Here is a 64,023-nt window from a genome sequence, read left to right as displayed (position 1 = left end):
GAACAAATCCCAGCTACCCATTTGCAAGCTTAGAACTAGCATCGCAAAGCCTAAACCCATGCCACAAAGTAAAGTCCCCTAAGAATACCAGGCATGGAACCAGTACTGGTATAATTTCCTGGGAAGTATCCCATCTACTTAGCCAAGAGTAGAGTGTGAACGAGGTACTTGGTATGTGTACCTGAAGAATACCGAGGAGTTCCATACTTGTAGGTGTGGAGTGTACCTGAGATGTGGTGCTATAATATACCATGTGATGCTATAATCTAACAGGTGGTGCAGTCTGATGTGTTGGGTGTTATGGTAAGAAGGAATGACCGAGGTAAGGAGGTCATTGGTTGTTATGAAGAATGAAGATGATAATAGTAGTTATTTGATGAAGGACGTATACTGATGTGAAGTGTGATGAACATAATACAGGTTGTACCTCTCTAGTCCGGCAACCTCGGGACCTGACCGGTGCCGGACCATGGAAATTTCCGGCCCATGGAAATTCACCCTTTTCCTGGATAGATAGTGACTTGGCTTGGAAGCACTAGCACCACTTTCTCTGCTTCATGGTCTCTTTGAAGACATATTGAAGGGTTAAATGTCGTACAGTAGCTTCCCAAATTTCGCGAGTTTTTAATTCGACGTTTTCTATTTGAACACACAAAAAAACAACACATTTAAAAATTTTGACGGCAGAAACTCGAATTTCGATGGGTTTGAATGGCCCACCAACGTTCAGACGACGTGCACAATCGTGTAAACAGCGTCATTTCTCTTTTGTACAAAAGATTCATTATTGTTTATTACTGAAAGTCTTTTTGATTGAATTAATGTTTGTGTGTGCAAAATGAGCAATACAATTCATTAATAATACGTAAAATATTAAAACACGAGGAAATGAGACAGCATTGTTTTCGTTGATTACAAAACCAGTGACTGACTGGTTCTACATATAAAACTGAAGAAAATAAAACCTTGGTTGTAGCTGTAGTAAAATTAATATGGTTGTTTTAAGGAATGTTATTTAATGTTAATAAGTGGAACAATAGAAGTAGCTAACGATAATGGTAAAGAAAAAAAGAGAGATCGCGTATGTAAGTGCGCACACGTGAAAACATATCGTCATTACTTTACATAAGAATATGAAAGCAACACTTATTTACTGTTCATATATATTTTAATTAATGTTTCTGAATTTGTTTTTATTGAATTAATGTTTGTGTGTGCAAAATTAACAATACAATTTATTAATAATATGGGACTATTAAAACACACGAGGAGACGAGACGCTGTCGCATTGTTTTTGTTAGTTACAAAACCAGTGACTGATTGGTTCTACATATAAAACTGAAGAAATAAGACCCTGGATTAGCTGTAGTAAAATTAATGTAAAAAATTAATATGGTTGTTTGAAGTAATGTTATTTAATGTTAATAAATGAACAATATAGTAGCTAACCATTAATGGTAAAAAAAAAGTGAGACTGCACGTATGTAAGCAGCACATGAAAACATATCGTCATTACTCTACATAGAATATGAAGGCAACATTTATTTCTGCTCATATATATTGAAGGGTTAAATGTTGTACTCTGTATAGACAAGCAGAGAGAGAGAGAGAGAGAGAGAGAGAGAGAGAGAGAGAGAGAGAGAGAGAGAGAGAGAGAGAGAGAGAGAGAGAGAGAGAGAGAGAGAGAGAGAGAGAGAGAGAGAGAGAGAGAGAGAGAGAGAGAGAGAGAGAGAGAGAGAGAGAGAGAGAGAGAGAGAGAGAGAGAGAGAGAGAGAGAGAGAGAGAGAGAGAGAGAGAGAGAGAGAGAGAGAGAGAGAGAGAGAGAGAGAGAGAGAGAGAGAGAGAGAGAGAGAGAGAGAGAGAGAGAGAGAGAGAGAGAGAGAGAGAGAGAGAGAGAGAGAGAGAGAGAGAGAGAGAGAGAGAGAGAGAGAGAGAGAGAGAGAGAGAGAGAGAGAGAGAGAGAGAGAGAGAGAGAGAGAGAGAGAGAGAGAGAGAGAGAGAGAGAGAGAGAGAGAGAGAGAGAGAGAGAGAGAGAGAGAGAGAGAGAGAGAGAGAGAGAGAGAGAGAGAGAGAGAGAGAGAGAGAGAGAGAGAGAGAGAGAGAGAGAGAGAGAGAGAGAGAGAGAGAGAGAGAGAGAGAGAGAGAGAGAGAGAGAGAGAGAGAGAGAGAGAGAGAGAGAGAGAGAGAGGAGAGAGAGAGAGAGAGAGAGAGAGAGAGAGAGAGAGAGAGAGAGAGAGAGAGAGAGAGAGAGAGAGAGAGAGAGAGAGAGAGAGAGAGAGAGAGAGAGAGAGAGAGAGAGAGAGAGAGAGAGAGAGAGAGAGAGAGAGAGAGAGAGAGAGAGAGAGAGAGAGAGAGAGAGAGAGAGAGAGAGAGAGAGAGAGAGAGAGAGAGGGGGGGGGGGGGGGGGGGGGGGGGGGGGGGGGGGGGGGGGGGGGGGGGGGGGGGGGGGGGGGGGGGGGGGGGGGGGGGGGGGGGGGGGGGGGGGGAGAGAGAGAGAGAGAGAGAGAGAGAGAGAGAGAGAGAGAGAGAGAGAGAGAGAGAGAGAGAGAGAGAGAGAGAGAGAGAGAGAGAGAGAGAGAGAGAGAGAGAGAGAGAGAGAGAGAGAGAGAGAGAGAGAGAGAGAGAGAGAGAGAGAGAGAGAGAGAGAGAGAGAGAGAGAGAGAGAGAGAGAGAGAGAGAGAGAGAGAGAGAGAGAGAGAGAGAGAGAGAGAGAGAGAGAGAGAGAGAGAGAGAGAGAGAGAGAGAGAGAGAGAGAGAGAGAGAGAGAGAGAGAGAGAGAGAGAGAGAGAGAGAGAGAGAGAGAGAGAGAGAGAGAGAGAGAGAGAGAGAGAGAGAGAGAGAGAGAGAGAGAGAGAGAGAGAGAGAGAGAGAGAGAGAGAGAGAGAGAGAGAGAGAGAGAGAGAGAGAGAGAGAGAGAGAGAGAGAGAGAGAGAGAGAGAGAGAGAGAGAGAGAGAGAGAGAGAGAGAGAGAGAGAGAGAGAGAGAGAGAGAGAGAGAGAGAGAGAGAGAGAGAGAGAGAGAGAGATTAGCCTACCTGGGGACAGGTCACTGACCCACATTGGGGCCTGAGGGGCAAAAATTTAATACTCCTGTAATAATAATAATAATTCAGATAAGTAAAAAAAAAAAAGCTGCCTATCTACCTATTGGACAAACTAAAATCGTTCCGGACCACGGAATGTCGGACTAGAGAGGTACAACCTGTAGTGGTTATTTTGATGAAGGCCAAATCTTTTTGTATTGTGACTGGATGCAATATGTTTTTATAAGGAATGAATTAGTTAAGTCATGACTGATGTTTCGCCCTTCTTCCCACTCTCGATTTGGTCAATGAAAAACCCAACCCAATGCCAGGCTTGCTCTGCCAGCTACCTAAACAAGCTACATACTGTCTAGGGGGTCTGGTGGCAACGACCTTAAAATTAAGAGTAGATTTAAATTATCCCCTTAAGATTAGTGACCCCAGAATGGGCAGTATAAATAAGTACTGTACAGTATTCTTGTACTGTATTACAAACCGATATTTTTCTGGATCCAAGTCATCTTTATTTTTTTCTTTTCTTTGGTGTTTTCGTTCTTCACGTTTCTTACGATGATCTGCAATCATCTGTTGCCATCCTAGGCCAACTCGGTCTGATTTCAACTCTACAGCAACGGGCTCTAACATTCCTTGATCTGCAAAAAGAAGATTTTTAGCAACGGGGGACACCAAGTAATTTCTTATTAGTTGAGACAAAACAGAGCATGGTATGCTGAACAATGTGAAGTAATGTACAGTATTATAAACTCTTCTATCACAACTGATTGTCTGAATAGTATTGACTTATTTCTGTGTCTCAAATTTTGCTGTCTTTCCAAAGAGTTTTAAATTAGTAAAGAAATGATTCTTTAGATAATTATGAAACCTACATATTCCTGCCACCACTTAAAGTCTACAAATAATCTTACATACTTATTCACATCTAACATACTCATTTCATTACCAAATATTCTCTTGTCATTTCCCCCTATTTTTGCTATAAGCCCTGCCCTGACTTGGCCATCATTTAGATCACTAGCTATGGTGGCTATTAGACCATTCTTATTATCATTTTATGGCCATGCTTGTGTGAGATACCAATAATTACTAGATGGCATGGTAATTTGGTTTATTTGACTACTCTGAGTTCCTCTTCAAAGTTCTGCTGTATGGATGTACCTCAATACACTGGACTAATTGAGGCAGACCACAGTCCGGGAAAAGAGAAAGTCCGAAAAATGTGAATCTATCTGGGTTCGGACAGAACCTTGCTCATCTGGACTATTTCTGGAAAATAAGACACAAGTCTGGTTGTTGATAACTGTTTTCAATGATATGACTGCTTCATACTGTAAAGCATTCACCCAGAGTATAAATATTAAAAGTGCTTCTCTACATAATGAACGTCTACCAGGTAGTACTGTGTTACCAACCCGTGCAATAGTGTTGAACTTTTGTTTGTTTTAGCCCTCACCATATTGATGCCCCATGCCCATAAACCTGCTATGATAGCTGAAAGAAATATGACCCTCTGAGGACAGCTGTGTCCTCAGCCATTCTAATCCCTCTAACTATCGCCCCACTGCCCTAACTTCATCCCTCTCTAAGATTTTCGAAACTATCTTAAACTCTCATTCTCTCCGTCACCTTGAACGCCATTCTCTTTTGTCGGATCACCAGTATGGCTTTCGCCTGGCGCGATCTACTGGTGATCTGCTCTCATACTGCACCCATCTTTTGTCATCCTCTCTTTGGGATTATGGGGAAACTTTCGTCGTGGCCCTCGACATCTCCAAAGCATTTGACAGGGTATGGCACAAGTCTTTGCTTTCTAAACTTTCCTCTTATGGTTTTTCTCCCTCACTTTGTTTTCTAATCTCCAGCTTCCTTGAGAACCGATCCATGGCAGTTGTTGTCGAGGGATCGATCTCTCGCTCTTTCTCTAGCAATAGTGGTGTCCCACAGGGTTCTGTTCTTTCACCAACTCTCTTCCTTCTTTTTATCAATGATTTACTTCACACTACAACTTATTCTATCCAATCTTACGCTGATGATTCTACTCTTCACTCTTCTTCACATTTTCCCTTCCTCCTAACTCTCAAGCTAGATCTGTTTCTAGAGCTGATTTCATTTCATCTATCAATGTGGATCTGTGCAGCATCTCCGAATGAGGAGGTAGAAACTTGGTTAAATTCAATTGTAATAAAACTCAGTATTTACCAATCACACTTTCCAAATTAGATGATCTCTCACCAATCACATTTCAGGACACAATCAATCTGCCAAATTCAAATATAGATATGCTAGGCCTCACCATTTCCTCTAATATGTCATGGAAGCCACACATCCTTAACATAGCTAAAGCAGCCTCCCGAAAGTTGGGAATGCTGTACAGATGCAGTAGCTACTTCACTCCTGTTCTCATATCTGGGGTGGCTCTTCTTCTGTCCAACTGTTAGATAGGGTGGAATCAAAGGCATTTCATCTTATTAACTCTCCTCCTTTAGTCGATAATCTTTCTTCCTTTCTCTTCGCCGTAATGTTGCTTCACTCTCTCTCTTTTACAGGTACTTTAATGGGCAATGTTCGGTAGATTTGGCGTCCTGTGTACTGCCGGCAAGTCCGTGGGCTCGTTACACACGTCTCGCCCGCAGTGCCCACCATTTCTCTGTGAATGTCGTTCACACTAGAATAACCCCACACAGCCAAACTGTGGAATGCTCTGCCTTCTTCTGTGTTTCCATGCACATTACTTTATACAGGTACACCACCGATTTTCCGGCACCCCCTGGTTCCAAAGCCTTGCCGGATTACCCATTTTGCCAGACCAACCGAGGTCAGGTACAGGTACTGTAATAGTAATTCAACATTACAGTGGTCCCTCGGTTAACGAACACAATTCGTTCCAGAAGGTCGCTCGTTAACCGAATCCATTGTTTCAATGGTATATTGGGTAATTGGTTCCAGCTCACCGAAAAGTACATACAAAATAAAAAAAAAATGCAGTAAAGTGCACTTACTTTGAGGTGTGTATGTAGAAGGCTCCTGGTTGATGATGATGATGATGGGAATTAGAAGTGGGGGTGGAGGAGAAGGGAGAAGAGAAAGAAGTGGGGATGGAGGAAAAATCACCTTTCAGGGGACCCATGCTTGATGCCGTCATTTCACCAATAAAATTTTAAGTTCACTAGGAGTAATTCAAGATTATTTTCTTTAAATTAACACTGCACTATGCTATATATTATCAATATGTTAAATAAATTTCAAAATGACCAATAATTGTACAGTACAGTACTGTAAAAAGGTAAAAATACTCTGTATTCATGAGATCCACAAGAAAGATGTTTCCTCCACTGAACAGAGACACAAACAGACGCCTTGGTGGGTGAGTGAAGTGACTGATGGGTGCACCAAAAACTAGTTCCCTGTACTGTAATTATGTTAAATAAGTGTTAAAATGACTAATAATTTTAATATATAACTTGGAAAAATATCGCATAGCACAACCTTCTTGATATTTACTCCAATGGAAACGAATGTAGCCCTAGAACCGATTACTGTATCGGCGGACTAACCTACCAGCCGATGAGCAAGCCAAAACACGTTGCCATGTTTTCGTAAGAATTTTGTTTATCAAATTTTTGATCGTTAACCGAATTGAAGATTCTTATGGAAAGTAATTCGTTAACCGAAATTTCGTTAACCGAGGCGTTCGTTAACTGAGGGACCACTGTACACCTCTGACACACTAATTATACACCTCCTGTGTCTCTAAAGCACCATGGACTGCTAGAAACTTAAATTAAACAAGTATTAAATGCAAATTAAATGTGAAAAAGCCATAATTTTGAGCAACAGTAGTACACACTTAATACTGAAATGTACGACACAAAAGGACTAACATTTTATCTCTTGTGCAAACTATGTGATGTTTATACTCAAATTAATCAGTATCTTACAAGGATTCCAGCAATGCAAGTTATATTCTGCTAAGTCTAGTCAGCTACATTTTACAGGATAAAAACTTTAAGCCTAAAGCTACCTTCACCCGGGCTGGGAGGGAGGGAGGGAAGTTATGTGCCGTCTCGTAATTTATCTGCTCTAAAGGAGGTGCCGGACCATCAGTTCCCGGAAAATCAGTGGTGTACCTGTACCTTCGTTATTTAACTTGATTGCAATATGAACCTTATTCCATTATAAAGTATACATATTTAGCAAAAAATAGTTATAGAAGAAAAGTGAAAAAAAAAATATTTTACTAGGTAATAGTGGTGTATATTCTGCACTCTGATGAGAGCGCCCGGGTCGAGTACAGATTATTAAATTTTTCCCTCCAAGGGCAAAAGAAAATTTTACATATTGAGTCATAGCAAGCTTACTCTTGAAGATAAAAAGGTTGGGTTTATTGTATTAGCTTAGGAAATACTGTACATTACAGTAAGCCCTCTATAAGTCAGCACATATGGGGCTCTGGCCTTGCCGAGTTATCCCAAATTCCGACTTATCGAGGCACTCCCCCTCCTACAAAAATACAACAATAAAAAATTATCGACCTATATACAGGTGCTCCCCTACTTACGACTGCTTGGACTTACGTTCATCGGTACTTACGACGTGCTCTGACCTTACAACCATTGGGACATGCGGCAGTCGTGACCAAAAATATTGTCAAATGACGCGCGCATTTACTATACCGAAACGTTTCTGTCCCGGGCGAGAGCGTGGCGGGCGGGCGGGCTTGGGTCGCCGCGTGGGTACACTCACTCAGTGGAGCGCTTAGTTGGTGTTTGGCTATCGTATCCTATATACTGATTGTGCTGTGAACTTTCATTATTATCGTATATAATTGACTTTATAATGACTGGAAAGCGTAAAAGTGAGAGTGCTGGTGGTGCTCCAAAGAAAAGGAGACAGGCAATTACTTTTGAGATGAAAATGAAGATAATAACTGCATGAGAATGGTAAGACTGTAGCAACAATCTCACGTGACCTAGGTTTCTCACACTCGACCATATCCACTATTCTGAAGGACAAGGAACGTATTCGTGATGTAGTGAAAGGAACAACACCAATAAAGACAAGGTCCTATTCACAATATGGAAAAAATATTGGTGATATGGATAGAAGACCAGATACAGAAGCGTGTACCCTTAAGCCTTCTAACCATACAGGCTAAAGCAAGAAGCCTGTTCCAAAGCCTTAAGGAGCAGGCAGGAGATGAATGTGATCAAACCTTTACAGGAGGTCATGGGTGGTTTGATAGATTTAAAAAACGCTACAGCCTACACAATGTTAAGGTGAGTGGAGAGGCAGCTAGTGCCGATGTTGATGCTGCCGAAACTTTTAAGGAGGAGTTAGATGAAGTGATTGTGGAAAGGAATTATTTGCCTGAGCAAATATTCAATGTGGATGAGACTGAATTATTGTGGAAGCGCATGTCTGAGCGGACATACAACCACAGAGGCGAAAACAATGCCAGGATTCAAGACATTCAGGGACAGAATTACACTTCTGTTGGGGGGGAATGTTGCTGGTTTCAAGCTAAAGCCCTTCATGATCTATCATTCAGAGAACCCCAGGGCTTTTAAACATGTCAGTAAGCACACACTGCCAGTGTTTTACCACAGTAATAAAAAAGCTTGGATGACCTTAGCACTGTTTGAGGATTGGTTCATGACTTGTTTCATTCCAAAAGCCAAGGAGTATTATCTGCAACAACGGATTCCATTCAAGATTTTGCTGATTTTGGATAATGCTCCGGGACACCCACCACACCTGGACGACATGCACCCTGATGTTAAGGTAGTCTACATTCCACCTAACACTACCTCTATTATCCAACCCATGGATCAAGGTGCTATTGCTGCCTTTAAAGCGTATTATTTATGCACGACCTTCGCTCAGGCTGTTGCTGCTACTGAAGGTGAGAAAACGCTCAGAGAGTTTTGGAAGGAGTACAACGTTTTGTCATGTATAAAGAACATTAGTACAGCATGGGATCAGGTTACAAAACATTGCATGAATGGAATATGAAAGAAAATCCTGAAAAGATATGTGAACAGTTTCAAAGGATTTAATGAAAATGAAGTTATTTCTGATATTAGTAACAAGATAGTGGAGTTAGGTAAACAGCTGGAGTTAGAAATTGATAATGAAGATGTTGGACAGTCGGTTGAAAGTGTAGCAGAAGAGCTCAGTAACGAGGATCTTATTGAACTAGATGCACAGAAAATTGCAGAGGAAGAAGAGAGACAAAATGTAGAAGAAGAACCTGTACCCCCAAAAAGTTTTCAGTGAAACAAATGGCAGAGGCATTTGCCACAATTAATAAAGGAATGCAAATGTTTGATGGCATGGATCAAAATTATGAGCGTTATGCCAAAGTTGACAGAATAATCCAAGATGCACTTGCTTGCTACAGAGAAATTTATATTGAAAAGAAAAAACTAACTGTGGTCTAAATTGGACATCTATTTTAAGAAGTCCCCCAGTGCTGTCTCCTCACGCCCCACCAGTGCTGCCTCTTCACTCCTCGAGATGATCCAATACCTTCAACCAGCAAGTTTCCACAGCACATAAACCTGTCTTTAGAAAGCGACACTGATGACCCACCCAGCCCTGTCTCCTCCTCTCCTTCATCCAATTAATATAGTCTCCATGTATCCTGTAAATAGAAAATTATGGGGGCCCCGTGTGCATTCAGCCGACTACATTAAAGGTAAGTGCTCAGTCACACTGTATCCATTCCTCATTATTTATTACTTTTATTGTACTGTATCCATTCCTCATTATTTATTACTTTTACTGTACTGTATTTCATTGGAGATTTTTTTTTTTTTGTCGGACTTACAACCAGTCGGACTTACGACCAGTCGGACTTATGACCAATCGGACTTATGACCTGCATTTGAGTCCCTAACCCCGTCGTAAGTCGAGGAGCACCTGTATGTGTACACCCACCTCTCGTTTTATGCGGGGTTACGTTCTTGAAAGTCACCGCTTAATTAAAAAAACGCTTAAATTAAGCATAAGTTTCCCAGAAGAATACATGTAAATGGTACAGGTTAGAGGAACCATCATATACTGTACAGAGTAACTCACAATAAATATTCTTTTACTTTACTCATTCGTAAAAAAAAAAATTAATAAAGGGAAAACAATAACAAATACATCTTAAATAACACTTACATTGACAACTGACGACTTCTGCCTGACAAAGGTTGGGTAGTGGAGGGTTGAGGAGGGAGGCTACTGAGGCAGAGGCGATGGTACGGGCGAGTCGGTGGTTGAGGTAGGCTGTGGTCTGGAGATGCCAGATGTCGATGACTGAGATGCGTTGCTGTCAGATTTCTTGAAATATGAGAGCAATGTCTTTTAGGTGACTTTCATTTTCTTTGTAGCACTGCATAGCCGAATGCACATTTCTACTCACTTTTGAGCTACGATCACTATTTATATCGTCTTCATCTATACTAGCCAAATCATGCTCAATGAAAGTGAATTCCTCTGTCAACCGCTTTGTTGTTAGAGTTCGAACGACCTCAGGCTCCTCTTTCTTCTCTGCTTCCCCATCTTCCCTCTCTTTTTCTAAATCAAGCTAATTTTGAGGAGAAAGTTCTTCTTTAAGAGAGTCTAATAACTCCTGCACGTCATGTAACTCCACCTCTTCAAGACCTACTTTCTTTGCCAAACTCATAATGTTTTCTCATGTTTTACAAAGATCACTTTCAACACTAAAACCTCTAAAGTTATGCACAAGATGTGGACACAGTTTTTGCCAAACTCCATTCATACACGAACTACTAACTTTGTCCCATGCCTCACCAACAAACATTATAGTCTCTCTAATGTTAAAAGATTTCCAGAATTCTTTAACAGTCATTTTACCATCATCAGTAGCCTTCACTACAGCATCAAATGCTTTATTGAGATAATAAGCCTTAAACGTACTAATCACTCCTTGATCCATAGGCTCAATGAGGGTTGTCGTATTCGGTGGAAGAAAGACAACTTGAATGTTTTCACAATGATCTTAAATTGAAGGTGGATGTCCGGGGGCGTTATCCACTAGCATTAATATTCTAAAAGAAAGATTCTCACGTTCACAATATTGACGTAACTCATCTTTCAGCTTAGACACAACATAGTCACAGAAAAGAATACCGGTAATCCACCCCTTGTTATTTGATAGAGAACTGGTAAGAGATATTTAGAATAACCCTTGAGAGCACGTGGGTTTGCAGAGTGGTACACCATCACTGGTTTTAATTTGCAGTCACCTTCAGCATTACCTCCAAACAATAAGGTATAACGATCCTTAGTGGCCTTGAAGCCTGGTGCTGATTTTTCTCGTGAGAGATATACATTCGTGCTGGCATTCTCTTCCAAAATAGAGCAGTTTCATCCAGATTAAAAAATCTGCTTTGCAGAATAGCCACTTTCCTCAATAATACCCTTCAGAGTTCCGATGAATTCCTCGGCAGCCACGGCATCGGCAGATGCAGCCTCCCCTCTCATCTTGATGTTGTGATACCCGTATCTTCGCCTGAAGTTAGCAAACCAACCAGAACTAGCACTGAATGGTTTCACTGGGCCTTCTTCATCCTTCTCTAGCTTTTCATGGATTGCCTGTGCTTTTGCCTGGGCTAGGAACATGCTGACTGGTATGTTGCGCTGACTTTGATCTTCAATCCACGTACTCACCATCCTTTCCATGTGCTCCATTATAGAACTCTGAGCATAGGAGGTTTTTGTTGCACTTGCAGATGTCCCTGATTGAGCACTGTTCTTTATCTTCTCAGCATTGTCTCGAATGGTGTGAACAGTGCTCTCACTTAAACCAAGCACATGGCCAACATCTGACAAACGCTCTCCTCTTTGAAGGCGGGTAATCACATTTCATTTCACGCCCATTGTGATTGTTTTTCGTGCCTTTTTAGCTTTAGGCACCCCAGTGGGGGCAGATGGACGTTTTCCAGACATGCTCAATGGGGAAAACAGCGTTTAACACTAAAAAATAATGTGATAAACACATAATGCAAATAAAAGCACAGAGAAAAAGTAGTGCTGGTGTGAACTGAAAAAAACAATAAGCGGGAAGCTTGCTGGACGTCGTCACAGTTGTTGTACAGAATACTTCATTATCATCATTATCTTCATCATTAACAAAATATTCAGCTTCCTATAAATTACCCTTAACCAAACTTAACCTAAACATTAACAGTATATACATAGTAATACAACATAAAACAATCGTGAAGCAAGGTGGAGGTGGGAGAGGCAATACAAGATTACAAATACTTAAGTGAGGAGCTGAGATGGCTGACGAGTAAGGCTGAGTATTGTAGAAGACGGTAGGTAGTCACTGTGCCGTAGGTTTAGAGGATAGGTGATCCTGTGGTCACTTCCCAGAGTGTAGTGCTCTCTCCTCGAACTCGAGCTGACAAAGAAGACTTGGAGGAAGTGATGCAACAACCAGAATATGGAGAAGGGAAACCCCGGAGTGGTAACTAAGACGAGTCATACTCGTGTCTCGTCCCTAGATGGCGTTGCTCGTGGTGCTGGGTAGGTAGATCAGGACAATAGATGGCGTGGTTCGTAGTGCTGGGTAGGTAGATCATGACAATTGGTGGAGGGGTTCGTAACACACCCCCCCTCCAAAGACCTCCATAGCGCGGGCGCGAAGGAGGTGATCACCTGATGCGTCTGGAGAGTAGCTGCTGCATTTCCACTGGAGCTCGGGATAAGGAGTCTGCAATCAGGTTGTCCACCCCCTTTATGTGCCGGACTTATAGATTATAGGGCTGGGTGAGGAGAGCCCAGCGGAGGATTCGCTGGTTGGAGGTCTTGTTGGTTTGGATGAACGTGAGTGGGTTATGGTCGGTGAAGACTAGGGTTGTTTGTGGGCAAGACTGGAGGTAACATTCAAACTTCTTTATTGCCAACACCAGAGCCAGGGCCTCCTTCTCTATGGTCGAGTAGTTGGTCTGATGTTTTTTCAACTTGGCGGAGTAGTATGCCACAGGGTGAAGGACATCAGTGGTTGGGTCGGGTTGTAGGAGCACAGCCCCCACTCCGACACCGCTAGCATCGATTTGCAGATGGAAGGGCAAGGTGTAGTCAGGGGGGTGGACTACAGGCTTGGAGGCAAGGAAGGCTTTGAGGCGGTGGAAAGACTGGTCGCACCTGTGGTTCCAGATGTAAGGGACCGCAGAACTGGTAAGGTCTGTGAGGGGTCCGGCCACGCTGGAGAAGTTACTGCAGAACCGACGGTAGTAGCCGCACATCCCCAGGAAGCGCATGAGTTCCTTCCTCGTCATTGGAGTGGGGAAGGACAAGATGACTCTAATGTTTGCGTCCTTGGGTCTCACCATACCATGCCCAACGATATGTCCCAGGTAAGTCACTGAGCCCCGGCCAAAAGCAGATTTAGCCAGGTTTATGGTGAATCCAGTCTCTTGCAGTCGTGCCAACAGTATCTCCAAACGCACCAGATGTTCGTCCCAGCCGTCCGACACCACCACCAGGTCATCCAGGTAGGCGAACGTCCCACCTAGGTCCTGAATTAGATAGTTGATGGCCCTCTGGAATGTGGCCGGAGCATTAGAAAAGCCAAACGCCATAACCAAATATTGAAAAAGACCAAATGGAGTTATAAATGCCGAGATTATTTTTGCCCTATCCGTGAGTCCCACTTGATATCCTTTCAACAGGTCCACGGTAGATTTAAATTTGGCACAGCCTATGCTGTCTATTATATCTTCAATCAAAGGTAAAGGGTAGGAGTCTGAGACAGTGACCTGGTTCACTTTACGATAATCGGTACAGAAACGAAAAGTGCTATCGGGTTTTGGAATGAGAAGGCAAGGTGAAGCCCAGGGGGAGGTACTAGGCTCAGCTAAGTTATGTTTTAACAAAAAATCTACCTCCTTTTTCATAATCTCTCTTTTTTGTGGATTTAGTCGATATGCTGATTGCCTAATGGGTTGTACTTCATCTGAGATTAGCTTAATATCATGTTTAAGTATATTGCAAAACCCTGGGAGGTCTGACGTGACTTTAGGAAATGTTGATAACTGAGTGAGATCTTTTGCTTGAGATGGATTCAGAACAGAAAAATACTCATCCAAGTTGTTGAGTATGTGACTGTTAGCAGGGTTCTCTTTAGGTAGAGGAAAGTCTAAATTCTCCAATAGATCCATGTCATCTGTCTCCGGCTCCGGCCCTGACAAAACCGTATGCAATACAGGTTGGCTTATAGCCTCTGGGATGTCTTCCTCTGACTGCCTGGAATGGTAAAGTTTCATGAGATTAATGTGAACAAGTTGTGAACCTTTTCTGCGATCAGGAGTATGGACTATATAGTTGAGGGGAGATAGTTTATTAGCATTGACTTGAAAGTTTTGATGGAACCGTTCCAAGCAACCTTGGGACGGTGGGTGGTAAGCCGAAGATGTACAATGGTCCACACTGAGGTCTTTCATCACCTGTTTGAACACAGATGGATCAGATTGTTGGGCTTTAATGAGCTCATCCCTACTAATGGTCTTATTGTACAGATCTTCTGTGGGTAGTAAGATAATGGAGGTGGTTTCAGATAAAGAGGGCCCATTTCGCACACTCTGTGACCGGGTGACAGCACAAGATGGGAAAAGATGAGGAATAGTTTCTTTAAGGTCAGTGGTGGAGTTGACAGGTAAGGGAGAGTCGACTGTCTTTATGTTAGGAACCACTAGATCTCCTACCAAGTCATTACCCAATAATAAATGAATGCCGCTCACAGGCAATGGATCTTTCCTAATGGCCATTTGCACTTCCCCAGTAATCAAGGGACATTGGAGGTGCACTTTAGCTAAAGGATAGGAAGAATGGGATGAGAGATCTGAAATTAGAACACTCTCATTAGTAAATGCGGTAGATATATCAGGAATGACGTTAAACAGGAGGATAGATTGTGCTGCGCCCGTATCACGTAGTATACGAATAGGGAAAGAACGAGACCCCTCTATGATTGAAATTTTTCCCTCATAGGTGAATGAAGAGAAGAGATCCTGATGGGGCCTTTCCACATTGGTGGTTGCTATTGGTTTGGATTTGGGATCCAGGGAACTACTTTTAGCAATTCGACACTTTGGGTGTTTACAAGTCTGGATCGTATGGCCTGGGTTTTTACAGTAAGAACAATAAAACTTGGTTGCATCAGGGGGGGTAGGTGTGGGACCTTTCGACCTACCACTCACGTTCCCAAGGTTATCATCAGAGGAGGACCTAACATGTCGGAAAGTACCACGTTCCCTACAGCACAGTGACTCCACCAGCAAGGCGTACTCATCAGCCAGCTCAGCGGCACGTCCCAAATTAACCTCTCCACGATCCTCCACATGCTTCAAGATGTGAAATGGTATCTTGCTCTTCCACTCCTCCAGGACTACCAAGTTTAACAAATCCTGAGGTGGCCATTAAGAAAACCTAGATAAATTAATTAATGGTCAAAAGATAAGATAAGTGGATTACCCTAGAAAATATCACGGCAGTGGATAACCAGAAAGTCCCGGAAACTACCCAAGTTATACCTAGGGAACTTACACTTATGAATATTGTTCTTCTGAGAAGATCCTTAGATAAGGATAAGAGACTTGAAACAGGAAGGGCGTATTACGGCATTTTATATAAAGATCCGGATTAACAACCCTTGAGTAAACAGGAAGAGCGTATTACGGCATTAATATAAAGATCCGGATTAACAACTCTGAGATACTTGAAAGAGGAAGGGCGTATTACGGCATTTATATAAAGATCCGGATTAACAACCCTGAGATACTTGAAACAGGAAGGGCGTATTACAGCATTAATATAAAGATCCGGATTAACAACCCTGAGATACTTGAAAGAGGAAAGGCGTATTACGGCATTTTATATAAAGATCCGGATTAACAACCCTGAGATACTTGAAAGAGGAAGGGCGTATTACGGCATTAATATAAAGATCCGGATTAACAACCCTTGAGTTTGGAATGATTGACCCCGAATGAGATAATGAGAAGAACAATAATGGAGGCTTTATAATTATGGGGTCCTGGTAGAGCGGGGCGTCCCAAGATATCACTTCACCCTAAACTAGTGACTATGGAACAGCCTACTCTGGAGTGAGGGTACGGCATTAAACAGATCCGGATTCTTCCCTACACTAGATAAGACTTACTACACGACTGCCACGTGTAATAACAGGTAAGCGTTATGACACTTGGAACCTAATATCCTACGTCTGTCACTCTTACTGTACGGTAATACCAATATATGCACACACATATGAAGGAAACTTTAAACCACCGTAAAGCAATAGTGAACAGAAGTGACTGGGAGGAATAATTAACAAGGAGTTACAAGGGAGGAAGGAATATGGTACTTAAGGTCGTATCCTGTCAAGGTCGCCATTTGTTAGGAGTTGGGGATTTAGAATATAGTTAAAAGTCTACCCAGATCCCAACAGGCAACAACAAAAAAAAACAAAGACAATCGGACTATAAAAGGGTAGACAAAGGATGCGAGTTTTTGTTGTGTATAATAAAGTACCATAAATTCCTTAACAAAATATTCAGCTTCCTATAAATTACCCTTAACCAAACTTAACCTAAACATTAACAGTATATACATATTAATAAAACATAAAACAATCGTGAAGCAAGGTGGAGGTGGGAGAGGCAATACAAGATTACAAATACTTAAGTGAGGAGCTGAGATGGCTGACGAGTAAGGCTGAGTATTGTAGAAGACGGTAGGTAGTCACTGTGCCGTAGGTTTAGAGGATAGGTGATCCTGTGGTCACTTCCCAGAGTGTAGTGCTCTCTCCTCGAACTCGAGCTGACAAAGAAGACTTGGAGGAAGTGACGCAACAACCAGGATATGGAGAAGGGAAACCCCGGAGTGGTAACTAAGACGAGTCATACTCGTGTCTCGTCCCTAGATGGCGTTGCCCGTGGTGCTGGGTAGGTAGATCAGGACAATAGATGGCGTGGTTCGTAGTGCTGGGTAGGTAGATCATGACAATTGGTGGAGGGGTTCGTAACACAGGCGACCAGGTGAATACGCGCGGCAAATTTAAACTGTCTTGAGAGCGTTATTTAAAACACAGGGATGCGTAAATTAGCTTTTGGTGTTAATTGAACAATCGCGTTTTTCCAAAAACGCTTTAATCAAACACGAGTTACCTTTCATGTCATTACTAAATGTAAAAAAAGTAACACTTAGCAGCACTGCAGGTGAAGAATGAAGCATCATAGTAGGTGACACAGATGCATGATAGGTGACACAGAGGTATGATAGGTGACATAGAGGTATGATAGGTAACACAGAGGTATGATATGTGACACAGAGGCATGATAGGTGACACAGAGGTATGGTAGGTGACACAGATGCATGATAGGTGACACAGAGGTATGATAGGTGACACAGAGGTATGATAGGTGACACAGATGCATGATAGGTGACATAGAGGTATGATAGGTGACAGAGGTATGATAGGTGACAGGTATGATAGGTGACACAGATGGTATTGACACAGAGGTATTGTAGGTGACATAGAGGTATGATAGGTGACACAGAGGTATTAGTGACAAAGGCATGGTAGGTGACACAGAGGTATGATAGGTGACACAGATGCATGATTGGTGACATAGAGGTATGATAGGTGACAGAGGTATGATAGGTGACACAGATGCATGATAGGTGGCATAGAGGTATGATAGGTGACAGAGGTATGATAGGTGACACAGATGCATGATAGGTGGCATAGAGGTATGATAGGTGACACAGAAGTATGATAGGTGACACAGATGCATGATAGGTGACATAGAGGTATGATAGGTGACAGAGGTATGATAGGTGACACAGATGCATGATAGGTGGCATAGAGGTATGATAGGTGACACAGAAGTATGATAGGTGACACAGAGGTATTGTAGGTGACACAAAGGCATGGTAGGTGATGCAGGTGGCCAGATGGATTCCAAGACGATATCCATGCCAATTTATCTATTGCCGAGTTATCGAGGGTTTACTGCATCTGCAAATAGTTTTATGCAGGTAATCAAAACAAAATTATTAAATCTATACGTAAGCACGAGTATAACACAAATTGCAGTGCATGGCTGCCACTCAAGCTCCCAAATGTAAACATTCCTCGCTCAAAGTTTCTATATTTTTTTGCATAAATTATACATGTGTTTATAAATGCTTTTTATTTTCAAAATTCAACTAAAATAATAATTGTAAATTATTGGTTTAATATAATGCATAAAAATATTACATAATTTTTTTTTTACTCAAATAAATGAATTTCTTTACTTACATGTTGTTAGATGTTGGAGCATTTGGTGATGTGCTTCCCCTCTCTCACCCTTTCCCCCCTTCTCTGTGCCCCACAGTGTCATACTTAGCCCGAACAAGGTGATTAAATCTAGTTTTAGTGGGAGTATGAATAGTGCATACTTATGAGGGAGATGAACTGTCACAAGGTAAGCCGTGCTGAGATACTATATGTGCAACACTCTTTTTTTTTTATTTTTAGCCACAATGACATGCAGGGAAGTTCCTTTCACATTAGGAATGTTTGTTGAAGGGCCAGACAAACTATCACATGCACTAAAAGGGCCAGGGACAATTGGAGAGGCCTCAGGAAGCACCACACTACCTCCACGTGATACGATCTCCTTGTACATTTTACGTTTTCCCACCCCTCCACCTTAGCCAGCAAAACAAGGCATGGTTTAAAACTATCACAACACTGTTACCAATAAATTAAATCACTGTGATAAACAAGAAATCAGCACAAGCCACGAGAAAATGGTGGTCAAGGTTACGTCCTGTGTCACTGAACCACGAGGGGCAACTGGTGTGGTCACTCACCAGTCTTGCATGTCTAACATTTAAACACAAACATAAAATTATTTTATTGTAATTTTTGAGTTCATACGCAAATTTGCGTATGAAAACTCCAAGTGTTAATTATAATGAATCATACACCATAAGAGGCTGATCATACGAGAATATAATATTGAGTCAATGAAAGAATCCTGGTGAACAGGATAATGCCCAGTCCCCCATACACCCCTAGCCTGTTTATATACACAGGGGTGGTAGAGATGTGTGGCACACAGATATGATACATATAAAGGCAAGACTTGGACTGTGGCATGTGCTGTGTGCGACGCCAACTCACAAACATTTAATCTCATGTACAAACACACATACCATCCCAACTACTGCTGGATATCCTTGAATTTTTTAAATACTGTAAAGTATTTCAGATGAATAGAGGAGTGGTCCGAAGCACAATAGAAAATCCGAAAATAGCGAAAAAAGAGAATTCCAGTGTAGTGAAGTCTAGTGTGTAGAGGTTCTACTGTATCTGTACAGCACCAAAGCAAGGACGAAATCAATTTAGTTGAATATGAGGAACTTTGACAAGGATACTAAGCATGATTTGAGTAGTTGGAGAATGTTTTAAATGTGTGGTTAGAGGAAAGGTTGCAGAAGAGCATCCTGTTACTGGCTTCATTTCACTGTAATTCTTTATTTATACTCAAGAGAAAGATCTTGTTTAAAAGAGTACTGTACCCAGTACTATATCTACATACAATGTGGAAAAACATTATCATTTCCTGTACAAAGTCTACAAAAAATATTGATCTTTGTAACCTTTTAAAAGGACCTTTAACTAAATTTAAGTTAAGGATATATAAAACACTCTAAAACATGTGAAAACTTTCATAACATATTATAGTATTCAATACTTGTTTAATTTTTCATCTTGCCACCAGTTGAAGTTTATTTGGCATGAATTCCAATATTTCGGGGAATTACAGGTACTGTAATCACAACATATCTTCATTATCCAGATCTACTTGATCTTCTCCTGCAGGCAATGTACTGATAATGTGTTCCATGTTAACAACATGTGTTTCATCTGATTCCATGCATTCTCCACCAGATTAGGTCCTGTGAGTTCCCAAACCACTCCAGCACTTAATACAGTATTCTTGCACATGCTTTATGAATTTTTTTTTAGCATGATGAGATGATAAGTTCACATCCTTCTGCAGTTACAGTACTTACATATAACACTTTACAGTACAAAACAATTATATATGTGAAAACAGTTGTCGACAATCAGACTTAATCTGATTTTCAACCTGGAGATTTTTATCTCTCTTTTTTATTTTTGACGTAATAGTGTTTTACTAACCTTGTTAAGTACTTAAAGACCTTAGTTGTTGGAGCAGATGAGAAGTGTTATTTCCAGCCCCCCCCCCCCCCCGTCCCCCGCATAGATTCATTTTTCAAACTTTCGCATTGCCCGGACTGGGGTCTGCCCCAATTAGTTTGGTGCATTAGGGTTTTTATTGTACTTTCATTATTCTGTAGTGTTTAACATCACGTTATTTACAGTATTTAAATTATTTGTTATGTATGGTATATTATTGTTGTTTTGTAGGACAAGGCTGTGCTTTAACATAACCTAAACTATGTAATTAACGCTCTTCCAATTTACAAACTGGGACTAAGAACGTAACCCGTTTGTAACCCAGGAAAACTACCTGTAATAATAATCAAGAGAAAGTAATGTGTATTATTTAATTATCTTTGATGCTGACAATAATAATCTGAGGCTTTCTGTGTGACAGTGATGAATGAGCAAAATTTATGTTTCAGAAAGATTCCATCAAAGTTTTAAAAATGAAAATATCCACCCGCGATGATATAAAAAATAGTACTGTACCTATATTATTTTCACAGTTCCATATCTTTGAGTTTCTTACAAGCTCCACCTGACACACTAGACTGCAAATCACTATCCTCCAAAAATTTACGAATGCAAAAAGCGCAAATTTATAACATATACTGTACATGGAAGCATCACAATTTTATGTTGACTGAGGCAGATTGATCTCACACTGATCCGGAATCCACACGGCCCAGCTTACACTGACTTACAACCAAGTGAAATTATTAATCTTTGTTGTCTTGCTGAAATCGCAGTTAAATGATTAATTTTCACACAATTTCTACAGTATATTATTAGTCAAGAATCCAAGCATGCTGGCAGAGCACCAAGTAATTTTCTAAATGGTGTACTGCATACTAAGCTGATGCAAGAGTGGTACCCCACAAAATCTTAAATAAAAAATTTTTATTACAGAATATAGGTACAGTTGTACCACGGTTAAGCGGTCAATTGAACCCACAGGGTACCGCGTTAAGTGAAAACTGCGTTAAGTGAACAACAGAACATATGGGATTAATTCCAATAGAGACTGGCCCGACCCCCAAACTCCACTTTTTGACGACACACAACTACTGTTGACCCTCGTTAATTCGGACTAATAGGGGGGGAGGGTGTCCGTTTTAGCCGATTGTCCGAATTAACCGATTTAGGGGTTAATATCGCATTATATTTCAAAGTCATTGTTTCCGTCACGATTTTATTGCACTTTCCACTGTAATACGTAAGTAATTTCAGCAAAAATATTACATTTCCGTGAATGTATTATATCAAGCACAGTATGAATAGAATATCATTGTAATATAACAGTATTTTAACCGAAAACTAGTAAAAAAACGAATAACATCTCAAGAACATCAAAAGCTTAGGTAAAGTCTTTTGTTTTCGTCATGTATTTTATCCTATTTTACATTGAAATACATCACGTTTCAGCAAAACTACTATTTATTTCCGAGAATATATTCATTCAGGCGTAGTTTAGGTAAAATATACGTGTGGTGTAACAGTTTTTTAACCGAAAACGATTCGAAAAACACGTACCCTCTAGCCCTGTTCAAGGAGAGGACTGGGAGAAGCTGTTTGGTGCTGCAGACGATGACAAGGAAAATGATTTGCATGGATTTTAATAAAAATATTCAGAAATATGGTATCGTAGTATTTATTCAAGTCAATTAGGATAGAATATTATTGTAATACAACGGGTTTTTTTAACTGAAAACCAATCGAAAAGCGATTACGGTAACATCTTTTGAACGAACGAAAGCGAAAGTCATTGTTTTCGTCACGATTTTATCGCACTTTCCACTGTAATACGTATGTAATTTCAGCAAAAATATTACATTTCCGTGAATGTATTATATCAAGCACAGTATGAATAGAATACCATTGTAATATAACAGTATTTTAACCAAAAACTATTAAAAAAAACGAGTAACTTCTCTTGAACATCGGAAGGTTAGGTAAAATCTTTTGTTTTCGTCATGTATTTTATCCTATTTTACATTAAAATACATCACGTTTCAGCAAAACTACTATTTATTTCCGAGAATATATTCATTCAGGCGCAGTTTAGGTAAAATATACGTGTGATGTAACAGCTTTTTAACTGAAAACGATTCGAAAAACACGTGTACCGTCTAGCTGATTGATACTCAACAGCTGGTGGTGCGTCATGCGTCGTTGTAAACAATAGGAGGTTGAAGTAGATTACCGGGTATTATAGTACGTGTGAAATATCGAAAAGGTTTTTATTACCGGTATTTTTTGTAGATCAATGAGTACTGTGATACCGTATATGATATGATAAGTTAGGCTATGCTAAGAACTTCAACATTGACTACTGAAAACACGTTGTAAGGTAATTTAGCCTATTGAAAGTTGGTGAGCTTCATTTGCTGAAGGAACTGCACAACTTTTCATTACTAATTGGTACATATTTTACGTTTCCATTGTTTACTGGCAGTAAATGGAAAATATTTTTCATGTCTGAAGCTAAAAGTTGCATCCCCCCCCCCCCACACTAGTGGTGGAGATGTTACATTTAACCAAAAAGATGCTGGTGTTTTATCCCAGCAGTGGGTGGACCAGCATTTTAGCTTAAGGTCCGCGTAGGTAATATTCCTAAAAAGAAAAAAGAAAAGAAAAAAAGTTCGTTCAGATTTTGTCGGAATTATCCGAAATCCGGATTAAAGGGGTCCGAATTAACGAGGGTCGACTGTATGTTGTAGTAAAAATAACATCTTAATTTTATGATGGTACATGCACACAATTAATACTTAAGAGAAATAGAGAAATACAGTCGCCAAGTTAATGTCCATTCAAATAATGGATTCGACTCCGTCCCCCTCTTCTCACACTACACTGCTGGCTCTTCCCTCTCTGAGAAATTTTTGGGGGAAAACCACTAGATTTTAATAAATAATACCTCAAACTAAAGTTAGGATAATATAATTGACATTGCTGGATTCCTTGTAAGACCAGGAATATTTTGAATATAAATGTCATATATTTTGCATAAAAGATAACATATTTACTCAGAGTAAACATTATATCTAAAATTTGTATGTCTAATGCAAAATCTATGATGTTTATATTCAAAATAATCATCAAATTGTAAGAATTCCAGCAATGTAAATTATATTCTGGCCGGGTAATTTGTATGAATTTTATGAGCTAAAACAAATATCTTCAGTTAATAAAAAAAAAAATATTCTTCACGACACTATCTGTCAATCAAAGTACCCCACCTTGCCTCCCCCCCCTTCCAACCGTGCCAGAATGGTCGGTCCGTCCCAACCCTCCCTACCAGAGAAGCTTTGGGAGAAAATAGTAATTTACATTTTTAGTAATAAATAATAACTCAGATTAAAGTTAGGATAATATAATTGACATTGCTGGATTCCTTGTAAGACCAGGAATATTTTGAATATAAATGTCATATATTTTGCACAAAAGATAACATATTTACTCAGAGTAAACAATATATCTAAAATTTGTATGTCTAATGCAAAATCTATGATGTTTATATTCAAAATGATCATCATATTGTAAGAATTCCAGCAATGTAAATTATATTCTGGCCGGGTAATTTGTATGAATTTTATGAGCTAAAAACAAAAAACAAAAAATATTATACTTCACCACGTATATGAGTAGATGAACCGAGTTAAGTGAAAGTTCGGTTCTGGCGAGGCACCGCGTATATGAGAAATCGCGTTAAGTGAAACCGCGTTAAGCGCGGTACAACTGTATTTCATATTCTACAGAAACCACAAATATCGAAGATCTATTGTATTCGAAAGCCATTTTCCATTAAAAAAACATATCGTCATAATATAATACACTGTACTGTAGCAAGATCTCCTGAGATAATTCCAGAGCAGATGTGATGCAGATCATTCAGTATTTCTAATAGCACTGTATACAGTACAGTACAGTATAACCTTGAAGATATCAAGCAGGACAAGATTTTTTTTTCTATCCTAAAATATTAACACACTTTACCACTCTAAGATGACTGGCATGACTTGGGAAGACTCTGCAAGAGAGAAATCTCTTCAAATAAACTCATAAGACAGCATCATATGACAATATGACATATAATGATAAACAAGGATATTTATCTTATCTGCTATGTGCACTGCCCCCAAGGGGGAAATCACAAAGAAGATCCTCCAGGCCACCCAATCAAAATAAATCTTCTTTGCATTATCTATTTCTCTTATTCCCCTCCCCTGTTCTCTCCCTAATGCATCATTCCTCCTCTTCTTTCTAAAATGTAGGCTGTTATCCTCTACCCAATGCTCCTGCACACCCACTCTCCCATCATCTCCACTTGCATCCTTTTCATATATCCATGCCACCTAAATGAACATCTCTTCACTCAATCCACTACACAATCTACATCCTCTACATCTCCCTATTCTGGACAGCCAGTTCACATTGATATGTCTTACCCCTTTCACTCTGTTAATCCTAAATACACACTCAAGGAACTCATTTTAGAGCATACTGTTGCCTACTTAGCCCATGATTCACTGCGATAAGATATAAACTATTATACAAACTCTCAGTTCCTTCTTCAACTTGGCTCAAAGTTTACATTCTTAGTGATACATCTCAGTTCTCCAATTAATATCCTGTCATAATATTATTCTCTCCCTAATATCACTCAAAGTGCACCATTTCTATTTAATTCACCAAACAAAGGTAGTCTAGAATTATTCAAGGCTGTTTTAGTGTTGAGTTAATTGTATGCCTGGTAGTACTAAGCTGTTCAATAAGTTAGTTAGTCACTGACTGAGGAAAAACAGTTATTTGCCTGACTATTACAACCATACATTAAACTCAATAATTTGAATAAGGTGACTTTCAAACAAATTTTCTGAAAACTTTGATGAATGGGGACTTACTCTGCTTTCCAAGGCTTGTTCCAGGTTTGTACCCCATTTTCTGAAGCATTGAGAAGCCTTTATTCGAAGAGCTAATGGCAGTGCTGAGACCTTCCTCTAATCGTTCCTTCTGCACCTCTTTCATGGTCTTAAATTTTGTTTGCTGTTTAACATCCTTAATTTTCTTCTTTTTCTCCATCTCTGCTTGCCGTTTAGAAGAATGGGAAAACATGAGTCCTGGTCTGATGTCATCTTTGCCAACACTGAAGAAGAGTTAATATTATTTTGTAGGTAATTCTCTTTGTTGTGTTAACACCACAGCATTAAATATGACAGGAATACAGGATTTAATAGATCACAAGAAATAAACAGCTTCAGCTGAATTGGGAAAAATTGGAGATTGGCCCTGAAATTCAATTTTATATATAGTTCAGCAAAGATCAGGCAACTCATGTACAGTCAGAATATCTAGGGACTTTAAAATCCAAGGTCCCAAGAACCCTGACATGTGTGTCAGGAAGTAATAAACCAAATATGAAATTCATCATCATTATGTAGCAGTTAAATTAAATACTGTACTGTACTTACACAACAAAAGTACCATACACACCTAATCAGGCCAAGGCCAAACTGTGCTGGTGCACACTGTAACTAATGAGAAGAAAACCATCATTAAACTATGTAGTATTTTAGTAGGAACACACCACTGAGAACTGCTAGACTTTGAGCCATTCCTGCTATAATCATACAGAGTTCAGAGACCTTCTTTTAATTACAGTACTTGTAGTGAAGTTGGAAAGCTTGTGTCATTAAATAACTTGTGGTGTAAGAATCAAACACATTAGTGAATTTTAAATGATGATTTTATTAATGTGGAGTGTACAACTGTGCAACAGTGACAACAAAGTGATGAAATACCAGCAGTTATCTCTAACCAACTACGATTTTTAGTACAGTATACACATTTTATATTTTTTAGTACACTGTTTTACTAACTACAGTATCCAGTTTGAAGTATCCACACTTTGTAAGATATTTCTAATTCAAAGAAGCAGAAACGCTCACTGGATCAGGTTTGTCAAATAGTTCATCTTGTTCACTTCGTCGTGTATGTTCCTCAAACATCAATTCATTTTCATCTATCACGCCCAGATCCTCTACCTTCTCGGCTCTTTTAACTCAATGGGTGCAGTAGGAAAGCAGATCACCAAAAGATCTTGCCTGGCAGACAAAGGTTTCCCCATAATCCCTAAGAGACCAAAGATGGGTGCAGTAAGAGAACAGATCACCAGTAGATTTTGCCTGGCAGAAACCATGCTGGTGATCCAACAAATGAGAAAGGCGTTTAAGGCGACAGAGAAAATGAAGTTTATAGTTTCAAAAATCTTAGAGAGGGATGAAGTTGGGCAATGGGACGATAGTTAGAGGGATTAGAATAGTAACCCTTTTTTGGGATGGGCTGAACCAAGGTATGCTTCCAAGAAGAAAGAAAGTTTAGGTTTTGAGGCAAAGGTGAAAGAGGCGAGCAAGTACAGGGGCCAGAACCTCAGCACACAAGGTGTCCCGTCTGGTCTATGCTCCTTACTCACATCCATATTGGATAACTTACCAACAATCAACTCTATAATTGGAGATTATAGGAATGAGCATAGGTTCAGTAGGAGGAGTAGGAGGGGTAGAGTTGGAGGAAAATAAGGTGCCAAAGAGATTAGCTTTATTAGAGAGAGTGTTGGCTATAGTGGTATCAGGTCGGAAAAGAGGAGAAAAAGAGGGAGTGCAGAAGTTATTCCAGATGTTTTTGGTTAAGGACAAGAAAGATTTACTAAAAGAAGAGTTAGTCAGGTCAGCACTTTTTTAAAAGTCAGGTCAGCACTTTTTTAAAAATAAAGTTCCACTTAGTCCTATTAAGACTTACAACGATTCCTGGAAGCAATGGAAGAGGAGTGAGTAACAGCAAGAGATAGTTTCATAACTCGATATGCCCTATCTCTCTCTCTCTACATGCAAGAGAACAGGAGCAATCAACCCATGATTGTACAGTAAAGTGAAAGCTTTGGTAGAAGATGGGATAAATGCACTCATACCACCCATTATAACCCTGGCAATGCTGTCAGCACATACCAAGGCATCCTGAGTGGAAAAGCAACATTCATCCCAGAGAAGATTTCTTGCAAAAATTGTCAGTGTGCCCTCCGATATTGTCACAGGTGACGTTTAAACAGGAGTGGGAGAGTTGGTCGCGCCCAGTTTGATTTAATAGAAATAAGATTGTGATCAGAAAATCCTAAGGGGGCAGAAATTGAGTATAAATAGTGTGAGGGGTTAGAGGTAAAATAAAGATCAAGAATGTGAACAAGTAGGTTGTGTCGATCTGGAACAAGTGTAGTGTGTTTAATTATTTGTTCCAGATCATTAAATAAGGAAAAGAGACTCTACCTGGGTCATCCACTGCAGAGCCAAGGCACTCTCTGTGATGTACAGTCCTCCAAAAAAGCTTCTGAACGGTTAGTCATTCTACATCCACGACCTTTGGGCATGAATGAATATACAGTATACTCTTTCAAATGATATGAATCCTCTGAGGCTTCAGATTATACAGGCCTGCCTCACTTATCGCAAAGGTTACGGGCATGAATATCGAAATTGTGAATAGCGGAGCAATTTCTCCCATAAGAAATAATGTAAATAGGGGGGATACGGGCATCGCGGTGGTCACGGCCGTCAGATTTTAACACTTGTTTTACTCAATATTTATAGAACAAAATAAATAAAGAAACAAGGGAATAATATCAAATAAACATAAAAAACAAACACTTTGAGTTTATTAGGCGTACAGTGGTCCCTCGGTTAGCGAACGGTTCGGTTAACGAAATTTCAGTTAACGAATTACCTTCCATAAGAATCTTCAATTCGGTTAACGAACAAAAATTTGATTAACGAAATCCTTACGAAAATCACGTTTTGTTGTGAGCATCAGCTGATGAGCTAGTCTGCCAATTCAGTGATCTCTTCTATGTTTACATTCGTTTCCAATGGAGTAAATATCAATAAAGTTGTACTCTTTAATATTTGTGCATGTTTTATATTAAAATTAGTAGTCATTTTAACATTTATTTAACATATTGATAATATATGCAGTACAGGGAACTAGTTACAAATATCACGTTTTGTTGTGAGCATCAGCTGATCAGCTACCCCTGCTAATTCAGTAATCTGTTCTATGTTTACATTCGTTTCCAATGGACTAAATATCAATAAAGTTGTGCTCTTTAATATTTTTGCATGTTTTAGATTAAAATTATGAGTCATTTCAACATTTATTTAACATATTGATAATATATGCAGTATAGGAAACTAGTTTGTTGTGCGCCCATCAGATGCGTGAGTTGGTCACAACAAGGTAGGTAGATAACAGGTAGCCTCACGCAGGCCCATAGGAATTCAGTAACTGGCAACTCTACTCTCGCGATCGCTAAGCCACGCCCCTTTTGCCACTTCATGCGTTTGTAATATTGTGGTATTATTATCTGTATAGATCCTTTCTCTTTCTTTTTGATGTAACTAAGTGGGCTGAGCTTAATAAGTGATGTCATCGCTAGCCAATCAGCGACGTTGGATGAAATCCAGCGGTTGCAAGTAAGATATTTATATTTATTTTATATATTTAATCAGTGGCTCCAATTAAAAAAAAAAATCTCCATTCCATACATTTATTGTACAACTTTTAATACCACCATATGCCATCAAAAATACGTAAATAAAAATTTCATTTTTATTTTCATTAGCGTAGATCCTATGATGATGTACTAGGGATCATATCAGATCATTTCATCTAGTGATTCCAATTGTAGCGACAGAAAATCTAGCAATACTTTTTGGGGGGACTGTACAGTGTTGGGGTGTGTGGATAGTAATGACTCATGACAAAAAGTGAGATAGTCAAAGAGTTCCATATTGTTGATATGGTTGGGAGAACAGAAGAGTATATGAAAAAAAGCTCATAGTTGGTAGAGATATTTTGAGCCAGATGACACCATAAAGAGAAGTTTCAACATATGTGAGTCGAACTATAGGAGTATGCGTGTTGCAGTAGATGCATGCACCCTAAGAACAGAAAGAGGTATAATGGTTGTAGTTGGAGAGCTGAAAAGGTTTGAGTGAAGCTGCCTTGGTGAGTTGAAATTCAGATAGCACAGTAGGCCCTTGCCAATAACGACTTCCACAATAACGGTAAGTTACAATAGATACCCATTTTCGATAATAACGTGTGGATTCTCTTGAATAACGGAGATTTCGTGGGAATCGTCCAAGCGCATCAATGATAGCGTTTGTTTGCCGCCATGTTGATGACGCTCCATGGAATACAGCGCTGCATCCACATTTGAGATTTTTGCCTCTATAACCAGCGGTTGCTAGGGTCGGTGATCAACAATGGCTTCTGCGTTTTTGCCTGTGGGGGCTAGGGGAGGTGGTGGAGGGAGTGATTTGCCACCTGAATGCCCGGAAACTTTTAAAGTGAATGAGAAAAAAAACCCCAAAGCGTGCCTACTCGGTCAAGGATAAAGAACAGATTGTTGAACTCATTGAAAGTGGTGCACGGAACATTGATATTGTGAGGAAATTGAACTGTCCCGAGTCTACAGTGCGAAATATTAAGAGGAACTTAGAGAAGACCAAAAAGAGTATTGCGCTGGCTAAGAAATATTTCGTTAGTGATGGAAATGCGAGGCGAGCTATGAATGATAAAAGTGATAGAAAGTTGATGAAGACATTGGGGAAATGCCTGATGATTTTGACTTTGAGGGGTTTGATGAAGTGTTAGCGGAAGTGGGTGAACTGGGTACGAGAGACCAGCGTGGGGACTGGGACGGAGATGGGGCCATGGAAGTGGGTGGAGGTTTGACGCAGTAGCCTCCATGCCCCAGCCTCGGAACAATCATCACACCAAGCACCTCAAAAACTCCCCCAAGCTAAGTGTTATATTACTGTACTCAAATTCTTAATTTTGATGATTGAATAACAATTCTTTTTATTTCAGCTAACAAAAAGTGTTAGAAAGGCTTCAAAGGGGAAAAAATGGGTGAAATTATTAGGGTGGCGGCACCAATAAACCCTTTTTACATGCATTTTAATGTCACACAAATAACGTTTTTGCTAATAACGGTGTTATTCAGGCACCTATTAGACATTATTGGCAAGAGCCTACTGTAGTAAGAGATCATGGAAGAGGTTAATAGATGGTGCTCCACAGAAGAAAAATTGGATCTCAGGCTGTGAATGTTGGAAAATGAAACGTGAAAAAAGCCAGCAACCGTGATGACGTCAGTTGAGGCCCCAGTAGTTTGATGATGGTTGGGTCAGCCCTGGTAGTAGTCATGAGTGAGGGACAGGGCTGGGGAGGCAGCCAGGTATAGCCACTCTGTACAGTGACCCCTCGTTTAACGAACACCTCGGTTAACGTAATTTCGATTAACGAACTGCCTTCCATAAGGATCTTCAATTCGGTTAACGAAAAAAATTTTGCTTAACGAACTTCTTACGAACAGACCTCAACATGTTTTCGCTTGCACTGACCGGGCAACCAGCTTTAGTATCAGTCCGCCAATACATTAATCGGTTCTAGGGCTTAAATTCCTTACTATTTTAGTAAATATCAAGAAGTTTATACTATTCAATAATTTTAAAAGTTTAATATTCAATTTTTTAGTCATTTTAACAATTATTGAGCAAAATTGAAGGTAAAGTGACTAGTTTAATGCGCGGCATCCAGCCTCTTAACACAGCAAACAGGCGTCAGTCTCTCTCTGTTTTCACTGGAGGTAACATCTTGCTTGAGACTCTCTTCAACTAAACGCTTTTTTTCTGTGTTTCCAAGCAAATTATTGGTCATTTTGAAAATTATTTTACATATTGACAATATATAGTGCAGTGCAGTGTTATTTTAAAGAAAATATTCTTTATTTACAGCTAGTTTAACTTTGAAAAATACGTGTTGCCATTGTTTGAATCCAGCATGGGGCCTAAGAGATCAAGAAAAGCGATTTCAATCCAAATAAAGCAGGAAATAATAAAAAAACACGAACAAGGTATTAAATCAAATGCGCTATGCAAAGAATATGGCATGTCGGCATCAACTGTGTCGACAATTCTTGTACAAAAAGACAAATTTAAGGAAGTGAACGTGAGAGACAAATCTACAAGAGTGTTTAAAAGTAGATCCCTAATCGTATAAACTGAGAGGTTACTTATCATCTGGATTAGGGAAAAACAGATGAAAGGTGATTCAGTTTCTGGTGATTTCATTTGTGAAAGAGCCAGGGAGATTTATGAACATTTAAAGGCAGATCAACCTGGTTCTGCAGGAACAGAATTTGAAGATTTTCGGGCTAGCAAAGGCTGGTTCGAAAAATTTAAGAAAAGAAGTGACATTTTCAGTGTTGTTAGGCATGGTGAAGCTGCTAGTGCTGATAAGGAAGGGGCAGCAGAGTTTTTAGTTGAATTTAAAAAACTGATGGAAGAAGAAAATTATCTTCCACAGCAAGTGTTCAATGTGGACGAAACTGGGCTGTTCTGGAAAAAGATGCCCAAAAGAACATTCATCACCAAAGATGAAGCCTCTTTACCTGGACATAAACCCATGAAAGACCGTCTCACTCTACTGCTTGGTGCCAATGCTTCAGGGGATTTCCGACTGAAGCCTATGCTTGTCTACCACTCTGAAAACCCCAGGGTGTTCAAGCAACAGAAAGTGGTAAGAACAATGCTTGGAGTTTATTGGAAGTCCAACCGTAAGGCATGGGTGACAAGACAGTTCTTTAATGAATGGGCAGTTGATGTGTTTTGCCCCCCTGTCAAGAGCTACCTAACCACCAATAAACTTCCTTTAAAGGCTCTTCTCCTCATGGATAATGCTCCTGGTCATGACCCTGACCTTGCCAGAAATTTGGAGTATCAATTTGACTTTGTGAAAGTGTTGTTTTTGCCTCCAAACACTACAGTACTCATACAGCCAATGGACCAGAATGTAATCAGCAACTTCAAGAAGTTGTACATGAAGAAAATGTTTAGGAGGTGTCATCAGGCAACTTCCGCTGATCCTGAACTAACACTGAAACAGTTCTGGAAGACACAATTCAACGTCCTGGAGGCTGTAAAATTGATTGTGTCATCATGGCAAGAAGTCTCCAATAGAACCCTCAATTCTTCATGGAAAGCACTGTGGCCATCAGTAGTCCATGATTTTGAGGGATTTGAGGATGACACAGAGTTGGACCAGGAGATTGTGTCCATTGGTCAGTCATTGGGCCTTGAAGTGGAGGAGAAGGATGTGGAAGAGCTTGTGATGTCTCATGAGGAGGAACTTACTCCTGATGACTTGAAGGAACTGGATGAGATGTTACGGGTAGAGGCTGACAGTGGTGAGGAGGACATTGAAAGTGATGACCATATGTCAGCTAAACAGTTGAAAGATGTGATTTACCACTGGGAGAAGTTCAGGGAACTGGCTTCAAAGCACCCAGAAGTGGAAAAAACTGAACTAACTTTGTGTCATGTTGAGGACTCAGTGGTCTCCTTCTTTAAACATAAGTTAATGGTGAGGAGGACAGATGCCCCACAGACCACAATTGACACTTTCTTCAGTAAAAGGCAGAGGGAACAAGATGCTAGCCCTCAGCCTTCCACTTCAAGAAGGAGAGAGGATGTTCATGGTGGAGAATCTGTCAGTCCAGAGGTTCCTGACATTTTCATGGAAGGTGACTCACCTTCCAAGAAGCAGTAAAATGCTTCTCCTCCACCTCCACTTCCTTCTCTTCTCCCTTCTCCTCCTGCACCTCCCACTTCAAATGCACATCAGCACCATCATCCAGGAGCCTTCTACATACACACCTCAAAGTAAGTAAATTTTTCCGCCATTTTTGTTGAAGTTAGGAAATTTTCGGTGAGCTGGGACCAATTACCCAAAAACCCATTGAAACAATGGTTTCGGTTAACGAACGACCTTCTGGAACGGATTGAGTTCGTTAATGGAGGGGCCACTGTATTATTGATAAAATATGTTCAATGGGTGGATGTACAGGGCTGCCTCACTTATCACAAGGGTTACGGGCATGAAACTCGTTGAGAATACTGTATCGAAATTGCGAATAGCGGAGCAATTTCTCCCATAATAAATAATGTAAAAAGGGGGAATACGGGCATTGCGGTGGTCACGGCCGTCAGATTTTAACACTTATTTTACTCAATATTTATAGAACAAAATAAATAGAGAAACAAAGTCATAATATCAAATAAACATCAATAACAAACACTTTGAGTTTATTAGGCATACATGTTTACAAGTACAGTATACAGGGGTACTTTACATGTTTGAGTGTGTGAGTGTTTGAATGTTTATATGCATAGGTGTGTGAGGTAAGTTTTAAACGTAGACACCACGGAACCTCGTCACCTTCGTAGCCATCAGTGGTGTTGCAGACCCGGCTATCTCCTTGATCTTGTCGGCACTTTTAACTATAGAATGCACTGTAGAGGGAGCCAAGCCGTGCACGTGCCCAATCACTGACGTTCTTTCTCTGTGTTTATGTCTTTTTACGATATCCAATTTCACGTCCAACGTAACTGCCACACGTGATCTCTAGCAACATTGCTGGGAGTTTTAGTAGCTGGTCGCTTAGGCATTGTGAGATCACACAAAACACACGTCAGCACGCGTGTGTCTGAGGCGTGTGGTTCAAAATTTTTGCTCGTAAGAATTTGCGAATATACGGGGCAACCATTGCGAAGTGGAAATGGGTAACAATAAATTGATTGCAGATAAACGGGGTTACAAATACCGAGGCTATGAATAATTGGGTTTGCCACAAATGTCCAAAATGTGGTAGAGAACATACATTCAACTAGAAATACAGTAATGTACTTGTTTCAGTGTAACAACAGTCTTACTGTTACATGTACCTCCTTGAGGCTATTGCTGCTCTCTGTATCCACTTAAATTTTATGGTAAGTTTCTCCTGCTTTGTATGCCAGGGGGTCCAGGTGGCTCTGCCCCCACTTACTGAAAGTAGTTTGGTAAGGTTAGATAGGTTTGGTCAGGTTCTGTTTGGTTGTACATTGTTGTTTCCATTTTCTTATTTGGTATCATGCACATAACATCTCCAGAAAATTTGGTGCATTTCCGTAAGTTTTTTCTGGTGATAACCATATCCTGCCCCTTTACCGAAATTTTCCCTAAAGTTGCTCCTTATCACAGCGCTCTGTTGTAAACTAATGCCACAAACTGTGAGACAGAATCTTTGGTTAAGTTTAAAAAAAGTTCAACCATCAAAATCTATATTGATTTGTATAGAGGGAGATCAAGCAAAAAAGTCAACATAGACTAGTTGGCTGAATATGCAAGTGTTCAAAATGCAGCAGAGAATTGACAGTGAAAAATAAATATGTGTTTCAGTACAATAACAGAACCGACCGCACTCTTATGTAAAAAAGAGCAAAAGAAAATAAATTTACACAATGTTGCTTCAAGATTATTGCTTTCATTGGTACCAGATATCAAAGTAAGCTCTTTCTACTTAATATGCCAGGGGGTCGAGAGGTCGGAGCCCCGGCTAGGAAGTTAGAGAAGTTTAATTATGTTTGGTTCAGTGTTCGAAATGCGGGGGGTTTTGGGGGGGGGGTTGACCCCTACCCCCCCAAATACACTTAAGACCCATGAAAATAGACTACCCGGTATTCAGGAGGACCCACACGTGGGTCCTAAAAAGATCCCCTCAAATAAGATGTGTTGAATATTTTATTACAAAGGAAATACAGTAATATCTCCGTTAGCCGGATTCCATCAAACCCGGAACTCTCCGACAGCCGGAATTGAAATTTTCTCATTAAATCGTTCTCAAACCTGGAATTTTCGGGAAAATTTCGGTTTTAGGAACGCTTTCCTGAGGGGCACATTTTCCGGAAAGTGTTGAGAAAATTTCCCCGATACCCGGAAAAATCCAGAGATGGGGAGTTTTTTCCGGGTTTGAGAGATGAAAATCAGGTGCATTTTCTGGAAATTCCAAGACAAATTTTCCATTACCCGGAAAATTCCGGGTATGAGGGATATTTTACCGGGTTCGAGTGATGATGTAATGGGCAATTTCTGGAACATCCGAGAACATTTTTCCGTTACCCGGAAAATTCCGAGGATGAGGGATTTTTCCGGCTTTGAGAGAGTCGTCTCGTTACCCAGAAATCTCTCATTCCCGGAACTGCTCTGCACCAATTGTTCCGGCTAACGGGGATATCACTGTACAGTATTACCCCGCTTTACGCATTTTTTTTACGCGTTTCCACGTTTATGCGGTACCCTGCCAGACCCGGAATGCTCACTTTACGCGGTGCATGTACTCTTTTAAGCGGAGAGCGGCGCGGGCAGGGTGCGCACAAGGTCGCCCAGTCATCAAAACATTACCGAGTTCTTCACCCGCCACCCACCACAGCCGGCCCAAGTCAGTGATAGTGAGGATATGGACTTATATGGACTTTGAGGGGTTTGACAAAGAGGCCCTGCAAGCCTCTGTGGTGGATAGTGATACAATTGATATAGGTGAGGGCCAATAATCTGCCCTCTGCCTCAGAACCAACCCCCCATCCCCGTGTGCCCAGCCATCTTTTCTACTAATGTAAGTGTTAAAAACCTAATATTATTGATATTTCTCTTAATTATTAATTGTGTGTGCATACCATCATAAAATTAAGAAGTTATTTTTACTACAACGTAGGTATTGTGTCTGAAAAAGTGGAGTTTGATGGTCGGCCCAGTCTCTATTTCAATTAATCTCATATGTTATGTTGTTCACTTTACGCGGGCCTCTGTGGGTTCAATTGACCGCATAAAGCGAGGGTTCACTGTATATATTTCATATACAGTATGTGATCATTCAGAAAGTGAATACAAAAATAACCTTTATTATTTTTATCATGGTGATGAAAAATGTTAAATTTGCATGAACATTCTGCACTCTGGTATGAAATCTGCAATCTGCATCACTATGCTTTCTGGTACACGTTCGGTACGGGTAGTCTTGGTCGAGTTCTGATGCTTGGTGTGGGGCCGGAGCCGCAGGCAGCACAGCTCAACCGGCCCAATCCTAAGTTACCTCCTCCAGCCGCTTCGGAATCAGCTCCCTATGTTTTAACCTTAAGGGTTAACATGTCACTGGATGCCTGACTTATTAAAGGGAAAGGTTAAGTTCAGCAGACACATCTGACCTGGTTTATTGTTATGGGTGAAAATAAGGTAATTGAGGAAAAGGTCTCACACTTCGGCGAATATTATGAGGTTGTAATATGGAGGAATTTTCAGAGTGGAACAGTATTAAAGATTTTGAAATGTGATGCACAAATTTTAAGTTATATTATATAATCAACAGCGAACATATGATACACTAGAACACATTAAAATAGGTTAAGAGTCTTAAGACTAAGAGTATGACTGTATGTTCCTGAACTGTTCATATACAGTATCTAATGGGCAATGGCAACTTGGCAAGCAAATATATTAATACACAAATTTTGTGCATTCCACACAGCACTGCTGTGACAGTGTGACCTTCACTACAAAGTGTAATGATCCCCTAGAGTTCGCAATTCAGGGGAGAATTTGAAGGTGACGCACTTGTTATTATACATGTTTAATAAAAAAAAAATTGTCCATGATATTGGAAATACTGCATCCTGAACCTTAGAATATGTTATAATATCCACTGCATATGGCCTCAAATTAGTCAGATTTCAAACAATATTCCCGCAGTGGGCTTACGTCACCCAGCTGTAAAGGCTTGCTCCGCTCGCCTCCTCCCCCCCTTCTGGTGGAGGGCCGCCACTTTCGAGGGTGATGACCCCCCAAATACACTGCCCTATTTCAAACGCTGGTTTGGTTGGTTAGGTCCTGTTCATTGTCATTTCCATTTTCGTGTTTTGTGTCTGCATTTTCGCAGTTAAGTGGTCAACTTTTTGTGACCATCCACATAAAATGTCCCCACATTAAAGTGGATTCCACTCAAAAACTCTGCAAACTCCCGATAAAATCTACAGATTTTTAGCTGAAGCATTTGAAATTTCATCCCCTTCCTGGTGTCATACAAGCACACACGTGTCTCCGTCCCAATCTCCCCCTTTGTTTCGTCCAGACCATTGCTGTGTTGTGTTTACTCCTGCCTTTGTTGTGTCTTTTCATGCATGTTGTGGTGAATTATTTTACCATTTTTGTAGCCATGAGTTCCCAACCCAAACAGGGTGGTGCAGCACTCAAAAGGAAGCACACGAGCTACAGAATAGATGTAAAATTAGAAATGATTTGGCGAAAGAAAACTGGGAGTGGACAATCCACCTAGTCCTGTTTCTTTTTCATCCTCCAACTAATCCTCCATCCCCCAACACCCACCTCCATCAATCCAACCAAGTCAAACATCTCTACCTTTTAAAGCATTATAGGTAATAAGTATTTTGTCTCAATGAACCACTAGAGTGATTGTGCACTAGCTGGCACAACCTACGTTGCCTCAACACACCTACCCCAATGAACTTTAAGGACGTTAGATAACTTATAAAGTTAAATAATTTCTTAAAATAATGTCTTATAAAGTGTTTAACAAATGTTTCTAAGGTAAATAATTGTTAAAAGATATCATATAAAATTTTTTTTTTATTGTCATGTACAATGGCATGGTCCCAATTTAACCTATTTCCATTATTTCTTATGGGATTAATTCCCTGACTTAAGTGGAATCATTATCAGAGGCATTTTTCCGGTCCCAATTAACCGGAGATAACGAGGACCACCTGAACCAGAAATTTTGGCTCAATTCCATTAGTTTTTTCTACTGCTAACCGTGATCCTTCACCAAAAAAGTAATACAGTACAGTAGTACCCCGATTTACGTGGTCAATTGAACCCACAGGGTACCTCGGAAAGTGAACAACAGAACATATGGGATTAATTCCAATAGAGACTGGCCCAACCCCCAAACTCCACTTTTTCCGACACAATACCTATGTTGTGGTAAAAATAACATCTAAATTTTATGATGGTATGCTCACACAATTAATATTTAAGAGAAATACAGTCGCCAGGTTAATGTCCATTCAAATAATGGACTCAAATCCCCCCCCCCCCTCTTCCCAGCTCACTAGCTCCTACCTCTCTGAGAAATGTTTGGGTGAAAACACTAGATTTTAACGTTTAGTAATAAATAATACCTCAGACTAAAGTTAGGATAATATAATTGACATTTCTGGATTCCTTGCAGGTCAGGGAATATTTTGAATGTAAACTTCATATATTTTGCACAAAAGATAAAATATTTGCTTTGTGTAAACCAAATTATTACATTAGATCTAAAATTTGTATGTCTAATGCAAAATCCATGATGTTTATATTCAAAATGATCATCATATTGTAAGAATTCCAGCAATGTAAATAATATTCTGTCCTGGTAATTTGTATGAATTTTATGAGCTAAATAAAAAATAAAAAAATTATACTTCACCGCGTATATGAGTAGATGCACCGCGGAAAGTGAAAGTCCGGTTCTGGCAAGGTACCGCGGAAAGTGGAAAGTGAAACGTGTAAAGCAGGGTAATACTGTACAGTACCAATCTTTACTCTACAGTGTTTTCATCCAAGGAGATGGTTTGCACAAAAATGCATTTATATATTTTGTTCATATTTTACAGTTATACTATGGATGATACTAAGTACAGTGATAAAACTGATACAACTTTTTATTTTCATTCTAAATAGTTTTCTCTTTTTTTCCATTTTCTCTATCTACAACCATAAATCACATGTAGTGGGCAGGATATGAAGGATGAGGTAATTGCAGGATAAAAACTTGCAAAAAATTTATCAAATGTCACCTGAATCAAGTTCCTACATGCTTTGTACGCAAAAAAAAAAATTACCTTAAATATTCGACCAAAAATTCTGGCCTCTCGGCATCTATTGTCGCCCGATTATAAAAAATAAATAAATTGATACCACTCTCGCTTAAATTGTCAATAAACAACGGAGCGTCATCTCAGAGATTTTTCTACCTCTACTATAAGCTTGAATGCCTGTGTCAATGACCTGTGCAAATCCCATATAACTTTTATTTCCGTGCATTGGATTCTAAGTGAACTGTATGTTTGTATGTTCTCAAAGCCGCCAGAATTTTCCGGAAAATTACAGATTTGCAAACGATTTTCTGAGAAGCACAGAAAATTCCAGGGATGGGGAATTTTTTTGGGGGGGTTAAGAGATGAAAACCAGGCGTATTTTCCGTAAATTCTGAGAAAAACTTTTGATACCCGGAAAATTCTGGAAATGGGGAATATATTTCTGGGTTCGACAGATGATGTAATGGGCAATATATGGAACTTCCGAAAAAATTTCCATTACCTGGAAAATTTCGGGGATGAGGAATTTTTTCTGGCTTTAAGATATTATCATGTTATGTGCAATTTCTGGAACCTCTGAGAACATTTTTCCGTTTGCCAGAAAATTCCGTGGATGAGGGATTTTTTCTGGCTTTGAGAGTCATCTCGTAAACCGGAAATATCTTGCCGGAAGTGCTTTGCACCAATTGTTCCGGCTAACAGAGATATCACTGGTACTTACAGTTCTACCTCAAGGAGGAGGACTTAGGAAGAAGCCGTATCATCTTTCAATGGCATCCTTATCATGTCATGTTCGGTATCGTAACACACGTTATCTTTTTTCTTTCTTTTTTTTTACGGGGATTAACCCAACAGGGCACAGGTCACTGACCCACATCGGGGCCTGGGGGACGAAACTGTAATAATAATAATAATAATAATAATAATAATAATAATAATATTAGTAATACAGGTTGTACCTCTCTAGTCCGGCATTCTGTGGTCCGGAACGATTTTAATTTGTCCAATAGGTAGATAGGCAACTTTTTTCTTTTTTTTTTTTTTACTTATCTGAATTATTATTATTATTACAGGAGTATTAAATTTTTGCCCCTCAGGCCCCAATGTGGGTCAGTGACCTATGCCCGGGTGGGCTAATCCCCGTAAAAATCAACAACAACAACAAAGCCGCATGAAATTAAGGTTTGTTTACATCCAGCAGTTCGGCTGCTCTCTCTCTCTCTCTCTCTGCTTGTCTATACAGAGTACAACATTTAACCCTTCAATATATATGAGCAGTAAATATAATTTACATTGCTGGAATTCTTACAATTTGATGATCATTTTGAATATAAACATCATAGATTTTGCATTAGACATACAAATTTTAGATGTAATGTTTAATCTGAGTAAATATGTTATCTTTTGTGAAAAATATATGACATTTATATTCAAAATATTCCTGGTCTTACAAGGAATCCAGCAATGTCAATTATATTATCCTAACTTTAGTTTGAGGTATTATTTATTACTATACCTGGTTTTCCCCCCAAAATTTCTCAGAGGGAAGAGCCAGCAGTGTAGTGTGAGAAGAGGGGGAGGGAGTCGTGTCCATTATTTGAATGGACATTAACTTGGCGACTGTATTTCTCTATTTCTCTTAAGTATTAATTGTGTGCATGTACCATCATAAAATTAAGATGTTATTTTTACTACAACATAGTTATGTGTCGTCAAAAAGTGGAGTTTGGGGATCGGCCTGGACTCCAATTCAATTAATCCCATATGTTATGTTATTCACTTTACGCGTTTCTCGCTTTCCGCGGTACCCTCCGGGTTACATTAACCGCGTAAAGTGAGGGTTAACTGTATTGTTCCATTTATTAACATTAAATAACATTACAGGTACTTCAAACAACCATATAAATTTTTTTTACATTAATTTTACTACAGCTACAATCAGGGTCTTATTTTCTTCAGTTTCATATGTAGAACCAATCAGTCTGGTTTTGTAAGCTTTAACATAAACAATGCCGGCAGCCATCTCGTCTCCTCATTATTAATAAATTGTATTGTTAATTTTGCACACACAAACATTAATTCAATGAAAACAAATTCAGAAACATTAATTAAAATATATATGAAAAGTAAGTAAGTGTTGCTTTCATATTCTTATGTAAAGTAATGACGATATGTTTTCACGTGTGCGCACTTACATACGCGATCTCTCTTTTTTCTTTACCATTATCGTTAGCTACTTCTATTGTTCCATTTATTAACATTAAATAACATTACTTAAAACAACCATATTAATTTTACTACAGCTACAACCAAGGTCTTATTTTCTTCAGTTTTATATGTAGAACCAGTCAGTCACTGGTTTTGTAATCAACGAAAACAATGCTGTGTCATTTCCTCGTGTGTTTTCATATTCTACTTATTATTAATGAATTGTATTGCTCATTTTGCACACATAAACATTAATTAAATAAAAAAGACAGAAATAAACAATAATGAATCTTTTGTACATAAGAGAAATGACGCTGTTTACACGATTATGCATGTCGTCGGGCCGTTGAAACCCGTCGAAATTCAAGTTTCCGCCGTCAAAATTTGTATCTATTTTTTTTTGTGTGTGTGTTCCAATAAAATATGTTGAATTAAAAACTCGCGAATTTTGGGAAGCTACTATACGACATTTAACCCTTCAATATGTCTTCAAAGAGACCATGATGCACAGAAAGTGATGCTAGTGCTTCCAAGCATAAGCACAAGTCACTATCTATCCAGGAAAAGGGTGAATTTCCATGGTCCGGCAATTTCCATGGTCCAGCACCGGTCAAGTCCCGAGGTTGCCGGACTAGAGAGGTACAACCTGTACAGAGATCCCTCGGTTAATGAGCGCCTCAGTTAACGAAATTTCGGTTAATGAATTACCTTCCATAAGATTCTTAACTTCGGTTAATGAGCATTCCCTCGATTAATGAAATCCTTGCGAATTTTTCCCAACATGTTTTCGCCTGAATTTGGCTGCCCACCAGCTGTAGTATTAGTCTGCCAATACAATAATTGGTTCTAGGGCTTATATTCCTTACTATTTTAGTAAATATTTGATAATTTTAAGTCTTACAGTATATGAAATTTTTTTGTCATTTTAACAATTATTTAACATAATTTAAGTACAGGGAAACTAGTTTTTAGCGCGCCAAACAGCCTGTCAACACACCATACAGGCATCAGTCTCTGTGTCTTTTCAGTCGAGGTAACATCTTGCTTCAGACTCTCTTCAACATAATCGCTTTTTTTCTGTGTTTCCAGTCAAATTATTGGTCATTTTGAAATTTATTTTACATATTGACAATATATAATGCAGTGCAGTGTTGATTTAAAGAAAATAATCTTGAATTACACCAAGTGAACCAAAATTTTATGGGTGAAATGGCACCATGGGGTGACTTCTCTTCTACCCCAATGCCTTCTTTTCTCCCTTCTCCACCCCCATTCTAATTCCCATCATCATCATCATCATCATCATCATCCAGGAGCCTTCTACATACACACCTCAAAGTAAGTGTACTTTACTACCTTTTTTGTTGACTTTAGGCAATTTTCGGTGAGTTGGAACCAATTACCCAAAAACCCATTGAAACAATGGTTTCGGTTAACGAATTTTTCGGTTAACGAGCAACCTTCTAGAACGAATTGTGCTCGTTAACCGAGGGACCACTGTAATGTTAATAATTACAATAGCAACACTGTAATAATAATAAGAACCATAAAGAAATACAAAAATGAAAAAATAAAAATCAATAGTGAGAAAAAATATACAGTATGTACGTTGTGTTGTCAAAGTAAAAGAAACAATTGCGACCCTGCAATTGTGTGTAAATGAGGCAGAAAGTCAGATCAGCAACTTGGGACTTGGTCACAACTTTTGTGATGCCATATGGCAGCAGGGTCTACCATTAGACAACACATTATGCATCCAATATCTTCCCAGGGGGTAGTACCTCCCTGTTTGGTAGCTGCCTACTACCTGTGAAAGATGAAGACCATCTCCTTAAAGATCACCTGTCAATATTGATTGGTTGGCAAGATGTGCAAGTGTTCTAAATGCGGCAGAGAACTAAATGACAGTTAGGAAAATATGTTTTAGTATAAGAACCGACGGTACTCTCGTGTTCACAAAAACAATAAAATTACATTATGCCGCTTCAAGAAAACTGCTTCCATTGGTACCAGATACTTTCTGTCTAATATGCTGGGGTCCAGAGAAAGTTATGTAAGATTAGGTAGGTTCATTGGTTAAATAAGGTTCTGTGCATTCACGTTTCCATTTTCGTGTTTAGCATCATTCAACTAGTACTATCTCCAGAAACTTTAGTTCAATTCCATAAATTATTTTTACTGCGATAATTATTGATGACTGACCCGCCGCCAATTTTTCAGAGAAACCAATTTTAAAAACACTGCAATTTCACTGTGTTTTTTATAGTGGGCACTGTCGTAGATTGTGCAAATGTGTTAAAAAGTGTAAAAAGTGATTATTTCTAAATTAAACCTAACCTAACCTTAGTTGACAACATAAACAAGTGGCAGAAGCATTGTTAGAAGAACTAACCAACTTAACCAAAGAAACCTAACTTCCCAGCTGTGGGGCTCTGCCCCCAAGACCCCCCAGTATATTAAACAGAAAGAACATACTGTACTATGGTATGGTGCAATTTAAAATTTTTTGTGGACGTGAGAGCAGCTGCCTGGACCGAACGTCTAATAAGCATACACTGAGCATAGGCAACAATCGGGGCACCAACGGCAGTGTTTTGAAATAAGTCACTATGATTGGCTTTTTACATCCAGGATACAGCATTATAGCAGAGAAAGACAAAGCAGTGTGTTCCTAGGTGCCTCATTATCTACCAAATGAAGCATTTGCACAAGAAATAATTATCATATCAGAATTCACTGATGAAAATATGGTAAGAAAATAAACATAAAACAAATAACATGTCAGAGGGTTAGTCGTCAATATTTTCCTTCTAAGACACTTTTCTTCAATGGCATTTCTGGCACAGATTAGTGAGATATAGGTTAGGTTACGTGAGGTTTGCTTGGCTGGTTAGGTTAGATTCAAAACAGTTTTTCCAACAGTTTTTTATGTGTTTTTAACACCTTTTTCCTTGATTTCTAGAGCAAATCTCTAAATTCTGAAATGGGAGGGTGGGAGCTTATCTCAGACACTATTGATTTTGACCATATATGAAGGTCAAATTCGTTCATAACACATCAAAAACCATCGGGAAAACATAGTTTCACTTTCAACTTCGTTTAGTGGCACTAAGTCAATATTTACCCTTTCCTGAACATCCCGGATGAACCCCCTATGGCACAAGGGCCTAATTCAAGGGCATAAACATCAAATTTTAATATAACAGGAGGGGGGGGGGTCCTTCCCCCAGCTAGGAAGTTAGGTAAGGTAGGTTTCTTTGGTTAATTAATACAGGTTCTATTAGGTTTTAGTTAATGTCGCCTATTTTATAATGAAAAGTTTCCAAGCACAACTGATATATGGTTAGGTTTGTTTATAGCTACACCACGATTGACTCACTCTGAAATAAATGCCAAATGCTGCCAGAGTCACAGTCAAATATACGGTAGGTTCTGTGAATTGTCAGTTTCATTTGAATAGTCAATCAGAGGGGTACTGGACAACTCATACTCAAGCAAATAGTACCCATCAGAACATGTCAACTCGTACCCAACTATGAGATAACTCGTACCCAATTTACGAGACAGTTCATACCCACATACTGTATATGGGGCACTCCGCATTACAAGGGGGTAAAGCGCCACCCTGGTTGAAAGTTCAAAAATAGGGTGTCAATTTGCCTCAAACCGGGAGCTACGTATCTGGCTGTGCGCTCAGTAAGTAAAGGTGGTCACATCCCGTTCAGAGAGAAAGGAGCACTAGCCAATGACAGCGGGCATCCCGCGGATCATAACCCCTGAGTCAGCCAATCACAATGGATTTCCCTTGCTACGTCACAGCTCCTCGGCCAATCCATGCGCCCAGATGCTGTCTCCCTGTTAGGCGGTTCAGTGTTTCTACTGCTATTTTGGATAACTTTTCGGCGTAACATTGACGTTATTCATGTTCCACGGGTGTGAGAAGTGCTACACAATGTCTGGCCGATTTTAGAGCAAGACTCGAGTGAAGCCAGGCCTTCTGGTGTTGGTTCAGGAGCCCTAAATCCTGAGTGTGTGTCTAGTGACGACAATGCTCACGTGGACACCCCAGCCATGCTTGGTGATAGTAAGTTTGGTGGTGATTATGGTGATGCAAGTGCTACTGGCAATGGTGATGGCCATTAAAGTTATACGCACTCCTCAGGATTTACATAACTTCAATTTACTTCGACCATCAGGGATAATAAAACAAAGGAACTAAACAAAGTAAGATTGTAATACTATTATCATAATACTGTTTTTACCCAAGATAATGCAAACTTTCTCCGCCTTGGTATTCGTATGTTAATTACGTTGGGGGTGGGGAGGTTAATGGTGGGGGGGATGAGTGTAGTGGTGTTAAAATATTATTACACACTATTATACTTAACAATATTATAAATCTTTGGCTAATAACAGGGACGGAAAGATAAATACTGATAGATAAATGAGTTTTTTATCATTATTGATTTTGTTTGGGGGGGTTATGGGGGTGGGCGTAAGACGAGTGCTGTTTTTAGTGATGATTAACTTGTTTTACAGAATTAGCCCACAATAATAGGAAAAATTTTGCAGAAAAATGCGATTATTGTTGGTTTGAAGATCAAACAACCATACATGATGGGTAGTTATTCTCATTCAACTCGCGATAAAATAATAACTATTCACAGTACTAACTTCCTGTTTTCACTATTTACTAGGAGAGGGATTGAGCTGCACGATTACAAAAATGAACCCTCTAACTTAAAAAACATCAAAGTTATGGTTGTTTGAACTTCAAAAAACTTTCAACACGTTTTTCTCCAAAGAACAACAAAGTTATGGTTGTTTGAACTTCGAAAAACTTTAAACACGTTTTTCTCCGCTTTTTTTAATTTGGCACTTCACCCCCTTGTAATACGGAGCAACTTTTATATATATATATATATATATATATATATATATATATATATATATATATATATATATATATATATATATATATATATATATATATATATATATATATATATATATATATATATATATATACAAGCAAATCACTGTAGGTGCGCGTGATTTAGGTACAGTGACCCCTCGTTTAACAAACACCTCGGTTAACGTAATTTCGATTAACGAACTGCCTTCCATAAGGATCTTCAATTTGGTTAACGAAAAAAATTTTGCTTAACGAACTTCTTACGAACCGACCTCAACATGTTTTCGCTTGCACTGACCGGGCAACCAGCTTTAGTATCAGTCCGCCAATACATTAATCGGTTCTAGGGCTTAAATTCCTTACTGTTTTAGTAAATATCAAGAAGTTTATACTATTCAATAATTTTAAAAGTTTAATATTCAATTTTTTTGTCATTTTAGCAATTATTTAACATAATTGAAGGTAAAGTGACTAGTTTAATGAGTGGCATCCAGCCTCTTAACACAGCAAACAGGAGTTAGTCTCTCTCTGTTTTCACAGGAGGTAACATCTTGCTTGAGACTCTCTTCAACTAAACGCTTTTTTTCTGTGTTTCCAAGCAAATTATTGGTCATTTTGAAATATATTTTACATATTGACAATAAATAATGCAGTGCAGTGTTGATTTAAAGAAAATAATCTTGAATTACACCAAGAGAGCTAAAATTTTATGGGTGAAATGGCGCCATGGGGTGACTTCTCTTCCACCCCAATGCCTTCTCTTCTTCCTTCTCCTCCACCCCCATTCTAAATCCCATCATCATCATCATCATCATCATCCAGGAGCCTTCTACATACACACCTCAAAGTAAGTGAACTTTTCTACCATTTTTGTTGAATTTAGGAAATTTTCAGTGAGCTGGAACCAATTACTGTACCCAAAAACCCATTGAAACAATGGTTTCGGTTAACGAACTTTTCGGTTAACGAACGACCTTCTGGAACTGATTGAGTTCGTTAACAGAGGGGTCACTGTATATGCTGATAACCACAAGGAAAGAAGAAAACACGAAGTTCCCAAGCGCTTTCGTGTAATTCACATCTTCAGGGGTGAGTACAGACACTCACCCCTGAAGATGTGAATTACAAAGCATATATATATATATATATATATATATATATATATATATATATATATATATATATATATATATATATATATATATATATATATATATATATATATATATATATATATATATATGAAAAAGGGAAACAATGGAGCACCTTAGCTTTCGTCTTTATTTAATGACATCTTCAGAGGCAACTGAATATACAGGACCGACAGAGGTTTAAAAACACAGGTTACCTTAAAACACATCAGGTCTGGTCAATAACATGACATCCACTAATCCACACACCACCACCACCGCAACCATAAAAGGAGCTTATAAGAATGGGCGACATAACTAGTCATGTCAAGTCAGGTCAAGAATATGCGATCCACTAATCATCAATCCTACATCAACCTCAAATGCTTTCAAAGTATTTTTAACCTTGGGCTACTGACAAATAAATTTAAGTAACATATTATCAGTTTTGTATTGACCATCATGAAGGATTATAGAATTCAATTCCCTAATCAAATTTGCTTCAACCTGAAGTATTTCTGTGACTCATGATGATTTATACACGTTTAAAATGTTTTCCCAATATATGGGATGATTATTGTTCCTTGTATGAACGAAAAATGCACTGCTTTCACATGCTGTTCTAATATTATACCTGTGCTGTTTTATTATGAGAAGCAATGCTTTCCCAGTCTTGTTTCTGTGTGGTCGTGACTTTTGAAACAAATCTATCCAGAGTATCATTAGCATACAATAACATAATTAATTGTATATGTGTTGGCCAATATTCTCACTCTTAGTTCTTTTATATCCTTATTACTACTATATTTAATTCTTGTTGTTGATATGTCAGAGGAAGAAATTCCTGACGATGTGATCATAGATAAAGGTAAAATGCATGGTATATATAGTAATAGGTATACATTATCACTTGAATTGGGTGCAAATAATCTTGTGTACGACTTATCTCGATAGTTGGGTACGAGTTGTCTTGGGTATGAGTTTACTTTTTTTGGGTGCGATTTGTCTTGGGTACGAGATGGCCCTAACCCCAATCAGAGCACACTCACAGTAACATAGCATTAGTAGGAACTTGGCCAGCCACGAAAAAATATCCACTGCCAAATGTACAGTACATGCTTGTATACTAAGAACTTTTTACTTTTATCCTCTTCGCCGCTGATTGGCTCATTAGCCACTTTGGCGGTCGGTCACATCTCTTACGCACTGTTGGCAAGTACTGGGCATGCACTGGTTCCTGAATGTATCTGAACCTGATCCAATGTTGGTCAAGTCTGGTCTTGAAATAGCTCACACTCGGTGCCGCCACAACACTCTCTGGCAGATTGTTCCAAACGTTCACAATTCTCACACCGAAAAAGTTTGCACTCATTGTTTTCTAGACTTGTGGCTCCTTTAACCTTGAGTTGCGACCCCTTGTGGGGCGGGCATCCGCCAGCTCCATGTATGTACAATCAAAGACAAAAGTCGTATCACGGTTTTGTCCAAAGATTAAATATAACTCGTGAAACATTATGAGAGCACTACCACAAGGCAGAACTGTAAGGAATTTGTCACATTCATCATTCTTTATACTGAACCCCAAAGAAACCTTTTAAATGATAGAAACATGCATACCACTGTGCTAAAAACTCCTCAGACATATAGTCAACTTCATCTTCCGAGTCTGCCATGGTAACTCGGTCCACCTGTACACAATGTTTGTTTACATTTAATTCTTTTACGCTCGTTTCCCAATGCACTCCATGACCCACACCAGGGCCTGGGGAGAATATAATAATAATAATAATAATAATAATAATAATAATAATAATAATAGTAATAATAATAATAATGGTAATTTTTCGTTAACCACCACCCATCACCTTTTTACGATTGTATCTCTTGCCATTTAAAAGATCTTGTAGCGTATTGGATGTGGCCAGTTGTCAAATTTCTCTTTGTTAGGTTCACATGCATACGTACATGTAGGAGATCTCGCACTAGGGATAGAGGTAAGATGGGAACTCACAAATGCGTTATATATATATATATATATATATATGTATATATATATATATATATATATATATATATATATATATATATATATATATATATATATATATATATATATATATATTTCATGTAAATCCACAATGAAAACGTGGATAGGATAAATCTTGATAAAATCACACGGGAAAATGGAAACAACGGAGTACCTTAGCTTTCGTCTTTATTCAAGACATCTTCAGAGGCAACTGGATTACATGGACAGAGAGAGGCTTAAATATACAGGGTGACCTAAAAACATGAGGTCAGGTCATAATGATGACATCCACTAATCACCACACCAACACACACGTAGAGGAGCTTAAGAGAAGGGTGGTGACGTGACTAGTCAGGTCAGGTCAAAAATAAGGGACCCACAAAATAACTATTATACATCTAGATCAAAGGTTTTCAAAGCATTTTTAACCTTGGGCCACTGACAAATAAATTTATGTAACATATTATATGAACTGACCATCACTAAGGTTTATTGATTTTAATTCCTTAATCAAACTAGCTTCAACCAGAAGTCTTTCTGTGACACAAGATGATTTGATTTTAATTCTACTAGCTTTTTGTCCCTGCTCAATGGGGTGATTATTATTCCTAACATGAACGAACAGGCACTGCTTTCAGATGCATAAACACTTCCATTTACATTCAAACTTGGGCTATTCCTTATTAACATATTGGTAATGGTTGAGTCATACTTGAAAACAACATTAATATTTAGAAGCTTGAGGGACCGAACTAACGGGACAAATTCATTACGATAGGGCAGAGTCAAAATACAAGTTCCTACACTTAAGAATATTTTGACTCTGCCCTATGTAAAGTACTTGAGAGTATTATCAGAGATACCGCGATGGAATATCTACTACGAAACAACCATTGTAAAGGATTGCCAACACGCTTTTATGCCGGGGCGCTCCTGCTTAACACAATTGCTCAAGATATTGAATATTTGGACCCATATTCTGGAAGGGGTGGTAATATCGACAATATTTACCTAGATTTTGCCAAGGCTTTCGACAGTGTACCCCACGCAAGGCTGAAAATCAAACTGGAAGGGTACGGAATTCGGGAAAATGTCCTAGCGTGATAGATGACTTTCTACATTACCTCAAGCAGTGTGTGGTGATTAATGGCACGAAATCATCATGCGTACCTGTGACAAGCGGGGTACCAAAGGGCAGTGTATTGGGCCCGCTGTTGTTTGTTTGTTTCATAAATGACATGCCTGACGTTGTACACTCCTGAATACAAATGTTTGCCGATGACGCCAAGTTATTTCGGGAAATCAAAAACCAAGCGGACTGTGAAGAGCTGCAGAAGGACCTCTGTGGGCTCCAAGAATGGTCTAAGAAATGGCTGCTGAGATTCAATGTCACGAAGTGTAAGAGGATGCACCTGGGGCGTACCAACGGTAAGGAGGCGTATCATATGTCCCAACGGGATGAAGAAAATGCACTAGTTGAGACTGTGTGTGAGAAGGACCTAGGTGTGTATGTTGACAATGACCTGAAGTTCTCGGGCCATTGCGAGAAGAAGGTGTAGTGGACTTCTCCCCTACAACTGCGTATCCGCATTCCAATGCAACAGTATCCTAGCAACCAAGCGAGCGGCGTCACCAGATGTTACCACCTTCCCTAGCAACGGAACTAAAGACCGGCGACTTTCTCGGGTTTTCCCAACATGACTCATAGAGGACTCACGGCTGCTGGGTATATAAGCTCTGTCTCTCCATTGAGATTCATTCTGGTCTCTCTTCTTGAACAAGCAACACCTCCTCCAGCAAGCTCCACGCTGTCCAGCATTCATTCAACCAGGAGGCCAGCAACAGGCAACATCTTATCTAACGAAGCTCCTGCACATCTACCTCCTTCAACACGCTACTCACCGAACGTCTCTACTGAGCAGCTCCTCACCACACGGCACCTCCAGCACCAGACTGTCTATCATATAACTTATATTATACAAGAAAACCACCTTAGAGTTTCCATCCATCCTGAGTGCTAGACAACATTATACCACGAATTCCTACAAAGGTAAATCAGGCAAATAGATTATTGGGTCTTATAAGAAGGTCGTTCAGATATCTAGACGGTCCATCCCTCGTAACGATCTTCAAGAGTGAAGTGCTTCCCCATCTGGAGTACTGTCACCCCGTTTGGTCCCCGAGATATGCTAAGGACTGTCAGTTGGTTGAAAATGTTCAAAGGAGGGCCACCAGACTGGTGCCTGCCCTTCGGCACCTCAGCTACCCTGAGAGATTGGAGCGCCTGAACTTGCCTGAACGGGCAAGGGGTGACCTAATTGAAGTGTATAAGCATATCAAGGGGCACTACTCAGTCGAGTGTCCTTACTTGGAGCTAGCGGACTCTCGCCCCTCAAGGGGTCACAGCTCAAGATTGAAGAAGCCCGCAAGTCCAGAAAACTGTGAGGGCAAACTTTTCTGGAGTGAGAGTTGTGAACTCTTGGAGCGATCTACCAGAAAGTGTTGTGACGGCACCGAGTGTGAGCTCTTTCAAGACAAGATTTGACCTCCACTGGAGCAGGTTTAGGTACATTCAGGAGCCGGTGCATGCCCAGTACTTGCCAACAGTGCATAACAGAGACGTGACCGATCGCCCAAGCGGTTATCGTGCCGATTATTTGGTGAAGAGGATATAAGAAAAGGAAAACTAATCAGAGATGTGACCGATCGCCCAAGCGGCTAACGAGCCGATCAGTGGTGAAGAGGATAGAAGCAAAAGTACTTACCAACAGTGCGTAACAGAGACGTGACCGATCGCCCAAGCGGTTAACGAGCCGATCGTGGTGAAGAGAATAAAAGTATAAAATATAAGAAGGTCGTTCAGATATCTAGACGGTCCGTCCCTCGTAACGATGTTCAAGAGTGAAGTGCTTCCCCATCTGGAGTACTGTCACGCCGTCTGGTTCCCGAGATATGCTAGGGACTTTCAGTTGGTTGAAAATGTTCAAAAGAGGGCCACCAGACTGGTTCCTGCACTTCGGCACCTCAGCTACCCTGAGAGATTGGAGCGCCTGAACTTGCCTAGCTTATACTACAGACGGGCAAGGGGTGACCTAATTGAGTTGTATAAGCATATCAAGGGGCACTACTCAGTCGAGAGTCCTTACTTGGAGCTGGCGGACGCTCGCCCTACAAGGGGTCACAGCTCTAGATTGAAGAAGCGGCAAGTCCAGAAAACTGTGAGGGCAAACTTTTCGGAGTGAGAGTTGTGAACTCTTGGAACAATCTACCAGAAAGTGTTGCGACGGCACCGAGTGTGAGCTCTTTCAAAACAAGATTTGACCAACACTGGAGCAGGTTCAGGTACATTCAGGAGCCGGTGCATGCCCAGTACTTGCCAACAGTGCGTAACAGAGACGTGACTGATCGCCCAAGCGGTTATCGAGCCGATTATTTGGTGAAGAGGATATAAGAAAAGGAAAACTAATCAGAGATGTGACCGATCGCCCAAGCGGCTAACGAGCCGATCAGTGGTGAAGAGGATAGAAGCAAAAGTACTTACCAACAGTGCGTAACAGAGACGTGACCGATCGCCCAAGCGGTTAACGAGCCGATCAGTGGTGAAGAGAATAAAAGTATAAAATATAAGAAGGTCGTTCAGATATCTAGACGGTCCGTCCCTCGTAACGATGTTCAAGAGTGAAGTGCTTCCCCATCTGGAGTACTGTCACGCCGTCTGGTTCCCGAGATATGCTAGGGACTTTCAGTTGGTTGAAAATGTTCAAAAGAGGGCCACCAGACTGGTTCCTGCACTTCGGCACCTCAGCTACCCTGAGAGATTGGAGCGCCTGAACTTGCCTAGCTTATACTACAGACGGGCAAGGGGTGACCTAATTGAGTTGTATAAGCATATCAAGGGGCACTACTCAGTCGAGAGTCCTTACTTGGAGCTGGCGGACGCTCGCCCTACAAGGGGTCACAGCTCTAGATTGAAGAAGCGGCAAGTCCAGAAAACTGTGAGGGCAAACTTTTCGGAGTGAGAGTTGTGAACTCTTGGAACAATCTACCAGAAAGTGTTGCGACGGCACCGAGTGTGAGCTCTTTCAAGACAAGATTTGACCAACACTGGAGCAGGTTCAGGTACATTCAGGAGCCGGTGCATGCCCAGTACTTGCCAACAGTGCGTAACAGAGACGTGACTGATCGCCCAAGCGGCTAACGAGCCAATCATTTGGCGAAGAGGATAAAAGAAAAGGAAAAGTATTCAGAGATGTGACCGATCGCCCAAGCGGCTAACGAGCCGATCAATTGGAGAAGAGGATAAAGGAAAAGTAATCAGAGATGTGACTGATCTCCCAAGCGGCTAACGAGCCGATCAGTGGCGAAGAGGATAAAAGCAAAAGTACATGCCAACAGTGCGTAACAGAGACGTGACCGATCGCCCATGCGATCGCCCAAGGAAAAGTAATGAGAGACGTGACCGATCGCCCAAGCGGCCAACGAGTCGATCAGTGGTGAAGAGGATAAAATTAAAAAAAATAAAAGTGAGCTGATTTAACTAAAGGCACAGTACTATACTCCCTGGTTGGCCTTTATCACAACCGTGACCACAACTCCGTAAAAAAAAAAAGCTCTGTCATATGGCACTGATTTTGTGGTTGTAGGCCTCCTGACCTGGGCTGCATCTCCAACTCGGTGGAGATTTAGTTTTCACAAATATAATCGCGTCTAACATTAAAAATCCTACATCGATTTGCACTTTCACATCACTAAGACGATCTTGATGATCTTATGTAATCACTGTTGAGAGGAGGTCTTGTCTGTTTGAGAGCGTTGAGTAGAATGACCTTCACGATGATGATGATGATGATGATGAAGTAAAGTGGCAATGACTTTGCCCTGGGAGAGGAGAGGAGAGAGAGAGAGGGAAAGCATAGAAACGGGAAGTAAAGTAATAGGGGGTGATAGCAGGTGGGCTCTCCACCTAGCTGAGACGAGTTGATTGGTTGGGGTGGTGGCCACACACAGCAGACGCCCACCCGCTCAAGGGAGGCAGGTGGAGCGGGAGGGGGAGCCAAGCTAGCTCGGCATTCATTAATGTAATGGGTGTTAATTTATGTTTGTTAGATGGTGGTGTTATTTGTTTACATATATGTGTAAAGTGGGTCTTGTTCTTTTATGTTAGCATGGAGGCTCTTGGGCCACCAGCTGTATGTTTTAGTAGTTATTTCTTCTTTTAACTGGGAAAATATTGGGTCCTCCAACTCTTCAAGTTTGCTCCAGATTCTCTGGGCTTGGCTGTGTGTACGTGTGTTCAGTGGTTCGATATTGTATAATTCGTGAAGTTCTTGAATTTTGGTGGTGTATGGGGGTAGTTCCTTTGATGCTCTACGGATAGCTTTGTTTTGTACTGATTGAAGTTTAAGTTGGCTGGTTTTGCTGATCGTGATGAGTGGTATTGGTGGATACTCCAGGTGGGGGCGGACAAGTACTTTGAATAGGTGTAGTTGAATTTTGGTGTCCATTTTCCTAAATCTTCGTAGTTTTGTGAGTTGTGAATGGGCAAGCGTCTTTCGTTGTGTTATGTGTTTCGCTATGCCTGTTCTTGTCATTGTGAGTCCCAGAATTTTCCTTCGTTGGAGTTTTTTATAGGTACGTTTTTGACTGTGATTGGTGCTGGGTTTAATTTTGCAATTTGTTTGATCTTTAGTTTCTGTGTATTAGTTTGTATTTTCCACTTATTTCATATTCGTTGATTTGGTCGATGGCGTGGGCTGTTTTTCGTGCCATCATCTGTTTGCCTTTGCCTGGATGTCGGATGATTTGGGTGACGTCATCAGCATAAGCTATGTTTCTCCGTGTGTAGGAGGTGGCATGTCCGCCGTGTATATTGTGTAGAGCAGGATGTGGCCAACCTTTTGTGTGATGTGATCTACTTTTTCCAGAGTTACCCTGACGCGATCTACCGGCCTAATATTCACCCATAACACCCTCCCCCCCTTCCATTGCCATAAAATACGCAGATTCGTAGAGAGAGAGAGAGAGAGAGAGAGAGTAAACAAATAATATTTTTCAATAATTGTTATGATATATTGTAAACAGGACAAAATAATAAACTTACTTTACTAATGAGATGGTTAGTACTGCATGTTGTCTGCCAGCTTTGTGTAATTAGGACTGTAGGCGGTGACTGCTAGCCTCAAGCAAGCATCCAGGTGTTCATCTGACATTGTTGATCGGTATCTGGATTTGATGTGTTTCATGTGTGAAAATGTTGATTCACAAAGGTAGGTTGATCCAAAAAATGCTGTGAGGTACATGGCACATTTTCTGACATTGGGATATTTTTCTTCACTGAGAAGGTTCCAGAAACTTCCTCCTGTTGCCATGGATTTGATTTGAATATCATTTTTAAGCTTCAGAAGCTCATTTTCGACTTCAGATATGTCCATGTTAAATACTGATGCCATTCTAGGTGCAATATCTTCAACATTTGTGATTTTACCAAATGGAAAACACATATATGTTGCAACAGGTTCTATTGTTGCTATATCTTGAAACCGTCTGTCAAAATATGAGGCAAGGTTTTGTACCTGTTCAATATATCGAGCACTGCCAAACTGGTCACAGTCTTTTCCTTGGTTTTCTAGTTCAGACACCATATTTCTGAAGTTTCGTAGTTGATGTTGCTGCAGCTGCGGAGACACTAGTTTTAGTTTCTGCTTGAAAGCAGCCATAGGACTAATCATGTCAACTTTAGTTTTATCTTTCCCTTGCAGATCTAAGTTTAGTTTATTCAGCATAGCAGTCATGTCAACTAAAAAAGCTAAATCTAACAGCCACACTTCGTTGTGATCAAAAGGCCAATCCTTTGAGGCCAAAAAAGAAGTTAGGAAACCTATCATCACTCCTGCACAGGGCAATGAACCCACTGATTCGGCCAGCCATTGAAGGTGCCCCATCAGTATTTTTAGATTCGAGCTTACTTACTGGCAACTGTGTACTATTAACAAAATCACTGAAAGTCTGAAATAAGTCTTCATCCCGAATTTTTTCTTTTGATGGTAGAATTTTCAGCAGTTTCTCTTTGGTACTCATGTCTTTAAACACCATTCTCATGAAAATACATAATTGTGATGTATCGACCACATCAGGAGACTCACCAAATTGTAATGTAAAGAACACACACTCACGTATGTCTTTATTCAGTTGTTCACCCAAATCCTCAGCCATGAATTTACAGCGCCTCATGACAGTGTTTCTTGATAACTGAACAAACTTAATAGAAAACAGCATTTCAGACTTATATTTGAAATTTTCAAACAACGAATCTGCTGCTTCTAAAAAGGCCTATTTGAATATTTCTCCATCTTTAATTTTTTTTATGCGTTGTAAGTACTCGACTCACCCTGAATGATGCAATGGTTGCTACCCTTGATTTTGAGCTCGCGTCTGTAAGAAGAGTTTGTTGTGCAGTAAGCTGTGATTTCAGTTCATGAACTTTCCTCTTTCGTAGCTCACTTTTGGGCGGGAAATCATTATCATACTTCTTGTGAAAACTTTTGAAATGCCTTTCAGGATTTTCTTTCTTAGCTAGAGCTGGAGACGCATGGCAGATCAAGCAGAGACACTTCAAATTATTCATGGTAAAAAATAGTCTTCTTCCCATTCATTGTGAAAATGGTAAATTTGGGTATTTTTAGTACTTGGTCCAGAACTCATTTTTGGTTCAGTTGATGCCAATAACCTATATTTAGAAAAGAAAAAGTCGTACGTCAATACGAGAATTACTTTTTCCATGACTTTTCCTACATGAATATGAGAATTACTAAGTAACAACGTAACGTCCTTAACTTTCTTTTTATAAGCAATTGTCACCTGCTAGTGTGGACACTTCTGTCTACTCTAGGGTTGCAGAGAGAACTGTCGCTAAGCTAAAAAGTCAGTAATTCTCGTAATCATCCAAGACCTTTCCATAACAAGAGGCAGCACCTCATACTTCCAAGTATTGCAGATGACTGAAAATCACTGCATTGTTGGTGACAAGTGTGTAGTGTAGTGGACGTCTCTCCTACAACTGCGTAGCCGCATGCCACCTGCTACGTCTTCCCTAGCAACCAAACGAGCGGCCCAGGGGGGGGGGGGCGTCACCAGATGCCACAGTATCCTAGCAACGGAGTCAAAAGACCGGGGTTTCCCACGGGTGACTCACGGGTGACTCACGGCTGCTGTGTATATAAGCTCTGTCTCTCCATTGAGATTCATTCTTCATTCATCCTTGAAATATTTAACTCAGCTTTGGCAAGTGGATACTTCATTGATGCATTTAAAAACGCAAAACTCATATTCATACCGAAACCAGCCAAAGACCACACCCAAGTAATAAACTACAGACCGATTTCCCTACTCGAAGTTATAGGAAAACTATTTGAAAAGGCAATAAACAAGAGAATCAGAAAACACAGAAGTGAAAACGGACTACTAAACCCCAGACAACATGGATTCACTGAAAAAAAGGGAACACATACTGCACTAGCCATAATCACGGAAACGTTAGCCAACAAGAAAGCAGAAAGAAACCAAGTCAACATTGTATTAAGAGACGTTAAGAAAGCATTCGATAAAGTATGGCACCTAGGACTAAAATTTAAACTGCTTCAATTAAATCTTCCAGAACCAATAGAAAAAATTGCCTGTGATTTCCTAGACGATCGCACGGCACAAATACAAATTGGCAGCTTTATAGGACCACCCATAAAACTGAAAAGTGGAGTACCCCAAGGCAGTGTTCTTTCACCCACGCTGTACAATATCTACACAACAGACCTACCAGAACCATCTCCCTACAGTGAATACATAAGTTTTGCAGACGATATCACACAAATCATCACATACCCTGGCAAATCAACAGCAATAATGGCACAACATACTGCCAACGCAATAGAGAACAACAACCAGTACGAAAAAAAGTGGAAGATACAAACGAACACCAACAAGTTTAAAATAATCCCAATCGCTAAAAGGAAAAAAGACCCCATTATAGTAGACAACAAAGTAATTCCATATGCCATGGAAGGCACTGTCCTAGGGCTGAAGATAACAACAAAAGGCTACAAAACATTCATCACCGAAAAACTTGTACAAACCAGAAACATGGTAACTAAATTAAAACGTTTCAGAAGCCTGTCAGCAAAAAACAAATTAAAGTTATATAGAGCCTTTGTCCAATCCCGACTAGTATATCCACCAATTCCCCTACATGCAATAAAACAAACAAACCTAAAGAAACTGCAGATAATTCAAAACTTAGCCCTAAGAGATGTATATAACATCAGATACCCTGACATAGTCACCAACCGTCAACTACACCAACGAGCCCAAATAGAACCTCTAAACATTTACCTACACGAACACTCAAAAATAATATGGATAAAACTAGAAGAAATAGAATCAGGACCAATCAAAGAATGGATGGAAGAGACAGAAGACGGAAGAAGAGAACACTCGTGGTTCCCTAAAAGTAAAAGAAGAGCCCTAGAACCCACACCAACTCCACTCTATTAAAAGATGCAAGGTTACCCCAGTGACAACCTTGGCAGCCAAACCACACACAACATTAGATCATAAAAAGATAGGATGTTCTTGGCAGAAACACAAGTACCTGCCCTAGACTCCTCACCATTGGCTAGGACATAACACACGAAAATGAAGGCAAAATTGCAACACCTGACATAAATATAACACCTAAGACGAAATTTAGCTTAAACACAAACATGAGATAACAGAAGCACTTGGGTTGAGCCCCAAGACCTAGCATTCTACTACTATTTTCCAATTTCCTCGCTTTTCTTCTGCACTATCCACCAACCCCAAGTCCCTCCAAATTCCACCATTATTCTTCAAGTCCAGTTCCCGCACCACCAATCTACGCATCTGCATCAAGATTTCTTCACACTTTACTTCATCCATCGATCGATCGATCGAGATTCATTCTGCTCTCGGTTCCTGAACACGCAACACCTCCTCCAAGCAAGCTCCTCGCTGTCCCGTTCTCATTCAACCTGGAGGCCAGCAACAGGCAACATCTTCTCTAACGAAGCTCCTGCACATCTACCTCCTTCAACACGCTACTCACCGAACGTGTCTACTGAGCAGCTCCTCACCACACGGCATCTCCAGCACCAGACTGTCTACCATATAACTTATATAATATAAGAAAACCACCACCTTAGAGTTTCCATCCATCCTGAGTGCTAGACAACATAATATCACGAAACCCTACAGTAGGCTCGCTGAGCAAGGTTGCCAAATATGATTCTCTCTCTCTTTACTTTTGACAAGACTCCTCAATATCGAGTCGACTTTTTCATTACCAAATTCATTAATACAAGGTTTAACGTGTATTTGTAAACTTATAAAAGCAAATACCTTCCTAGTTTTAGCCTACAACTGATGACAACTTGCTGATCAGTTTCCTCGCCAGGAACCAACCAGCACCGGCCCGAATGAACGTCAACACTTCCTATCAGGTTCCGCCACACACAGCATGGCACAGTCGAAGTTTTTTGTATGTATCGCTCTGATGTGTCCATAATGATAATCTATTCCCAGAAAAAAATCTAAACAAATATAATATCCCAATGATTATGAGTAAAATTTGAAGAGGATTTTTGTATGGCAGCTTAAGAAGGATGGATCATTAAGTTTAACTTTGCCATGCAATCGACTAGAGAAGATCTTGCGATCGACCAGACGATCGCGATCGATAGGTTGGCCACCCCTGGTGTAGAGTGTTGGCGAGAGGTTACTTCCCTGTGGTACTCCGCAGCATAACTTGATGCTTGGGCCTATTTGGTTACCAATGATAATTTTAGCCTCTCTGTTGTCAAGGAAGTTACAAAGAAAGGAAGTAAAGTTGTTGGGAAGTTCTTGGGTGGTAATTTTGTATTTGAGCCCTAAGTGCCAGACCTTGTCGAATTCTTTTGCTACGTCCCTTAATACTACGTTACATTGATCTCTGTTGTGCATCGCGTTTGCTATGTTTTCGTAAATTAGGGCTAAGGCTGTATGGGTTCCTCTGTGTTTTCTAAATCCGTGCTGCCTGGGGTTGTATTTCTCTTCAAGTTCGAAGTGTATTCTCAGTCAGTGGTTAATGATTTTTTCTAGGACTTTTCCCGGTGTTTCTAGAAGAGAGATTGGTCTGTAATTTGATACTTGAGTGGGAGATTTACCTTGTTTTGGTATAAGTCTGATGCTTGCTGTTTTAATTTCCTTGGAAAGTAGCCAGAGGCAAGTGATGCATTAAAAATGTTTCTGAGTTGGAGTATCATGTTGATTGGTAGATGCTGGAGTATGGGTTTGTTTATTTTACTGATGCCCGGGGCCTTGTTCTTGAAACTGTTTATTGTTTTGTGTATTTCCTCTACGGTGATTGGTTTGATCAGTGTGGAAAAATCGTCAAGAGTGTTTATGTTGTAGTGGATACCTCCCCTACAACCGTCGTTTTTCGCTGACTAGCCGACCCTCTTCTAATTCCCCAGCTTACGCCTCGTGGTCTAGGTCGGCAACCAGCGCCGCCTAACAAGGCGGAGGTCAACTATCAACCCACTCCTACCCCCGCTATATAAGACCTCACCCCGCCGTGACCTCCACCCCCCCACCCTAAGATAATATGCCCCAAGGACAACTCTGAATAACTTAGCTTAGCTTGGCTGAGACCGACCTTCCCTAACCTTCCCATGAACCTCTAATGCAGCACAGTTACGGAAGACAAAAAACCCGTCTCCGCAAGGTGGATAGCCCACCTGCTGTTAACCTTCTCCTTTACTTCCTACTTCTGAACTTTACCTTGTACTTTTACCCTTCTCCCACTCCTAGAGCTACTGCTCTCTTCTCTCCGTACAACCAACCAACCAACCTCCCTCTTTCTTCTAGCTCAGCTGCAGCAAGCAACACCTCCTGCTACTACCTGCAGCCACCAGCAAGCAACACCTCCTCTGCTCCTGCCTGGTGGCTCCCGCTCTCGCAGGCGACTATGGAGCCCCACCAGCTGCGTGTCCTCCTCTGAGCACCCTCACCAACCAGCTCTCCCTACTCCACGCTTGGAGCCACGCTGCCACTACCCAGCACCAAGCTGCATTGTACATCCAATACAATATGTATACAGAGAGCACATTGTGAGTTTCCTTTCTCCAACCCATCCTGAGTGTGAACCAATATCTCATAACCCCACAATGTCTATGTTGGGACTTGGTTGCCAGATGTAGGTTGTGTGTGTCATGTGATTGGTTACTTGTCGCTCGGTGTTCATACAGAAGTTCAGGTTGTCTTCCTGGCTTATTTGAAATATTTTGCTCCAATATTTCCTAAATTCAGGTTCTTGTTTTTTGGGTTCAGTTAATAAGATTTGGTTGCTGTTTAGAATTTAGTTTGATTCGTTGCTGGAGATTCCCATTAGGTGCTTAATTTTCCGCCAGAATTCTTTTGGGTTGTGGTAAATTGCTTCTGTTTCTGTTATTAGTTTCTCCCAGTTATTCACGTATGCTTCTTTGGACATGTTTCTTAGTTGTTCGTGTATGGTGTTATATTGTCATCTGTATTCTGACGTTCATCCTTGTTCCATGATTTATTTTAATAAATTACTGAATTGTGTCTGTAGATTTCTTGATTGATGTGATTATTGAGGGTGTAGTAATGTACGGTGAGTGGTCTTGGGTATGTGATGTTCCATTGCTTGGATCACGTTTTCGTATCATATCTCTAGTGTGTTGTTTATTTGGGAAGTGTGGTTTTTGTTTAGTTGGGCGATTTGGTGATTGTTTAACTGCTTTTGAAATTTCTCCCAGTTGGACCGGCTGTAGCTGTATCTCATCCTGGCAGGGGTCTGTATTGGCGACGTGGAGAGTGTGGCTACGATAGGGAGAAGGTCACTGGTGGTTATTGGGCCGGGTTCCATTTGCAGGTTAAGATGGTGATGCTGGTTTGATAGTACTATGTCTGGATGTCCGATTTGACCTGCACTGATGTATGTGGGGAATTCCGGGTCAAGGTGTATTGCGTTGCCGTGACTCAATAATGTGTTTAAAATCTTCCCTACGGCGTTGTTATCCTGGTGCCCCAAGACGCGGTGTCGTGCATTTAGGTCACCCAGAAAATATGCTGGTATATTTCTTCTCATCAGTTTGAGCATGTCTGCTAGTGGGAATATGGGTCTTCTCGGAGGGAGGTAACAGGTGCCGATTATAATAGGTCGTGTTTGGCAGTTAATTTCGATCACCAGAAAGTTTTCTTGAAATGAGTCGTGTATCTTGTGTTGTATGTTTCGTTTGATGGCTATGGCAATTCCATCGTGTTGTGTGTCTTGACTGTTTTTTTGGTGGACTGTGGAGTTAAATATTTAAATTTTTTCTGAGTTCTTCTTACCACGTGAATTTATGAGGATAATATCTGGCTCTATGTTACGGTATGTGTTATATAGTTCGCTTGCTCTCTGTGGGATCCATGCTAAACCATTATGTTGGATTATTTTAAGTTTGTTTATTTTGAAGGCTGGTGCCTAGAGCTGGTTTGCACCACTTTTGCTGACCGGTGCTCCCCTGACCCCCTCCTGTCCGTCAGCAGGCCCAGGCGGATCTTTTTATACGATGACGGATCAACTCTCTCTATTCTGTTGTGTCTTGTGATGATTCTTCCTTTCTTGATTAGTGTTTCAATATGTTTGTCATCTATGTTTTTGTCTGAGAATGTGTATTTTATCTTGCTTTGCCTTATTTCTGCCAACAGTCTTTCTGTTGAGACTATGGAGGCAGCTGTAGTGGAGAAAAATCGTAGGCCAGTTTCATACCCTAGGTCTTCGTTCTCCGTGGTCTTTCTGGGTGAAGGTGATGGTGCCATAGTTCCTGCTTGATTCTGTTTTCGGGTGCTGAATCTGGCGGCTTGTTCTGTTATTGTGGTGGTTTCATCTTAGTTTTCGTCATCCATCGTTTTCTCCTCGCTTGCTGGCTCGGGTTGTATGTCTGAGATAGTCTGTTCTTGAGTCGATGGTTCTTGATCTGCAGAGCTCTCTGGTTTGTATATTAAGTTGAAAATTTCGGTAGAAGGCACGTCGTTTGGGAATTTCATGTCTGGCAGGTTGTTGGCGGCGAACATGTCCCTTGCTGCCTTGGCAAAAGTTCCAGGTCTGACTATATTCATGATGTGGGCGTGGATTATGGAGGTCATTATTTTTATGGAAATATTATTTCCAAGTTGAAGCAAAATAGGTTGCTTTGCGGGGGGTGGTGTGGCGACTTTTTCGAGGACCTTTGTCGTTTCTCTGGTTAATTTTGTAACAGCTGAATATGTCTTGTTTTGCTGTTGCCGTGTCTTCTCCCTCTCCTTCTCCTTCTTTTGGTTAACTGTTGCTTTTCGTATGGAGCTGCGTGTAGCCAGTGTTCTGTGATCTCCTTCACAGTTTAGGAATTTGGGGGTATCTTTGTTTTTACACTCCCTAAAGGTGTGCCCCTTGTTCCCGGATTCTGAGCAGTGCTTGGTGTCCTTGTTAGGGCAGTCTGTAGCCGTGTGTGAGTATTGGTAGCAGTTCCAGCATGGAGTAAGGGGGAAGAATTCCTCTTGCTCCACCTGGCTGCTGCTGACATGGTAGTAGAAGAGACAA

The 64,023-nt window shown here is 40.2% G+C and overlaps 1 protein-coding gene across 1 annotated transcript; it reads right to left on the bottom strand.

Moving 5' to 3' along the window:
- Positions 1-3,517: 3,517 nt before the first annotated feature.
- On the bottom strand, positions 3,518-49,101 carry LOC121880107 (G patch domain-containing protein 11-like; the record flags this gene model as incomplete). Its single annotated transcript, XM_042387164.1, is given in 3 exon segments — positions 3,518-3,675; positions 25,211-25,452; positions 48,980-49,101. Coding segments are annotated over 3 exon segments (456 nt in total), but the record flags the coding sequence as incomplete, so codon positions are not given.
- Between the last annotated feature and the right edge of the window lie 14,922 nt (positions 49,102-64,023).

Source organism: Homarus americanus, unplaced genomic scaffold (genome assembly GCF_018991925.1).
Source record: "Homarus americanus isolate GMGI-L3 unplaced genomic scaffold, GMGI_Hamer_2.0 scaffold30108, whole genome shotgun sequence".
NCBI lineage: Eukaryota > Metazoa > Arthropoda > Malacostraca > Decapoda > Nephropidae > Homarus > Homarus americanus.
Note: the sequence above shows the minus strand (reverse complement) of the source record. Positions and strands in the feature narration are given on the sequence as shown.